Source organism: Mus caroli, unplaced genomic scaffold (genome assembly GCF_978045245.1).
Source record: "Mus caroli unplaced genomic scaffold, Mus_caroli_1 scaffold_15, whole genome shotgun sequence".
Lineage (NCBI taxonomy): Eukaryota > Metazoa > Chordata > Mammalia > Rodentia > Muridae > Mus > Mus caroli.
The window spans coordinates 99284886-99355517 of record NW_028227270.1 but is presented as its reverse complement, the minus strand read 5'-3'; the positions used below and the strand labels follow the sequence as shown (position 1 = coordinate 99355517).

At 41.4% G+C, this 70632-nt stretch overlaps 8 protein-coding genes, 2 non-coding genes and 1 pseudogene across 10 annotated transcripts; 8 read left to right on the top strand and 3 right to left on the bottom strand.

Annotated features, from left to right (window-relative positions):
- Positions 1–2591: 2591 nt before the first annotated feature.
- LOC110308645 (olfactory receptor 2B2-like) lies at positions 2592–3533 on the bottom strand. Its single transcript, XM_021181066.2, has one exon. It carries the CDS (start codon positions 3531–3533, stop codon positions 2592–2594), a length of 942 nt encoding a protein of 313 aa, XP_021036725.2.
- Positions 3534–18469: 14936 nt separating this feature from the next.
- LOC110308642 (mannose-1-phosphate guanylyltransferase catalytic subunit beta pseudogene) lies at positions 18470–19688 on the top strand (annotated as a pseudogene).
- A 12050-nt stretch (positions 19689–31738) lies between these two features.
- Positions 31739–32680, top strand: LOC110308646 (olfactory receptor 2B2). The gene has a single exon (XM_021181067.2). The coding sequence runs from the start codon at positions 31739–31741 to the stop codon at positions 32678–32680; it is 942 nt and encodes a 313-aa protein (XP_021036726.1).
- Positions 32681–35963: 3283 nt separating this feature from the next.
- On the top strand, positions 35964–36034 carry Trnag-gcc (transfer RNA glycine (anticodon GCC)). The gene has a single exon. It is a non-coding gene; the product is annotated as a tRNA-Gly (tRNA).
- Positions 36035–36384: 350 nt separating this feature from the next.
- Trnam-cau (transfer RNA methionine (anticodon CAU)) lies at positions 36385–36456 on the top strand. Its single transcript has one exon. It is a non-coding gene; the product is annotated as a tRNA-Met (tRNA).
- A 4705-nt stretch (positions 36457–41161) lies between these two features.
- Positions 41162–41600, bottom strand: LOC110308657 (histone H2B type 1-C/E/F/G/I). The gene has a single exon (XM_021181079.3). The coding sequence runs from the start codon at positions 41568–41570 to the stop codon at positions 41190–41192; it is 381 nt and encodes a 126-aa protein (XP_021036738.1). The 5' UTR covers positions 41571–41600; the 3' UTR covers positions 41162–41189.
- Positions 41601–41836: 236 nt separating this feature from the next.
- Positions 41837–42292, top strand: LOC110308656 (histone H2A type 1-B). Its single transcript, XM_021181077.3, has one exon. It carries the CDS (start codon positions 41854–41856, stop codon positions 42244–42246), a length of 393 nt encoding a protein of 130 aa, XP_021036736.2. The 5' UTR covers positions 41837–41853; the 3' UTR covers positions 42247–42292.
- A 797-nt stretch (positions 42293–43089) lies between these two features.
- Positions 43090–43534, top strand: LOC110308654 (histone H3.1). Its single transcript, XM_085831258.1, has one exon. The coding sequence runs from the start codon at positions 43102–43104 to the stop codon at positions 43510–43512; it is 411 nt and encodes a 136-aa protein (XP_085687384.1). The 5' UTR covers positions 43090–43101; the 3' UTR covers positions 43513–43534.
- Positions 43535–46910: 3376 nt separating this feature from the next.
- LOC110308462 (histone H2A type 1-H-like) lies at positions 46911–47351 on the bottom strand. The gene has a single exon (XM_021180925.1). The coding sequence runs from the start codon at positions 47349–47351 to the stop codon at positions 46911–46913; it is 441 nt and encodes a 146-aa protein (XP_021036584.1).
- Positions 47352–47563: 212 nt separating this feature from the next.
- On the top strand, positions 47564–49521 carry LOC110308660 (histone H2B type 1-M). Its single transcript, XM_085831257.1, has 2 exons — positions 47564–47965; positions 49449–49521. The coding sequence occupies exons 1-2, from the start codon at positions 47589–47591 to the stop codon at positions 49504–49506; spliced, it is 435 nt and encodes a 144-aa protein (XP_085687383.1). The 5' UTR covers positions 47564–47588; the 3' UTR covers positions 49507–49521.
- A 10465-nt stretch (positions 49522–59986) lies between these two features.
- Positions 59987–60365, top strand: LOC147001064 (histone H4). The gene has a single exon (XM_085831265.1). It carries the CDS (start codon positions 60007–60009, stop codon positions 60316–60318), a length of 312 nt encoding a protein of 103 aa, XP_085687391.1. The 5' UTR covers positions 59987–60006; the 3' UTR covers positions 60319–60365.
- The last annotated feature ends 10267 nt before the right edge of the window (positions 60366–70632 follow it).

Here is a 70632-nt window from a genome sequence, read left to right as displayed (position 1 = left end):
TCAAACATGTGACAATATGGCTGATTATTTCATCTCATCCAATATTTTATCTTCTGGAAATTCCTTTCCATATCCAATCAAATTCTTCTTATATTGTGATTGCCAGAACCATAGATTTTTAGATTAGGTTTTACAGCTGTGCATACCAACTTCCCTCCAGTATTTGTTAATGTCAGAGATATGAACTCACTTGTGTCACTGCATATTTTATAGTGTGACATTCATAAGCAAAATCAGAATCGCTTCTAAGAAGCAGCTCTGTCCTCAGAAGACACAGACATCAGCCCAGCTTCTATATGACAGTTTCTGCAGCATAGCTATCATTTGTCTGTCTGCTTTTCTTCTCTGGTAATTCACAGAAATCAGTGCTTCAAGTTTGATTTCACTATAAAAAATTTCTGAAACAGGAAACCATATGTAGGGTTTCAATTTGATCTTTAATTTTTATAAATTTCTATTTTCCAAGATTGTCAGAAATGGTCAACTCTGTTAGCATTGTAGTGTGTTGGTTGGTATATGTATATATTCTTTCTTCCACTGTACTAAAGTCAACTTGCTGATTTTTACCCACTGCTAGAAATTTTGCTCTTTATGAAAGAAACTACATTTCATGAGCACCCGTCTAATGCTGATGTCAATGACATCAGAACAAAGCACTTCCTATTCAATGCGGAATGGATCCTTAAATGCCTTAAAATATCTCCAAGAGGTTTGATATTCTGATTCCCCAATTCTTCATTCACTCCCTTTTCTATGAAGATATTTGAGTTGCAAAACAGATTGATTAAAATACAAATCCCAGAGTTAAAGCAATAGTTTATTAGTAAGTAAGTGTTTGTCATAGTTAGGATCCTGTTGCTGTTATAGAATAAAAGGCAACTAGGGGAGGAAAAGCATTTATCTCATCTTACAGCAGGTCCACCACTCATGGCAGGAACTCAGGACAAGAACTCGGAGGCAGCAACTGAGGCAAAAGCCATGGGAGGAATGTGGATTATGGCCTTGCTCCTAATGGTGGCTCAGCCTGCTCTCCTTTACCACCCAGGACCAGCTGCCCAGGGAGGGCACTGCACACAGTGGGTAGGACCCTTCTGCATCAATCCTGAATTAAGAAAATATCCTACAGACTTATATACAAGCCAGTCTTGTGGAGGCACTCTCTCATTTAAAATGACCTCTTCCAAAAAGATATACTTTTATGAAGTTGACAAAAAGCAACTGGTAGAGTATTATCGGTATGTTCTCCCAGGTGAGGTTCTTATGGGACTTGTTGCCAATCATATTTCAGTATTTTCAGTATATTAAATAAAGTTGATATATCTAAGTTGATTTTTGTTAAATTTCACCAACTTATTCTTGATTTTGCTTTTATTATTTTTTTACATTGTTAGAATAATTTTGTCATTTCACTGTCTTTTTTGCATTATTTACTTTCATGTGTATTGATGTTTTCCCTACTTGTTAATCTACACACTGCATATGTACCTAGTGCCCACAGAGGCTAGAAGACCAGAAGAAGGCATCAGATCTCTTGGAACTATAGTTATAGATGTTTGTGTGTGGCCACATGGGCAGTGGGAATCAAAGCGTCCTGATTGCTTTTCCTGAGGGCTTGGGTGGGTGTAATTCCCACCATGTGCATGGTCTTATATCTGTTTGTAACTCTAGTTCCAGGGACTCCAGTGGCCTTTTCTGCCTCCAAGAACACTGTATGCACATGGTGCACAGAAGTATATGCAAACAAAACACCAGTAAGAAACCCATATGGAAGATGTATAAATCACAGTATGTTCTACCGCAGGGGAACTAATAAGGATTTAAAAAGCTTTCTTCTTGCATAATACAATGAATTAAATAAGTAGCAGACATCATATGATGAGGTTTTGAAAATACATTTAAACTGCAGGTAGTGCTTTAATGTCTAAAAGAGATGTGTATATACAGGAAAAATGTTTTAATTCTCTCAAAAAAAGGTTGACTCAAATTCTAAAGTATAGCCTTTTTTTTGGGTAGATGATGTATAGTAAGATTTCAGAGAAGTAGAAACTACAAAAATACGATAATTGAAGATTTTATTAAAATTGTAAAAATTATCATGGTAGTTTTTTAGCATAGTCTTGACTCATACAGTAGTGTGGAATTTCACTCTAGTCTCATAACTGTATACTTCTGATTAGGAGGCAGAACAACAGATAGTTTTACAGAATTCTATTAGGTCTACAAATGTCTGGAGAATAACAGAGTTCTGATTTTTACATGTACATGAGAATATTAATGCATATGAATGTTTCTGGATAAAAGATTGAAAAATTATTTTAGACCCTGAGATGTATAAGAAACCATATGAGCCACAAAAATTGTATAAAGCCTAAAAATGTGAAGTTTATAGGATTAGCAGTTTGGGAGAATCATAAAGAGTCACTTCTCAGGGCTTGCGAATGAATATATCCAGGCACGCCAACACTATATAGTCCTCTATCAGCAAGACTTTATTTGATGGAAAGCATCACAATAGTTCAGTATAGAAGGAAACAATATAGTGTATCAGGCTGTAAAAACTTATGCTAATAGGGCTATTACTCAGGCATCCCTTATTTTCTACTCAGGATGATCCTTGTCATCAACCTCTTGAACGCTCCATTTACCTCTTTGTTCCTGAGTGTGTAGATGAGGGGGTTCAGCATGGGTGTGATGATCCCATAAAAGAGAGACACCATTTTCCCCCGGTCCTTGGAAGTAGGGGATGGTGGCTGCAGATACATGTAGATGGCAGTGCCATAGAAAAGGACCACCACGATGAGGTGGGAGCCACATGTCCCAAATGCCTTTCTCCGACCTTCAGCTGATCTTATTTTCAACACTGCCTGGACAATAAAAGCATACGATATGAGGACGAGGGTCACGGGTATTATAAGGAAGACAACACTTATGAAAAATTGTTCACTTTCAATTGCTGTCGTATCCACACAGGACAACTTGAGCAGGGCAGGGATCTCACAGAGGAAATGATCCACTCTATTGTGACCACACAGTGGCATCTGAAGGGTCCATGTAGACTGTAATACTGAGTTGCTGAAGCCACTGATCCAACATGCAGCCGCCAACTGGAGGCACAGCCTCTGGTGCATGATGACTGAGTAGTGGAGAGGCCGACAGATGGCTAAAAACCTGTCAAAGGACATGACGCCCAGGAGAAAGCATTCTGTGCAACCCAAGGCCAGGAAAATGAAAAGCTGGGCCACACAGCCACCATAGCTGATCACCTTCCGGGTGCTGCATATGTTGATGAGCATCTGTGGGACTGTGCTTGTGGTGTAGCACAGGTCCAGCAGGGACAGGTTAGTGAGGAAAAAGTACATGGGGGTGTGGAGTTTGGAATCCAGGCGGGACACAAGAATGATCATCATATTTCCAAAGATGGTCAGAATATAGGACACTAGAAACACCACAAAGAGTGGCAGCTCCAGCCATGGCCGATCTGAAAACCCTAAGAGAATGAACTCCCGTGAGATGCTCTCATTGGCCACACTCATATTAAACGGTACAGCCTCCGAGTCGCTGGAGCACAAAGGGTTATAAGTTGGTGGACATGCTTATTGGATGTGTCAGCTGGTTATGAAGTGATGACTCTGGAGAATTTTGTGCATTCACAAAGTGATCCTGTTAGGGTGAAAATGTATTGACAGAGGTTTAAGTGTCTGTCAAACCTTTCAGAGCTGTTTTTCCATTCCTAACAGTTTTTACCAACGTGATTTCAAGGTTACAGCACTTTATGAGTTTCTACTGTCACAGAAACTTTCTGGGGTTTGCTATGTTATGGATTGGTTGTTCTCTGGTCTCTTTACCAGGTATCTTCTACCAGGCACATCTATTGCTCCTGTTATTTGAATCCAGTTTAATTTCTCCTCAGAATCAGTGAGAGTCTCTGTTCGCTGGCATTGGTGAAAATTATTTAAATCTCATTTCTCCACTATTCCTGCCTTTCCCTAAAACAAATGCAGATATGATATATATGCAGATATGATATATATGCAGATATGATATATGATATAGATATAGCATCTATAGTAAGTTCTCAGACACAATATCAAGAGACTTATTCTATTACTCTCATGTTGGAGAATCTACACAGGATTGTTTGCTCCTGTGACATCTGAGGCTGGCAGGTCTGGCTCATGCACTCCCAACCCTCTTCTGTAACTAGTTACATCCTCTGAGAATGTTTCTTGTCCTATGATCTTCAGGTTCCTCATTTATACAATTTTCCGAACTCTGGAGAATCACGCATGCGCCCCGCTGAGCCTGACTCTGGGTGGGAACAGAGGAGTGTGAATCAGGCAGCCACAGTGAGGGAAGGACTGAGGAGCTCAGGAGACTCAATTGGAGCTTTTACAGAGCTCACTCTCCTAGGGGTCAGCAGCACAAGTGGTTGTGTGACAATCCCAGCAGTCAGCTTTAATCCCAGGCCCAAGGAAATACATCCTAAGTATGGCTGTTACCTTTTGTGTAAACCGTTTGGCAGTGCCTTGACCCCAGGAGCAGAAAAGTTCAACAGTTGTGACAGTGCTCAGATGCTTTGTGTAGATAGGAGCCAGAACCTTAAATGCCTTGGAAGTAGTACTATAGCAAGTCAAGCATCTAACAAGTATGGATTCCATAGAAACTTCCATGAGAAACTAAGATTTAATATGTATTTTATCAATATGAAAATGTGTTTTTCCAATTATATCCAGATTCATTAAAATACTAGCAATGGATATTGCATTTTTCCCACTCTTTCTTACATATTTAGTTCCTCTCAATCTGTTAGGTATACATAAAAGTAGATACGAAATAATATTTCAATGTATTTGTATGTGTGTTTGCATGCTGGTGTGTGCTCCTTTGCACACATGCATGCTACGGCATCTATATGAAGGTTAAAGGGCAACATTAGCCGCTGTTGTATTTTACCTTGCTTGAGACAGAATTTCTATTTTGTTGTTCTTGTTACATATGGCAGTCTAGCTGGCCTCAAGAGTGAGGCAATTCTCTTGTCTGCCTCTCATCTTGCTAGAAGCACTGGGATTCCAAAGAACACCAAATGCTCAGCCTAACAAGGTTTCTGAGGTTTTGAACTCGGGTCCTCAAATTTGTGTAATAAGGAACTCATTTGCTGAGCCATTTTCTCTGTACCTTGGCATGTTTTTTTCTTTTCTTTTTCTTTTTCCTTTTCTCTTTCTTTTTCTTTTTTTCTTTTTGAAAATTCACACTTCCTTTCCTGTGATACCTCATTGGTTTATGCATTCTCAAATCACCTCATTCTAATGGGGTAGTCTTTCAAATACAATTTTTTCTCTTAAGTATGTAGATAACAATAGGAGATCTCTCTCCCACACATACTGCTAACAAAGGGAGGTTTTACATAAAACTTACTCTTAGAAATGATGAGCCCTGCAGGCAGAAGCTTGGGTTTAAATGCTTCTGTAGTTTAGGTTGCTTTCCTGAGAGCCCAGATCTGCTTGAGCAGCAAACAGAAGGAAAATCTGACCAGCTGTGAATGAAGCCTGTGGTCCCACGGAGATGCCAATCCTCTTCTAATGCTCAAATTCTAATGAGAATTTATTTAGTAATATCTTGTACATTCTACTTACCTCTAACGTAAGCATGAGAGTCAGAAAAATTCGTTTTGACTTCCAAAATGCCTGATATTCAAACAGAACTAATTTGAAATGCACAAATATAAGGCTGTTTCCATGTGCTACGTAGTCATATACTGTCTGAGGTGAAATGAACTGACGTTATTTTAGTTTAGCTGGCTGGAAGTTCCAAGGTCTCCAGTCAGAGTGAACTGGATGGCGAGAAGGACACAGTGTTCATGCCCAGGAAATGAGAGGCTGCAGTCATGTTCATCACACTGAAGTGAGCTCATCACTGTTTTATAGAAATATTTTCTGGTTGATTTTATAAAAATGGTGGAAAATATATTTTCAGCCAATACTGGGTTTGGCCTCTTTAAAAATCTCAACACTGTTCCTTCCTTTATACTGTCCTTTAGGGGCGGGGCTAGCCAACCTTCTGACCCAGTGGGAGATGTGGGCGAAGATGTGCAAAGAGATGCCACTCTTCCATTGTTGTTCAGTTCAGAATAAACCTTTCTCCGGGGAACAAGTCCTTAACTTTCTGACACTACAATGATGATTATGGGGGGAAAAAACCTAACCAAACAACAACTAAAAATTGAATTTTGTGCTCAGCAGAGATTTATTTACACTTGTAAATTATTATTGAATGAGTTCTCTAAAGTCATTAGATTAGGTTTTTTCCTTAGTTTTTTTGTTTGTTTGTTTGTTTGTTTGTTTGTTTGTTTTTTCATTTCTTTTTGGAGACAAAGTCTGGATACATAGCCCAGGTTGTCCTAAAGCTCAAGACCCTCCTGCCTCAGTTTTCTAAGTGTTGACATCACAAATGTATGTGGCCACATGGATTTACAGGTGTGTGTCATCACGTGTGGCCAATAGTCAGTTCTATTAGAAATATGAGAACTCACTCCATGTTCTCTAAGATGCCATCTGGAATCATGCTGTCATACTTTTGATTTCTGTATCAGAAAAGAGACCACTTTTTAACTTATCTTTTAAAATTGTTTATTAACTTTTTTTATGATACATCTCATATAAGAAAACTTTTGAAACTTATATACCTATATCCAATATATCCAGAATATCTTTTCTTTTATGAGTTTGTTATCTCTAGATGAAGTTACTTTTAGCAAATGATAGTATATGGGCCCTTAAATTATTTCGTTTAAAATTTATCTGCAATACAGTATTTAGTTCAACCAGAATACAATGCATTTTTATTTTCATTTTTATGATTTTCAGGTTCATTTCCATTTATTTTTTAGATGGATAGGTTTAGAAGACATGTTCATAATTGTTTTTAAAAAACCAACTCTACACTTTTAACAAATTTGGAGAAAAAAAATCCAATATATTACCACATTAAAAAAAAAGTCAAACTAATGTAGAGTAGCTAGGTTTGCAAGTCCAAATAATAAGTATAATAAAACTGATCCAATTATCAATGAAATATATATTAAAGATAATAAAACTCTGTATTCTTATCAGCTTTCAAAAGGAGAAATGAGTTTTGTAGGCTCTTTCTGAAGAGACATAAGAAAATATTTCCTTTTATTTATTTTTCATGTTTTTATTAGTTCTTTGAGACCTTCATACAATGTAATTTGATATTTACCCTCTCCCCAACTCCTTCCAGATCCATTTTCCCTTTCTATTCCACTCAACGGTGTCCTCTCATTTTAATTAAATCTATCAGGTCCAATGTGTGCTGCCTGTATACTCTTGACTGTGTGGCCTTCACTAGAGGATGGCTGACTCACAAGGGACTGCACCCTTCAAGAAAGCTGACTCCCCCTCTTCAGAAGTTAGCAGTTGCCAATAGATCTTTAGGTAAGGATGGGACGTAGTGCTCACCTTCCCTCCCATGTTGGCATCTTGTCTTGCATGAGTTGATGCATGCTGTCTCAACTGTCATGAAATCATATGCAGAGTTCTTCTACTCTGTGAACAAAACACCAGTCCTTCTAGGTCTTATAATATTTCAACCCCCTCTTCATCAGTGATTCCTGAGCCTTAGCGGATGAGACGTGATATCGATGTTCCATTTATAGCTGAGTGCCAAATATGGGCTTCAACTTCTGACTGAAATCCAGTCGGAACGTGGTAGATTACTCCCATGCTATTTATGCTACTATTGCACATGTATGTGTGCCTTGCCTGGCTCCTCCTTGTATCTCTCAGGGTTCACAGCTGGGTAGGATTAGTGATTAATCTTCTCTTCTTGTGATATACATAACACCTTCTAGAACTATGACATCTGGCCAACAGAGATGAATCCTCTAAGTAACTTCTTGCTTGATTTCTCAGTGTTCTATGTGTGGTGTCTTCAGAAAATTGGGTTTAATGTCAAGTTTTGAGTAACCTAGAGCATTGGCAATAGCCTGTAATATTGAGAGATTTATGAGACCTCATCGTCCAACAACTCGAAAAGGGGAAACCCACTCTTGTCACTGTTGTGTCTAATAGGGGTGTTGTTGCCTTGTTATAGGGAACTCTATTTAAACTCCTTATACGTGTGTGTGTGTGTGTGTGTGTATTTTAGAAAGTTTCTTTAGGTTTTCATATGATTTTTTCAAAATGTCTTTAGTTTTAGTTCTCCATATTCCATCCTCTATCTTGCCCTCTCACCTCATGCCTAACCCTTCTGGTACCATTATTCACCTCTAGTCCCCTATGACATTGCTTACTCTCTCCCTTGAAATCCACCCTCCCATGATCCCTTACTAATTTCTTGACCTTTATGGATATTTCCAGCTGTGTACACAAACCTGAGGATTCAAAGCTAATATTCATAAATGAAAGCATATGATGTGTGAGTATGTTTGTGTGTGTGTGTGTGTGTGTGTGTGTGTGTGTGTGTGTGTCTGTCTGTCTGTCTGTCTGTCTGTCTGTCTGTCTGGGCAATTTCATTCAGAATGATTATTTCCAGCTGTATCATTTACCTGTGAAATTAATAATTTCTTAAGAGCTCAAAAATGTTTTGTTATGTAAAAGTACCATATTTTCATTATTCATTCATTGTTGCTAGGTATCTAGGCTGTTTCCATTTCCTGGCTCTTGTGACTAAAGCAGGATTGAACACAGACAGGCAAGTATCTGTATAATATTGTCTCTGCCTATGGATCTTGTGGTTGACCTGTTTCTCAATTTTTGAAAAACCTGTGTTCTGAATTCCAGAGTGCTGCACCGGTTTGTACTACCACCAGCAGAGAACACACATTTCTCTTTTCCTACATCCATGCCAGTCATTGCCTTTGGGGGGTGGGGAGAGGTGGTCTTAGCTATTTTAATTGGAGGTGGATGAAATCTCAAAGCAGTTTTAATTTGCATGTCCCTGATAGCTAGGAATGTTGAACATTTAAAAGAAATGTTTCTCATCCATTTGTAGTCCATCTTTTGAAAATTCTCTCTTTAGTTCCATGGCCCATTTTAAACTTGGCTTATATTCTTCATGTGTAATGGTTCTTTTGTAGTTGTTGTTCTTTGCATATTATAGATACTAACCCTCTGTGAGATGTAGAGATGGAAAAAAGTATTATCCCATTCTGTAGGCTTCATCGCCTATTGAATGATGGTGTCTCTTGCTGTCTAGAAGTTTTTAGTTTAATGAGGTCTCACTTATTAATTTTGGTCATAACACCTATGCTATCAAGGTCATATTCAGAAAGTTCTTTTCTATGTGATTAAGTTCAAGCACATTCCTACTATCTCCTCTATCAGATTCAGGGTATCGGGTCTTATGTTGAGATAAAAATCTAGTTTCATTCTTCTACATATAGCTATCCGGTTAGATCAGCATCATGTTGAAGTTATTTTTTTTCTTCAATGTGTGTTGTCAGCTTTGTTGTCAAAAATCATGTGATGATAGGAGTCTGGGCTGATGTGTAAGTCCTCAATTTTATTCTATTGATCAACATGTATGTTTTTATGCTAGTACCATGCTTTTCTTATTACCATAACTCTGCAGTTATGGTAATCTGGGATGATATTACTACACTTGCTTTTCTTATAAAGGATAGTTTTCAGTGTCTTTTTTATTTCCATATAAAATTTAAGATTTTTCTCCAATTTCTGTGAAAAATGCATTGGAATACTGATGGTGATTGTATTGAAATTGCTTTTGGTAGAGTGGCTAATTTTACATTGTTATTCCTATAAATCCATGAGTATGGGATGTCTTTCCCTTCTGGTATCTTCTTCAATTTCCTATGTCAGTGTTTTAAAGTTTTCATGACAAGTACAAGTCTCTCACATCCTCAGTTATATTTATTTCAAGTGTTTTGGTTTATTTTTATGTTATTGTGAATGGAATTGTTTTCCTGCTGTCTTTCTCAGCATGGTTGCCATTTTTGATTAGTAAATATTGCTCTCTGTATTAATTTTGTATCCTACTACATTGCTGCAGAATTGTGGTGAAGACGTAAATGTATAGCATCATATCATCTGAAAATAAAGGTGTTTTGAGAGATTTTCCACAGAGTTGAGTAGAGAGAATCTCTTGTGCACTGTGTGGATGCTTAGCACCTGTCAGTAAAAAGCTGATAGTCTATTAGCAAATGGCAGGAATAAAAGGTGGGAGGTCCAGCCGAGAGATTAGAATTCTGGGAGAGAGTCAGAGGCTGGAGGATTTATCCTAGACTCTGAGGAAGACAGACACATGAAACTGAGGAGAGGTACCTAGCCTTATGGCAGACTTAGACTACTTTCACTGGGATAATTGAGTTACACGCTAGTAGAAATGAGCCAAAGCTATGGCCTAGGCACCTACTCATAAATACTTAAGTCACAGAGTCATTATTTTAGGGACAGGGTGTGGACAGAAAACCCCTACAAGTTGGGTCTTACACAGATTTTCTTATTGAATGGTGTTATTGCATCTCAGCTTAGATATGGAAGGTGGAAGAAATACCTAGGGAGTTTGATGATCTTAAGAATTTCCTATCTGAAATAATGAGTCCTTCTGAGAAATAAAGATGAAGTTCTCATAGAGCAGAAACATAAAAGTTGAGGAAAGTTAGCCAGGGGAGAAAACTCCGCACACTCTTTTTCCCCCCATTTTGCTCCCTGCCCTTTCTTTTTGTTCACACATGGCCCATTCTCACCCATAACTCATTACAAATACATTAAAGTTTATAACTTATGGAAGTATCATAGTTGTAGAACTCTCTTTTGGGTGAAATGATGTAATAGAACCCAACGATCCTCAGGGTTTCATGTTGCAGTATCAATTTGACACCATCCACTATCTCAGAAGAGTAAACAAAGTCTATACCAGACATCATTTCCACAAATTCAATAACATTGAAACACATTCTCTTTTCCTGCAACATAGTCTAACTGTTTTCTTGGAGCTTTGCAAGAAGGGAAGAAGATATTGCCCATACTACTTTCATCAAATATATCCAGAGCATTTACATCAAGCACCCATTAATTCTTTGAACTTCATTTTCCTAAACTGCTTTGCATGGTTTCAGCCTCTCTGTCGTGAAGATACCACTGTCTAAAGTGGCACATATCTCTTGCATCATTTCCCCTAAATCTACTGTGACTTTTGTTTTGTTTTGTTTTTGTTTTTCAAGACAGGGTTTCTCTGTGTAGCCTTGGCTGTCCTGGAACTCGATTTGTAGACCAGGCTGGTCCTGAACTCAGAAATCCACCTGCTTCTGCCTCCCAAGTGCTGGGATTAAAGGCGTGTGCCACCACGCCCAGCTTGCTGTGACTTTCAAAGCTCCGACTTCCCCTTCTTTTCTGCTTTGTTTGTCCTAGCCCACCACCCACCCCATTGACATAAAGGCATCTTCATTAAGGAAATTAGTTTCTTTAGTAAACTTTTGGGACTGAGTCTCACTCTGTAGTCCATGCTTTCCTAGAACTCATGGCAATCCTGCCTTTGAGTTTTAAGCACTGGAATAATCACAGATGTGCACACCAATTCTTATGTCTTGTAACTTGTGGTATTTCTTTCAGTTTACTCCAAAGGAGCCTTTTTAAAACATTAGTCTTATCAGCCCATGTATAAAGTCCTGATATGGAAGTCCTTTGCTTAGAAAAGCATGAATATTCTTTAATATTGAGCTTGAATCTGAACCTGTTTACATTCCCAACTCTACCTTAAGAGCTTCTGTTTATCTTGTGCTAAAATTATTAAACCATGGAACATTTTTCAGAAACAATGAAAATTGTGAACTAATTTTAATAAAATAACATAGAATAAAGGAGAGGAAGATAGCCTTTCGAGAAAAAAAAACAGCTTAAACTCCAGCCCAGAAACAACCACTGTGGCCTTAAAATTTTAAAGCCTCATTTAAAATTTCTCAGGGGAAAACCATTTGAAGAATGACTATGAATTACATAAGGTAAGACATGTTGGATAACACCACTGTCCCTGATACACAATGTATGCTTTGCAAGTATACATTTTATAATTGGGATTTCTGCAATCACAAAATATCTAGAAGCATCGTGTTAGCTATTTTGCACCTAATAATCTGAGTGATGATGTTCTGAGACTGAAAGATGCCAAAAAGAAGCACATAAAATACTTGATAAAGTGTTCATACCATTAATATTACAGCAGGAGAATAATGGAAAAGAAGGGAGATGAAAAGGAAGATCAAAGTGAAGAAGATGGACAGGATGAAATGATGGAAAAGATGAAGTTGTGGCTGGTGAAGGAAACAGAAAGGATGAAAGCAATGTGGAGCCTGGGAAAGAAGTCAAAAATGAAGATTTCAAGATGAAGAAAAAAGAGGAGACTGGAGTATTGTTTAAAACTGACCTACGTGATATCATAATTTAGTAATGCAGCTATTTTTTTTTACTATTGTTATCTCTTTGTAACAGGCAGAGACCATTAGAGAAAGCTACAACCAATCAACATGCAGAGTTATGGAGCCCAGTCCCACTGGATAAACCTAGAAGACATTCCTACACCTAAGGTTCAGGGATTATTGTGGAGCAGAGGAAAGATGGATTGTAGGAGTCAGAGGGGCAGGGAGTTTGATGTGATTGTGTGTCTCCTAGTAACATCAGAAGATACAGCCATAAAGTTTCACCAGCATGACAGCCTAAACATTATCTGAATAAGGACAGTAGCAACACACATGCTAATGTGGACAGGGAAAAGCCCAAGAGGCCTCAGTTATACACAAAGAATTACAGGCAACCAAGGAATACTGAGAGCAGGAGAAATAATCTCCCCAGGGAAGAGCACAGTTGGTCATCCAGTATCACGTGGTCAGTCCTGAAAACCCACATACAAATAACATTATACTGACAGAGCAGGCTGCACTTATGTATTTAGAAATATATGTGTATGTGTGTGTGTCTATGTGTACAATAACAATTAATGTAAAAAGAGGGCATGAAGTTGAAAGAACAAGGAAGGTGAATGGGAGGGCTTGGAGGACATAAATTGAACTGGAAAATGATGTAATTATATTATAATTTAAAAAAGAAATCTTGAAAAACTGCTCTACATGATATCATAATTTGGCAACATAGTCCATTATACACAGGGTGAAGAGAAAATTTTGACAAACTTACCAAAATGAAAGAACCAAATGCTTACTGTGGTTGGTAAGTGAAGAAATGTGGGTGCAAGGATAGAAGACAGGAATGTGGCAGAAAGAGAAGCTTTTTATTTGATCTACTCACAGAAAAACACATTTTGTGTCATGGCATCATCTAAGGGCCATACAGTCTGTTATTCAAACCCTTGTATGTAATAAGAAAAACCTGTGATATGAGAAGAAATCAGAAGCGCATATAATCAATAATCAAGATTTCTTTCAAAGATGCCCTATACAGAAACTACTAAACACTTAAGATTTTGTAATTAGTGAGAAAATGGTTGGGTGTAAATATGAACTTTGAAAGAATATTAGCAGTGAAAGTAATGAGGTTGTGGCAATTTTATTTGATAAATTGAAATACTGAAAAGGAATGAGCCTTTTAAAACTTAAAAGTAGAACAAAAAATTAAGAACTCTATTGAGAGACAAATGAATAGAAATATGCTGGCAAGAAGAAAGAAAAATAAACACAGGACACAATCGCAGCATACCCCTATAATATCTGCATCTGGGAGGCAGAAAGGAGACTCAGGAATTTGAGGTCATTCACTGTTGTACATTGAGTTGGAGGTCAGCCTTAGCTACACCGACCCCAACTTGACAACCCCCAAATGGAAAGGATTATGAACATGCAAAATTTGCATAAGAAACTGTGATAGCTAATCTCCATTGTCAATTTCATGGAGCTTAAATTTATCATAGAAATACATTGTAGAAGGTTTCTATAAGGATGTTTCCAGAAACGCTTAGTTCAGCCAGGAAGACTCACTGTAAGTGTAAGCAATGCTATTCCATGGGCTGAGGACAACTGCACTAAAAGCAAAAAGTGAACTGAATGTTAGCTTAGTGCCTGTCTCTCTGCTCCACCCTCCTCAGCACCCACTGTGGATACAATGTGCCTTCAAACCATGCCCCAAGTAAACCCTGCCTTCCCTAAGGTACTCTAGTTAGGTATCTGCTCACTGCAGTAAGAAAAGCAACTAGTACAGAGAAAAATGACTGCTTATAGACGGAGATTAGAGAATTCTGGCTGCTACACATTCAAACAGAGGACTGATGCATGAAGATCTCAAAAAAAAAAAAAAAAAAAAACGAAATAAATGATCCAATTAAAACTGGCCTATACATCTAAAGAGAGTTCTCTAAAGAAGAAATAAAAAATGGTCAAGAAATGCTTTTTAAATGTTCAACATCCTTAGCCATCAGGGAAATGTAAATTAAAACTTCTCTGAGATTTCATCATTCCCTAGTTAATATCAAGAAAACAGCAGACAGAAAAAAAGGACTGCAGAAAGGCAAACTAGTGTATTCACAATAGAATCAGTGTGAAGAATTCTCAAAGAGTTAAAAGTAGATCTAGCATATATAACCAATCACTGCTTGGCATACACCCAAAGAACACAGTTTCTTACTCCACAGATATTAGCTCAGCCATGTTTTTGCTGCTCTATTCATAATACCTAGGAGGTAAAAACAATCTAAATGTTCCTTGTCTGGTGACAAGGTAATGAAAATGTGGTACATTTTGAATGTCCATTTAGCTTTATAGAAAAATAAAATTTTCAGGCAAATAGATGGAACTGAAAGGACAACATTGTGCTGGTTAATTTTGTTTTTGCTTTGTCAAATTACACAAACTAGAGTCACCTAGAAAATGGAAAAAAAATTGTTCCATCGGATTGTCTTGTAGGCAAGTCTTAAATAGTGACTGATGTGAGAGAGGCCAGACAGCTGTAGACAGAGCTACCCATGGCAGACGATTCTTCCTGATATGTATTTGTATTTTGTCCTGGATTCCTTTGACAATGGACCCTAACCTAACCAGCAAGATATACTAACTCCTCTCCTCCCTATGCTGCCTTTGTTTATCACAGCAATAGAAAACAAATTTGGACATTTACTAAGTGAGGTAGCTAGACCCAGAAAGACAAATGTTGTATATTTGCTCTTATTTGTGAATTCTAGCTCCAAATCTTTAGCTTTGAGTACACAATCTGACATAACCACAAAAGCTACGAAATTAAAACAGGATCATGTTGGGGAAGGAAAAACAGGAGGTCTAGCAAGGCAGAGTGAGACACACGTCCTGTGAAAGGGGAAAGGGGAGAGATGGGAGGAGGGTACATTAACTAGGAGCAGGGAGGAAAGGTATATAATACAGGGAAGGGGGTGTGGATAAATAATACTAAGGATGTTTGAAAAGCCATAGGGAAACATTTTGTAAGCTTACTTAAGAATACACATACATAAAATTCATAAAATTGAAAAGTTTCTCTAAGGCAAAAGACACTGTCAATAAGACAAAAAGGCCACCAACAGATTGGGAAAGGATTTTTACCAATCCTAAGTCTGATAAGGGACTAACATCCAATATATACAAAGAGCTCAAGAAGCTGGACTCCAGAAATTCAAATAACCCCATTAAAAATGGGGTACAGAGCTAAACAAAGAATTCTCAACCGAGTAATACTGAATGGCTGAGAAGCACCTGAAAAAATGTTCAACATCCTTAATCATCAGGGAAATGCAAATCAAAAGAACCTTGAGATTCCACCTCACACCAGTCAGAATGGCTAAGATCAAAAATTCAGGTGACAGCAGATTCTGGCAAGGATGTGGAGAAAGAGGAACACTCCTCCATTGCTGGTGGGATTGCAAGCTTGTACAGCCACTCTGGAAGTTAGTCTGGAGGTTCCTTAGAAAATTGGATATAATACTACTGGAAGATCCAGCAATACCTTTCCTGGGCATATACCCAGAAGAAGGTCCAACTGTTAATAAGAACACATGCTCCATTATGTTCATAGCAGCCTCATTTATAATAGCCAGAAGCTGGAAAGAACCCAGATGCCTCTCAACAGAGGAATGGATACAGAAAATGTGGTACATTTACACAACTCAGCTATTAAAAACAATGAATTTATGAAATTCTTGGACAAATGGATGTATCTGGAGAATATCAATCATCCTTAGTGAGGTAACCCAATCACAAAAGAAATCATTAGATATGCACTCACTGATAAGTGGACATTAGCCCAGAAACATAGAACACCCAAGATATAATTTGCAAAACACAAGAAAATCAAGAAGAAGGAAGACCAATGGGTGGATACTTTGTTCCTCCTTAGAATAGGGAACAAAATACCCATGAAAGGAGTTACAGAGACAAAGTTTGGAGCTAAGAAGAAAGGATGGACTATCCAGAGACTACCCCACCCAGGGATCCATTCCATAATCACCCACCAAACCCAGACACTATTGCATATGCCAGTAAGATTTTGCTGAAGGGACCCTGATATAGCTGTCTCATATGAGGCTATTCCAGTGCCTGGCAAATACAGAAGTGGAGGCTCACAGTCATCTATAAGATGGAACACAGCGCCCCCAATGGAGAAGTTAGAGAAAGCACCCAAGGAGCTGAAGGGGTCTGCAACCCTATAGGTGGAACAACAATATGAACTAACCAGTACCCCCAGAGCTCATATTTCTAGCTGCATATGTAGCAGAAGATGGCCTTGTCGGCCATCACTGGGAAGAGAGGCCCCTTGGTATTGCAAACTTCATATGCCCCAGTACAGGGGAATGTCAGGGCCAAGAAGCGGGAATGGATGGGTAGGGGAGCAGGGCGGGGGGGGGGGGCGGGGGGGTATAGGGAACTTTCGGGATAGCATCTGAAATTTGAAATGTATATAAAGAAAATATATAATAAAAAGAAAAGAAAAGAAAAAAGTTAAAAGTCAATAAAGCATCACTTACTCAAAAAAAAAAAAAAAAAGAATACATACATACATGGAGTTATGCTAAATGGTGTGATAATGCTCCACCCAAGATTAATGGACTAACAAAATACCTGGTGCCAGGCATGGGAAATCTCCCTTGAGTCATTGATCTGAGGAGTCCACAAGATCCTGAAAACAAAAGAGACTATTGCATTTGCTTTGGTCACCTCCAAGAACTTGAAAGTATGACCCCAACTCTTCAAGACAACACACACTTGAGACACAGGATTTGGAGGGATCGAGCTGGAACTGACAGTGAAGCCTCCTCCTCGAGGACTAACTCCCACAGCATGGGAAGATGCTATCTAAGGGCCCAAGAGAGAAAAGCAAATACTAGTCCTACCCCACTGAAAACCCCAGGACCACAACAATTAGCCCAGCAATGTGTCTCCAATGGTGCGATAGTGGCTCTTTTATCTTGGAGTTCAACCAACAGCTGTCTAATTGGACCTAAGGCCCAATCTATAGAAGGTAATTCATGCCTGGTACTGTAAACCTAGCCAACCACCAGTGCTGGAAGGTCACAGATCCTACAGTAGAACCTACTACTGTCACTTTCCTAAGCAGTACAATTTCTAAGTGCACCCTAAATGCTTATCCTTATGCCCATAGATAAGCATAACTCTCATTGCATCTTCTTTCTGAAAGAGACAGAGACACCTACAGAGGTATATAACTGATCAAACTGCAGATAAGTGACTGGGGTTGGGGCATCCAACTACAATAGATATACCTACAATGCAACCCCACACCTAAGACTTGCAGAACGTCATAGAAGCAGAGGTCGAAAGACTGTAAGAGTCAGAAGACCTGGATGCCAACTCTGAGATAAGGCATGGTTTAGACCTGCTGGGAAAACTGCACTCATAAAATCTCAACAATTGGTGTGATGACTTGTTTTCTCAGTTAAGGTTCCTCTCAGATTTCTCTAGTTTGTGTCAAGTTGACATAAAACTATACACACAGTACAGATAGACATTTCCTGGTTTTGATATTATACTGTAGTTATACAAGACATGAGGAGTACACAGGATCTCTCTGTATTATCACTTTTGAGATTCTCTATAAATGGATCACAGAAAAATAAGTTAAAATAATATCTTTTTGAAAGATAGTAGGTGAAGGCTGGAGAGATAGCTCAGTGGCTAGGGGTGCATAGAATACTTGTAGAGAACCTAAGCTCAGTTCCTAGGATCAATTTGGGACTGTTTATACTTGCTTCTAATTCCACTTCCAAAGAATCAGATGTCTTCTTCTAGTCTACTAAGACATTTGCATGCATGTGCACACATGCACACATGCACACAGACACATGCACATAATTTAAAATAAAAACGAGTCTCTTTTTAAAAAGGCATCAAGAGGCTACAGGATCTCCTCCTCAGTAAAGCATTTGCTGAACAAGCCTGAGGAGTTGACTTCAATTCCAAGCAGCCAGTTAAAAGGTTGAGTGTGGACACATCAGGGTAGAGCAGGGGGACGAGGTGACACCAGAGTTGGTCAGTCTAGCTGGTGAAAGGTGCAGGTCAGGGCACGGCGGCGGGAGTGTGCGGCAGGGGTCGGTCAGGCGGCCTGTAAGTACTTTGGACCGATAGATCCACTTCTAACATCTGCAGACACCATGAAGGCACTGATCTTGATGGGTGGGTATGGGACACGGTTGCGGCCGCTGACGGTGAGCACTCCGAAGCCATGGGTGGACTTCTGCAATAAGCCCATCTTGCTGCATCAAGTGGAGGCGCTTGCTGCGGCAGGTGTGGACCATGTGATCCTGGCAGTGAGCTACATGTCACAGATGTTGGAGAAGGAAATGAAGGCACAAGAGCAAAGGGTTGGAATCCGAATCTCTATGTCTCATGAAGAGGAGCCTTTGGGGATAGCTGGGCCTCTGGCGTTGGCCCGAGACCTACTATCTGAGACTGCCGACCCTTTCTTCGTTCTCAACAGTGATGTGATATGTGATTTCCCCTTCCAAGCCATGGTGCAGTTTCATCGACACCATGGCCAAGAGGGCTCCGTCTTGGTTACCAAGGTGGAAGAGCCTTCCAAGTATGGTGTGGTGGTATGTGAGGCTGACACAGGCCGCATCCACTGTTTTGTTGAGAAGCCACGGGTGTTTGTGTCCAGTAAGATCAACGCAGGCATGTACATCCTGAGCCCTGCTGTGCTGCAGCGCATCCAGCTGAAGCCTACATCCATTGAGAAGGAGATCTTCCCAGTTATGGCCAAGGAGGGGCAGCTATATGCCATGGAGCTGCAGGGCTTCTGGATGGACATTGGACAGCCCAAGGATTTCCTCACTGGCATGTGCCTCTTCCTACAATCGCTGAGACAGAAGCATCCAGAGAGACTGTACTCAGGCCCTGGCATTGTGGGGAATGTACTTGTGGACCCAAGTGCCCGTATCGGTGAGAACTACAGCACTGGCCCCAATGTAAGCCTGGGTCCTGGTGTGGTGGTGGAGGATGGTGTGTGCATCCGGCGATGCACTGTGCTTCGTGATGCTCACATCCGCTCCCATTTCTGGCTTGAGTCATGCATCGTGGGCTGGCGCTGCCGTGTGGGCCAATGGGTGCTCATGGAGAACGTAACCATGCTGGGTGAGGATGTCATAGTTAATGATGAACTGTACCTCAATGGAGCCAGCGTGCTGCCCCACAAGTCTATCGAGGAGTCGGTACCAGAACCTCGTATTATCATGTGAAGGATATGGAGGGCTGGCCAAGCACCCACTTACCAAGCACCCAGGGTAGGACTCAATGCTTCCCTGGACTTGGTGCCGTTTGTCTAGAGAGGAGTGGATGAATCTGAAGCTGTCGGACTTCTGCCTTCTGGTGGGGACAGACATGGACAGGACCCTGCTGGCCGTAACCCACAAGCCCCCACTCCCTCAAGAAGAGCTGGCCCAGGGCTGTATGGAATAATAATTTAATGCTCACTGTAGCCTGGCCTAGAAGTCAAGCTCAGGCTTCCACCAGCGAGGCTACACACAGGCAGATGGGTGGGTGGAAGTGGTAAGAGTGAGGGTGATGGGTAAACAGGGCCCGATCTGCGGCTGATGGCTGAGCTTCCAGGATGGCCTAGGCAGCTGAGGACATGGCGCTCGTGTTGGCTGCCTTATCCCAGTCCTCTACAGATACAATGGTGGCTTTGCAAAAAAAAAAAAAAAAAGGTTGAGTGTGGCAGGATATGCCCACAATCCCAAGTGCTCAGCTGAATCTGCAAGCTGTGCTGACCAATCTGCCTTGCCAAGTTAATGAGCGCCAGGAAAAAGTGAAAGACTGTCTCAAAGACAATCTGGACTCTGGTGAAGTACACCCAAGTCTGACCACTGGCCTCACACACCTGCACACAAAGAACACACATGGATAAAGGAAATAAGGATGATCTGTGAAAAACTCATGTTTGAACAACTCATTTATATTTAAATAATGTTTTGCATATTCAAATCTTAAATAGGTAAAGTGGAGCAAAATGGGAGGTGTCCAAAAGAAACACAAACGTAAGTAAGTGATCTCCCTAAACTAAATAAACTAAAAGTGTGCACAGTGCCCAAGTTAAAAGAGAAGATAAAAAAGAAGGGTGGAAGGTGTAACTTAGTGTCTAGAAAAAGATCATTGCAATCATTGCTTTCAGGGTAAAGACAAAAGAACCTCATTAAAATTCTTCTTAGTAACAGTATTGTTAACATCCCTTATGATGCTATCATTTCTGGAAGGAGAAATGAACAGTTCTGGAACTATCTGTATAATAGGATTAAACACAGAGTAAATATATGGTAGCTAGCAAGACCGGATTCCCATTGTTAGAGAAAGAAACAAGGAAAAGGAAGGAGGCTGGAAGGAACCATATGATGTACACATACACACACACACACACACACACACACACACATACAGAGAGAGACAGAGACAGACAGAGAGACAGAGACAGAAATAATACAATGTGTATGTGCTCATTTATCATGGCTATTACAAAATACTTAAAGATAGGCAATATAGGAAGCAAAGACTTATTTACCTCATAGTGTGAGAGGCTGAAAATCCAAATATGATGGCCCATATTGACAAGATGGATTCCATCATTTGGGGAGCATGGTAAGATTGGTTAGGGGCCAGACATGCCTTTTACATTTATTTCCAGAGAACAAACTGTTGTTCCATGAGACATCAATTCCTTTGACAGTTTGGTCATCTTGTGATAGCCTTCCGTTCTTTCATATCAACCACTCATCAGTAGTACCAGACTCGGTGACACATTCCTTTAATCCCAGCTCTTGGGAGGCAGAGGCAGGCCAATCTCTGTGAGTGCAAGGGCAGCATAGCCTATCCGGTGAGCTCCAGGACAGCCAAGATTCATAGTGAGAGTCGGACTCAAACAAAAACAAAAACAAAAACAGTCATCAGTACTGACACACTGGGAACCAGGCTTCCAACAGACACAGGACTTGGAGGGAGACAATGATACTTGAACCAAAGCAGTAAATATATGCGTTAAAAAGCTGTTTGTTGAGAGAAACTAGAAGCAAAAGACATCTACCAAGGGACATGCTTAGTGCCTTGATCTTGATTTCAAAATATATTCTCCACCAAAAGGAGCCAAGAACCTAAGAGAAACAATCTATTGCAAGGCTGGCCCAAAAAGGTTCCCTGGGCAATGGTGACAGAGCTTACTTACACAGGCTCAAATAGTGACCATGATGCAAGGTCATGGGAACAATGGGAACACCCTAGGACAATCTTATATTAGTTATTTAGGAATCAAGATAAGACGGGAGACAAACCTGGGCTGTGTCGTAGCCCCATGAATGTGTCCTTGAAGAGATGAGGGCACTATGAAAGGACAAGAGTAATGTTGAAAGAGCTTTCAAAGGACAGATAGAGGACAGTTGCAGTGACAAACAGGGTCAACTAACCTGCAAGTTTTTGATACACTTGGTTGTTGTTAATTCCCTGAACACAAAGTTTCTGAACTATCTTTGCAAATAAGTATATTTAATTTAACTGTAAAGAAAATAAGAACACATGCAGATATATGTAACTATAATTTATACATAAGAAAATTGAGACTGTGATCCAGAGTTTAAGTCAACTTTCTAGTTGACCTTTCTTTGACAAGGCATGGGTCTGCTACAGAACTCTGGCCATTTTTGCTGAAAACCTTCTGTCAGCATATATGCGGCCTCTACACAGCATCCAGGCTATCTTCAGGGAGATGAAGCATCTCACCTGTGCATGGGTGGGAGCATGAGCCTTCTCTTGGCTTAAAGCCACACATGTATTGATTTGTGCTTGCGTAAAAGCAGTAACCAAGATAAAGTATATTTCCCCCTCCAGCTTAAAGCTAGCACAGTATGTTCACTTCATTTGAAGCACTAACAAACTGCTATTTGGCAACAACATAAATCAACAGGTCTGAAGACAAGAAATGCACTCTTTTTTTTTTTCCCCTACAAAAAACCCCCAAGGTATCCTGGCAAGCAGCCAGGTCAGGTATTGAGTTAGGAAAGCAGAAAAAAACCTGTTAACAAGCAACAAACTTATTTTCACGGAGATAGTTTAAATAAGAAGACTTTCTATTTGGAAACACAGTTGGAAAAATTTAGGTAAATCCAGATAGATGGTTTTAATGTAATGCTAAGGAGAGTTGATTCAAGGAATCCTGCTCTTCTTTGAACCCAGATAGTCAGGGTGAAAGCAGGAAAGGCCAGGAGTTAGAGAAGTACTGAATCTGAGTCATGTGCCTGGCCAGGTTCCTATTTCTATTGCAGGCCTCCAGGAGGCTATGATGCAAACACAGTCTTATGCTCCATAATGATGCTTTTGTTAGGAACCTACTACATATATGATCATGACCCCACCACATCACAACACAGATGAAAACTTTCTGTTACCTAATGAAGGTTGTTTCAACTGTTAGAACAAGCCATTACATCAGTGTTTGTTGTGGAACTGATGTAAACAAATCTGTGCTGCCTGGTGATATAGAAGCAGCTGTGTGTCACAGACTGTTATGTTACACACAGTATGCAGTACTTGATGGATTTCCTTGCTACTAGTCTATATTGGTATGTTTTAAATTGTGCTCTGTCTACTTATAAAAAGTTTCCTGTAAGGCATCATGTTGGGTTATGCTGGCAGAAGCCTTACAAATCTTGAAATCACTAAATCTCTTAATTTGTACAATTTGTGATCACAGAATGAAATCAATGGTGGTGTATTTCTCAGAACATTTCTGCCTCATGCCTCAACACCTGTGAATACGGCTGGCAGAGAGAGGATTGGAAGAAGAGCTGAGCCTTTGACTATTACCCACTCCAGAGAGCCTCCACAGCCCTGGTAGATTAAAGATAGTCAAGAATTATGTAGTCCAATGTATGCCACAGAACCTGAGAGCTGACATGTCTCTGAGGAAAATGGCTCCCTCCACACCCTCTCTTCTCCTTCTTTTGGTATGCCAAAGTCACTGAGATGGCACTTAAGAGTAACCTTAGCTGGACAGACAGAAACAGATGCCTGCAATGCCAAACTCAACAAAGCAGGAGTATTGAGAACTTTAAGCCAACCTCTGCTAAATATTAGTGAGATCCTGTCTTGACTCAAACCAAAACAATAGCATCCATAAAATAAGAATAACGTAACACTCAAAGGCGTAGGTCCTGAGTCAATCCTTCCTTTCAGGAAAGGGGCCAGCTTCAAGGTCATTTGTGGTTATAATGGCTATAGACATTTAGACTATAGACATTTAGGCTACAGACAATGGTGGTTGGCATTTCAATCCATGGATTTATCTGTCTTACAAATTCTGAGCAGATGATGTAATTAGAGTGCAGCATACCTACCTTTGAAGTCTTTCATGGAAGCATTTTCTCAGGAAAATGAGATCTCGAGTACTTGGTCAGCCATTAAGAGTGAATGTTTGCAGGAGTCAAATGATACAGGTTGTCTTCATTTACCTTTGTTTTATGGAGCCTCAAGGTATCCATAAACCCAACCTGTGATGTTCGCCTTGCGCTTTGGTAAGAAGATGAGAATCTGAGTCTCTGTAGATGTATCCCCCCAGGGTCTGAGCAGAGGCATACGTCAGGCAGCCTCCAGTCCTAGCTTGCTTTCTACTTCTGTGATTACCACCATGACCTAAAGCAAGTTGGGGAGGAAATTATTTATTTCATTATAAAGCTTGCAGTCCATCATGGGGGAGACATCAGGATAAGAACTAGAGGCAGAGACTGGCACAATGAGCATAGAGAAACATTGCTTACAGACTTGTTCTCCAGGCTTATATATTCAGCTACCCTTTTTAAAACTTCCCAGGACTGTCTGCCCAGGTGGCATAACCCACAATAGGTTGGGCTCTCCCATATTAATCATTCATTTAAAAAAATGCCTCCACAGACTTGCCAATCTTATGGAGGCATTTTCTCAGTTAAGGAGTCCTGTTCCCAGAAGACTGTAACTTATGTCATGTTGACAAACACTGACCTGGACATCCTATTAGAAAAGACTGGATTGTCTTTAGTCACCTTGAGCCTTGGGAGTGGTCTTTTGTGTCTTTCTTCTAAAGAGATGTGCATTCAACTGAGCCCATCTGTTGTTGTGAGGACTGGATTTGACTCCCCAGAACTACAATTCTTGAAAATGTGACTGTTTTCATTTTTTGTTTGTTTTTTATTTTTGTGTTGTTGTTGTAAGTGTAGCTTTACATTTTTCTTCTCTATTGTATTTAAAGGCTTGTTTGTCCTTGTGTCCTTACTTCATTTTGGTTACTTTAGCTTTACAAAAATAACAACTTTCTCCACAGCCCCTGCCCTTTGCTCTGTCCTTTTGACCCTGACTGTGATAGGATAGATTAATGGAGCCATCTGCTGCTGGCTGGCACCCAGGACCAGCAACTTTCTCCAGGGAAAAGGAAACTTCAAGTCCACTTCAGAGCTGTTCACTCTATGGAATAGTAACTTTTTGTGCTTATTACTTCAATGTTTCTATGTTACTTATACAAATATTATTTGTTATTTATTATGGCTTTTTCAGTTCTTGAAGGATTAGCATACTTTCCTAGATATTCTGTTGCCTGCAAGCAGAATTCGTGATCTAAAATTGAGCTAAATTTGCAAAAGAGGACATAGATTTCACTACCAGGGTGGCTTCCCAGGCAGTGGCCACAGGTTTACTTACCATGAAGCTGAGCATAATTTCATAACCTGGCACTTGCACTGGCTCTTTCTAAGTCTCTGGGAAGGGCCCTAGTGACATATTCCTATAAATACATTGTACCTACAATTCATGCCACCTGCTCTGTTTTTTAAATTTTTGTACTAATTGGTAATGATATACATAGCTACAAGAATTTTCATCATCTAGTTAAGAGAAGACATGATTCACAGTCATCTGCATATACAGATAAGTGACTAGCAGCCTTTCTGGAATAGGAATAGTATACTAGTTGCTTATGAACCACTGTGATTAAAATGACAGAAATAACTTGGTGAAGATTCAGTCATCAAGGCTGAAAGGACATGGTAGCCATATATCAATGAGTCAGAAAGGGTGGAGGCAGGGATGAAAAGAGGAGGAGAAAAGAGGAGGAAGGGGAAGAAGCAGGAGAAGGAAGGGGGAGAAGAAGGAAAAGGAGGAAGGGGAAGAAGGAGGAGAGGAGCAGGAAGAGGAAGGAGACAAAGGGAATTGTAGACACAACACACCAAATATGTATGCAATAAAGCAAAAGCAGTGCTGGGGAAAAATTATACCCATCACGATCCATATAAAAAGTAGAAAGATCACAGAGAAATAACCAACTATAGTGACTCAAGAAAATGTACTACACAGCCAAGCCAAACCCAAAATACTAGAAGGAAAATAAAGTTAAGAAAGATGAAAAAGTAGATGAATCAGACTCCCTCAACCAAGAAGAGAAATAAATAGGCAATTGTTTCTGTAGTCATAAAGTGGATCCCAGTTGTAATAAAAGAAAAACACTACTTAGCTATATGTAGTAATATGGATACATTTCAAAACATTCTGCATAGCAGAAGAATCTAACAAAAGTTTACAAACTTCATATATAAACGTTTTGGTATAGAGGGAAGTGTGTGGCGCTCACACCAAGTATCTCATACCTGTGAAGAAGCTGTCAGGACTTGATGAAATGGCATGCATCATAGATGAAGTTATTACTTGCAGAGGACTGAATAGAGAAGGCACCGTATTGAGGAGTCCAATTTCTTCTATTTGGAGAAGGAACACATAAATAGGGAAAGGGAGAAGACCTGCATGAGCTTTACAAATTGGATTGAAATTAAGGTATCACTGAGAACTGGAGTACTCACCATGTACGGATAGATGAGTGAGCTAGGAAGGGGTGGAGAATGTCTGTGCATGGTTACTAAATCCTTACGTGTTCATGCACTCTTAGATCATGCTGGCTTTTCCATTCCCTCCCCCCAAAGAATCTAGAGTGCTATGGAGAAACTCCAGACATAGCTTGTATTGAATTTAAAGAAGTATTTCTCAAACCAAGAGGAAAGGACAAAGGGATGGCGTGGCTGCTTGAAGAAACTTCTGTGGGCACAAAGTAGGGAAAATCTGAGTATCAGAATAATAATTGAATGAAATTTCAACTAATAAAATGAAGAGGGAATGCACGAGTCTAGACTGTTGTAAATTTGTGAGCAGAAAAGTGGGCATTTGGTAGAGTGCCAACTAATCAGCATAGAGGGGTAACAAAATTGGACAAGGAGCATTTTAAAACCATGGTGCCATGAATGCAGCCAAGAACCAAGGAGAATCCAGGAAGCAGAGGAGGTGAGAGGGTTAGACATACAACAAGGTCAACAGAGTTTCAAATGATAGCTAAAGTCTTTTTCTTGGTTAAATCAAAGGGTAACAACATGACCTTAGATGCTGTCTTAGAATATTTATACATAAAATAATATTTTTCTTCTCATTGAACTAAGTAGTGAACAGAGGTGGTGGCATACCCCTAAAATCCCAGCACTTAGAAGTCTGAGGCCATCCTGAGCTACACCAGACCCTGTCTCATAAAGGATCTAGCAAACAAACAACAGTAATTAAATGGTTTTGGAAAACCTTCTGAACAGATTACAAAAAGAAATAAAATTCCTACTGAGCACAAAATTTAGTTTACAGTTGCTAAGACATTCCATGCCATTCCTTTAGTGTTAGAAAGAGTTGAGCATCCTATCCATCCCTAGAGGGAAGTTTCTTCTTGAGCTAATCAGTGAGGAAAAAGCCCTCATCTCACAGCTCTCCTGCCCGTGTCCCATAGGGTCAAGTCCTGGCTTTGCCACTATAAACAGCATACTTTGGCTATGAAAGATTAAGATTCTCTCCACAGACCAAAAGAAACACCAGTCTTTACAGAGAAAGTATCTTTTATCCAGTTTTGCAAGGCTGACAGGAAAAAAAAATCTTTCAAAATAACAGTAGATTCCCTAAACTATAAATGGCATGGCACCAACCCCCTGCATTCCAGTCCTGAGTGACACTTCCTCCTCACTGTCCAGTGAGCTGTGTTTGGGGACATCAGAATGCCTACCTAGCAGTGAAACTAAAGAATGCTAAGTCATTTTGAGTCAGAATGAGTGTATGGCTAACTGGTGCAGGAAGATGCCAGTGCATCTGCAGACTTTAAATCAACTCTACTTGTATTCAAGGATACTTGGACATCAAAACAAAGGCATCGTTCCAAATGTTTACATTGGTGGTAAGTAAATACATTTATACACACTGCTAACACTTGCACTAGAGTTTGAGCATTAGAAGAGGTTTGGGATCTTGGTGGGACCACAGGCTGCACAGCAGCAGGTCAGCTTTTCCTTCTGTTTGCTGCTCAAGCAGATCTGGGCTCTCAGGAAATTGACCTAAGCTAGAGGAGCATTTAAACCCAAGCTCTACCTTCAGGACCCATCGTTTCTAAACTACATTTTTATTGCTTTTTTTTCCTTACTAGATGTGTAGGAAAATGACTTCTATTATTTATGCTTATAATCCAGCAAAGCAGGATGATATATTAGAGAGCCTCTCATTGAGGTATGAGGTAATTTGAAGAAACATAAGTAAATAGTTGTTATACACAGAGAAAAATATCACCTCTATCCCACCACAGAAAATAAAGCTCAGACTCTAAGTGTTTAATTCATTTGTGCAGTTAGCAAACTTGGAGCTGACTCTGGTGCTTTTCTTGTTCCAATGCCCTTTGCACCATAAAGCTTAAAGAGCTTTTTCAAGATCTCTTCCATCATTTAGAGTATTCAAACTCAGATACAGGGCAAGGAAGTTCAAGATGAGAAACACAAGGCTAAATAAATAAATAAATGATATTATTCATCAAAGAAGTATCCTGAAGTTTAGGTTAAAATACTCTCAGGTGATCACAGATAAAACTTGTAAAGACTCCTCAGCAGCTTTGTGAAATATCCACGGACAAATGTCAGCTTTAACCTCACTGCTGTGTTCTCCCGTGATTCAAATGTTTTGTTTTGCTGGCTGACAGAATGTGTGGTATTCCAAAGGAGAATAATATCAGCCTAAGGTGCTGCAATGTAGGTTTGCTTTAAAAGAGAGAAACCTATTTTGTGGCCTCAAAGACAGCAGCTGTAGCTATGAGCAAGTAGATTTGGCGCTAAGAGGCAAGTGAGCGCATAGCCCATGTTGTTTATTAACGCAGCTAAGGAAACCCTAACCTTTGGGTCTGAGTTCTTTTTATTGAAAAGCACTTTTTGCTAAGGCTAATGATATAAGTCTGAGTTCAGCTCACTTAATTCGCAGAATGATAGCAATACTATCTAGAGATGTGCTTCTAGAAGATCATAAACATTTGAGACTCTCATTTGTTGGAAGTTGGACATACTCAGAAAGTGGATGAAGCACAGTGTAAGATTGAATTCGCCCATCGCCTTCCCTGCTTCCTGCGTGTTTCTCTGCTGTGATTCTGTTCCAAAGTTCCCTGCTAGAGGGACAAATACTTTTGCTCTTCCTTGTGCCATGACTGTGGAGCATGAGAGGATTTTACACATCACAGTCACTAATATATTACATTGTTAACAAAGGAGCTATAAGTTATGTCTCTCAGGATGAGGGGTCCATTCATTAGAAGTGTATCACCTAATTTTCTCCCCTTTATCTATAATGAGGCTTCTTAGCGAGGTCATCTCTTGGTAATGTTTCTCAGGTTAAACATCAGAATCAAGGGCCCTGGTGGGTCACTGGCCATGTTGGAGCAGGAAACACAAGCAATGTCCTTATTGTCTCCTTGGCAATAATAATACAGAACTCATGTCATGCCCTAGCACTGGGTAGGGAGACTTTACAGTTTATCCAGTAAGGAGCCAGTTTGAAAGTGAAAGTAACCATCAGTTTCTGTCCCAGGACAGCAAGTCCTAGACGAACTGAGACATAGACTCACTCTAATTGTATGGACTTGGAGACGGTGTGATTTAGTCTTGTAATACAAAGACATATAAATTCTATATTATGTTAGTGAAGACCTATACCCAGCACATGGGAGGGTAAAGCAGAAGGATGATGCCAACCTCAGCTATAGATCAAGTGTGAGGCTAGCCTCGACTACATAAGGTCCTATGTGAAAACAAACATAAAAACAAAAATGAAATTCCGAAGTATGTGAAATTTATTTTTACTAATGTTTATCCTGCTCTTTCTACCTGGTTCTCACATTTTTTTGGCAATGTGTACGTTTGGCTAAGAGAATGAATGTGTTTCTGCCATCCACACTTTAAATGTCCTCATAGATTCATACTGAATTATAAGAAAGTAGTGAGTTAAGGAAATTATATTTCTTATGGAGATTTAAACCTGATGGTGATTAAAGTCTTAACTAAAGTTACACTAGTTTGAAAATAGAAACCCAAATAAATTGGGGAGTAAAGCAATTAAGAATTTCATAAAGGAAGGACGCGCCTATTTTAAAACAGAGCACACAACTGGCAGATTAGTAGGCAAGATTGGTTTGCTTCCCAGGGATATGGGGCTCTTCTGCATCCCTCAAGGTAAGTTTTAATTTGTATACTACGATTTAAATATTGTATGCTGTATATTCTTTAAATGGGTGGAATTGTACTATACAACTCTTCAGTATCATATTTTCACTTAAAACACACACACACACACACACACACACACACACACACACACTATTGGGAATCTAGCTAAACTTTGGCAAATGCTTCTACTACCCTGCCTGTAGGCCAGGGCTCTGCCTTAGAACTGCAGCACAGCTAACCAGGGAGTGACCGTGCATATCTATTTACTGCACTACCGAGTGGAGGCAGGAGAAAGTTGGCCTTCAGTTACCAGAAAATTTCACACAAGTCTAGAAACTTGTCTAAGAGAAAAACTTAAAACTTAATCTCTTTAAAACTGATCATATATCTCAAAAAAAATTTTTTTTTCCTGATTTTTCAAGACAGGGTTTCTCTGTGTAGCCCTGGCTGTCCTGGAACGCACTCTGTAGACCAGGCTGGCCTCAAACTCAGAAATCCGCCTGCCTCTGCCTCTCAAGTGCTGGGATTAAAGGCATGCGCCACCACTGCCCAGCATATCTAAAATTTCTAAAAGGAGAGTGTAAGGGAACGCTTCCTAGGGAGTAAGTGCTCTGGAATGAGTAGAAAAACCTAGCACCCTTCACTAACATTTTGATAGATCGGACTAAAGCTGAAAAGCATAATTTCGGATAGCGATGAACTCACAGAGTAGGTTGGATAATCACTGAGAATTGTTTGGGACGCATACATTCTTTACTGCCAGTCCTGTCACATAGGTACCTGCAGAAAATGTAGAGCTATGAATAGTTTTTCAACGCAAAGCATCCAGCACTCTGTCACAACTGTTTCCTTAGCTGCTGGGATTAAAGCTGACTGCTGGGATTGTCACACACCCACTTGTGCTGCTGACCCCTAGGAGAGTGAGCTCTGTAAAAGCTCCAATTGAGTCTCCTGAGCTCCTCAGTCCTTCCCTCACTGTGGCTGCCTGATTCACACTCCTCTGTTCCCACCCAGAGTCAGGCTCAGCGGGGCGCATGTGTGATTCTCCAGAGTTCGGAAAATTGTATAAATGAGGAACCTGAAGATCATAGGACAAGAAACATTCTCAGAGGATGTAACTGGTTACAGAAGAGGGTTGGGAGTGCATGAGCCAGACCTGCCAGCCTCAGATGTCACAGGAGCAAACAATCCTGTGTAGATTCTCCACATGAGAGTAATAGAAAAGTGACTAAGCATTGTGTCTGAAAACTTACTACAGATGCTATCATATCTGCATTTATTTGAAGGAAGGGCAGGAATAGTGGAGAAATGAGATTTAAATAATTTTCACCAATGCCAGCGAACAGAGACTCTCACTGATTCTGAGGAGAAATTAAACTGGATTCAAATAACAGGAGCAATAGATGTGCCTGGTAGAAGATACCTGGTAAAGAGACCAGAGAACAACCTATCTATAACATAGCAAACCCCAGAAAGTTTCTGTGACAGTAGAAACTCATAAAGTGCTGTAACCTTGAAATCACATTGGTAAAAACTGTTAGGAATAGAAAAACAGCTCTGAAAGGTTTGACAGACACTTAAACCTCTGTCAATACATTTTCACCCTAACAGGATCACTTTGTGAATGCACAAAATTCTCCAGAGTCATCACTTCATAACCATCACTTCATGACACATCCAATAAGCATGTCCACCAACTTATAACCCTTTGTGCTCCAGCGACTCGGAGGCTGTACCGTTTAATATGAGTGTGGCCAATGAGAGCATCTCACGGGAGTTCATTCTCTTAGGGTTTTCAGATCGGCCATGGCTGGAGCTGCCACTCTTTGTGGTGTTTCTAGTGTCCTATATTCTGACCATCTTTGGAAATATGATGATCATTCTTGTGTCCCGCCTGGATTCCAAACTCCACACCCCCATGTACTTTTTCCTCACTAACCTGTCCCTGCTGGACCTGTGCTACACCACAAGCACAGTCCCACAGATGCTCATCAACATATGCAGTACCCGGAAGGTGATCAGCTATGGTGGCTGTGTGGCCCAGCTTTTCATTTTCCTGGCCTTGGGTTCCACGGAATGCTTTCTCCTGGGCGTCATGTCCTTTGACAGGTTTGTAGCCATCTGTCGGCCTCTCCACTACTCAGTCATCATGCACCAGAGGCGCTGCCTCCAGTTGGCAGCTGCATGTTGGATCAGTGGCTTCAGCAACTCAGTATTACAGTCTACATGGACCCTTCAGATGCCACTGTGTGGACACAAGGAAGTGGACCATTTCTTTTGTGAAGTCCCTGCCCTGCTCAAGTTGTCCTGTGTGGATACAACAGCTAATGAAGCAGAGCTGTTCTTCATCAGTGTGCTGTTTCTTTTAATACCCGTGACCCTCATCCTCATATCGTATGCTTTTATTGTCCAGGCAGTGTTGAGAATAAGATCAGCTGAAGGTCGGCGAAAGGCATTTGGGACATGTGGCTCCCACCTCATCGTGGTAGTCCTTTTCTATGGCACTGCCATCTACATGTATCTGCAGCCACCATCCCCTACTTCCAAGGACCGGGGGAAAATGGTGTCTCTCTTTTATGGGATCATCACACCCATGCTGAACCCCCTCATCTACACACTCAGGAACAAAGAGGTAAAGGGAGCGTTCAAGAGGTTGATGACAAGGATCATCCTGAGTAGAAAATAAGGGATGCCTGAGTAATAGCCCTATTAGCATAAGTTTTTACAGCCTGATACACTATATTGTTTCCTTCTATACTGAACTATTGTGATGCTTTCCATCAAATAAAGTCTTGCTGATAGAGGACTATATAGTGTTGGCGTGCCTGGATATATTCATTTGCAAGCCCTGAGAAGTGACTCTTTATGATTTTTCCAACCTGCTATCCCTACAAGCTACATATTTTCAAGTTTTATACCATTTGTGTGCTTAGTGAGGATTCCTAGACATCTCAGGATATAAAGTAAAAATCTGAGAATCCTTTCTACAAAAACACTGCATTTAATATCCATGCAGATACACGGTCATGTCCATAAACATGCATTGCACCCTTTAAACATGAGCAGAAGCTCTAACAGAGGTCTGTAATGCTAGCTCGAGACTCATCTTCTTGAGCCCTGGGTGAAAGTTTAGCATTATCTCCACACCAACACAATTTAAAATCCACAGAGAACTGACCCCAATAGTTTATTTTAAAATTTCCATAATTTTCTTTCTATAGTCTCTACCTCTATTAAATTGAGGATATATCCCATTTTAATAAAGTAATACTTTAACCTTGAGTCAAAGCTCTTCTTGACATTTTTAATGATATCTCCTATATACATATCATCTCTTCTTGTTAACCTCTAAAGAATCCATAGTTTGATTCATTTTAAAAAGCACTCCACAATGATGTCCACTCCTGTTCGCTGTACTTTTCTTTTAAATTTTTATTTCATGTGTATTGCATGTGTCTCTCTGTGAAGGTGGTGGATCCCCTGGAACTGGAATTAGAGACAGTTGTGAGAGGCCACGTGGGTACTGAGAACTGAACTGAGGTCCTCTCAAAGAACAGTGAGTGCTCTTAACCACAGAGCATCTCTCCAGCCCCACTGTACTTTTCGTATGCAAGAACATTGTTTTCTATTTGTTAATTCCCTTGAGTCAGCAAGTCTGGAATGAACACTTCTCTCATATTGCTTTCATAATTCAACAGTGCTGAAGAAAATCCACACTAAAGGCCATAACTGATCATGTATATTATATGTTAAACTATCATTAATTGCTTCAATTCCTTTTCAACCAAACTTATCTTAAAACCAAAAAATTCAGGAAACATTTACACTGTGTCCTACAATGCTCAGTGTTTCTAGCACAGTAGGTCTGATGTAGGGCTGAGAACTTGTCTTTTTACAAATCTGAAGAAAAGTGTTGATGTTCCCTAGCTGGAATCAGACATTAATGAACTATTCTACTAACAGTTAAAGAAAATAGCAATTATACTGAGCATCTATTCTTTATTTCTATTAATGGGAATTAAAAAGAAAAATGGGAGAGAACATTGAAAGTGTATTTTGAAAACTGAGAGGACATTTTCCAAGGAAAGTGCACTCTTATCTTAAAGTCCAAGCAAAGGAAAGATCAAGTTTTCAGAGACAATTTTTTCGTATCATTTCCAAGTCAGTGTCAGTGCCTTTTAGAGATCTGTGAGGAGCTGGGTGTTGTGGCTTTCACGGGCAGGATGCCAAGGAGAAAGCCACTGAACACCTCGCTCCATCTTGGCCTTTGGAGCTATTACTGGTGTTTCCTAGGGATCATCTGGGTTCAGATCCAGCCTTCAGAACTAAGGTGAGGCCAGTAGAGGCTGGATACTGGCATATTGATCAAAGCTGGGGGTGGCATTGGAGGGACTAGCAGAAGGGAGAAAGAAAATGAGTAATTTAATTGATTCAGCACACTGTACACTGTAACTGGGCAAGGCTATCTTAACGCCATGGTCTCTCTTCCCAGCAATGCTTCCAGGGGCTCTCCTTCCTCAGTGTCTGTGGGTTTTGATTGTTTAACAACATATAAATAAACATATATAAAGAAACCCTTCATCAGGTATGCCGTGCATATTTTCTGCCTCTCTGTGGCTTGTTTTAAAATGTCTTAACAGAGCCTTTTGCTGAACAAGTTTTACATTTTGATTCAATGCTGAATGCTCTTTTTCCTCTATGCTGATACATCAAAGACAGCAAACGATCCCCATTACTATTGTTACGTTATTCCCAGAGGGCACGCTGAGATTTTCTTTGTCCACATCCAAGTCTTTCAAAGTTTGTTCTGACAACTCTCACCTCTTCTGTTAATCATCTTTGGTAACGCTCCAAGCCAAGTTTCCTGGGTCAAGCCTGGGTACGTTTATCTCCGGGTGCATTACTTAACTTAGGAATTTGAGCTTACATAGCTAAGAGGTTAGTTTGGTGTGTGTGTGTGTGTGTGTGTTTTGTTTGTTTTTGTTTTTAATTTTCTTTCTCTCCCCTCTTCTCTCTGTTCCTCCTTACTCACCACTGAGCTTCTCCGTCAGCTTCTGTCCCAACATATATGTGGACTCCTAAAGGGATTCCAGAAGTTTTTGTAGGGCTGCACATTTATATTCTCACCTGGAAGGGCCTGAAAGGAGGCCCCGGGCAAAACCAGATTTAGTGTGCTCAAAAGAAATACCAGTTATGGCTTTTCTCACAATTTTATTTCGACATTTTATTTTTTAGATTTTCTGTTGATTAGGTTACAGCAGTCACATCTTGAATTTATTATACAAAATCATTTAACACGAGTTCATTTTTATGTTTTTATGGAAGTCATGACTGTGCCTTTGGGGAAAAGTTATCCTTTATTGGCATTGCTAGACTCGATTTTCCTAAAGAACATTAGAGTTACTTCTGAAAATGCAACCTTGACCTCCTAAGGCCAAATCCTCATTTCTAACATCCGTCCCTCCCGTCTTCCGACTTCCGACCAGTAGGGAGCAGCACTGATCCGACAGACTAGTGCGCACCTTGGGGTTCCTCTTCCCTTTCGTCTGCTCTTTTGCACCTTTCCGTTGGACTCTCTTCTCATTCCCTTAACTTTTCTTCATTGCCCTGCTCACGTTCCTTCAGGGTCCACCCAGATTCCTATGCGATTTCTGAGAAACGCCTCCACTGAGGTGATATTCACGTAATCCGTAGTGCCCTCCCCGGGTCTCAATACCCTTGATCCCCCGTACCACCCAAGTCTGTCAATCTTTCCACCTCCGAATGGAGACTTACGGTCTACAAGCTGGTGGCTTGCAAGTGCTTGGGACGCCCAGTGTTCCCGTAAATAAGGAAGAAACATTACTAATCGTTATCAATAAAAGTGTAAGATGATATTAATAACTATTTTTAAAGAGGTAATATTTTGAAATGGAATTTCTCATATGGGAAATGTAATTACCTGTAAGATTAAAACGAATGCTGCCGAAGCATTGGTGGTTCAGTGGTAGAATTCTCGCCTGCCACGCGGGAGGCCCGGGTTCGATTCCCGGCCAATGCAGGTTCCATTCTCTCTTTTTTTTTTTTTTTTCTAAATCATGTATTCGAAATACAATCTTAGAATCATTCGCTTTTCCTACTTACATTTCAATTACTCGTACATACTAATCATATTTTAAATAAAATCGTTCTTTCAAATGAAAGGGATTAGTAGGTTAGTGACAAACTATTTTCTTAAAGAAACATTGAATTTCATTTATCTATTTAAAATAAAATCCTTCGGAGCTCATTTTGCTACATGTAAATCACCAATTAAATCAGCTAATCACTACACATTAGAAAAAGGTGTCAGAAGACAGTGTCTACATCAAACTATAAAAGTGTGATTTCAAAGGGTATATAAGCAGCTCCAGCAGAGTGGCGCAGCGGAAGCGTGCTGGGCCCATAACCCAGAGGTCGATGGATCGAAACCATCCTCTGCTAAGGGCAACTTTGCTTTTTTTCCTCGTCACAAAACCAAAGTTTTATTCACTTTCTATTTGCTTGCAGAAACCGAAAGTAATAACTAATTAAAGCATGCTGCTCTCAATATTTCTTCGAGATGAAGATGAAAACATCTCGAAGCGCGCTTTCAATTAACTGAGGGATGGTAACAGACTCGGAGGTGGTAAACCCAGGTGCAGAAGTAAGCATGTCTGTGCGCCACTAAACTGCATACTACGAATGTCCCGTTCAGAGAAACTATTTATAGCCAGCTCGGTTTAAGAGTGTCTGTGAAAGTTACATGGAGTAGCTTTTTCCTCCTGCTCCGTTTTCCTCCTTGGCGCGTATCACCACCAGCTCAGTATGGTGTGTTTTATTCCTTGATTTCTTTAGAGCTCTGGACATTGCCTCTGGAGATTTCCCAACTTCAGAATTTTTTCTATACAGGAGTATAAAGTCTGTGTGGAACAATAGTCGCTTGGTGGAGAATTGAGTGTCGTCCCTGGTGAAGTCTTGAGAAGAAAAGGCCACACGTCAGCCTTCCTTTGCACAGTCAACATCTGGAAAAAAACTGACATCCGTTATAATCAATCTCTATCGAGCTGAGATATCCCGATACATCAAAGACAGCAAATGATCCCCATTACTATTGTTACGTTATTCCCAGAGGGCACGCTGAGATTTTCTTTGTCCACATCCAAGTCTTTCGAAGTTTGTTCTGACAACTCTCACCTCTTCTGTTAATCATCTTTGGTAACGCTCCAAGCCAAGTTTCCTGGGTCAAGCCTGGGTACGTTTATCTCCCAGTATCAGGCCTTGAAAGTACCAGCCCCCTGCTAAGTCCTGCAGGCAGAGACGTGATGCATAATAAAATGAACCTACTGATACTTCTTCTTTTTTTTTAAGAAATGAAACATTTTATTGAACCTACTGATACTTCTGATGAAGTATTTTACAGAGCAAAGTTCAGAGATTATAACACAACAGTAACAGTTAAAATTTTTAAATTTTAAAGTTTTGCTTTTATATAATTCCGGTTGCTCACCAGATGGAGGGTGACTTGAACCAATAAATTTCTGGACAACCTTCTTTCAGGGAAAAAATATAAATAAAATAAAATTTAAGCCTGGTACTGATATTTTTCCTCTTAAAATATGTGCTTCCTTCTGGAATTCAAACTGGCATGCATTTCTCTTTTCTTTCTTTTCTCTTTTCTTCTTCTTCTTCTTTTTTTTTTCTACTTAAAATCTTAATTGTTGAGATGTTAAAGTCAGAAGGAAACAGTCCTCTCTAATGCTCAATCATGAGTGGAGAGATAAAGAAAAGGGGCCATTGATAACCATTTTAAATGGAATTTGAGATCCTTGCTCCATCTAAAATTGACTGGAGGAGAGAGAAAGAGAAAGGAGAAGAGGGGAGATGAGCAGAGCATAGTAGGCAGTTCCTTCACCCAGGGATTTGTAGTAGGGAGGGAGGAGTCTTCAGGCCCATTGCTGTTACCTCTACCCTCTTCCCTTTTATGTCTTGTAAGACAGAGAGAAGGGAAAATCACTAAAGAAAGGGGAGGGAATTTTAGAGACAGGACTGAGACAAACAGGTAGAAGAGATTGTATCACAAGGCACAGGTAAACAGGTGATGCTCCCTCTATTTAATCCTCAGCCTTCTATACAGATATCAAAATATCATGCTGGGCCCAACTAATGTATAAAACTTCTCCTTGCCAGTTAAAAATAATGTCATTAAAAAACAAAAGAAAGGTAATCTAAGTAGAAAAGATTGCTTGTTTTGCGTTTTAAACTTAGATAACTATTCAATCAACAATAAACAACTTTGGAGAGGTTAGGAAATACCAGAGGTAGTGTTTCAGAGGTAGTGTTTGCTTAGCAAGTACAATGACTGACCTGAGTTCAGTTTTCAAGACTAAAACACACAAACCCAAAATAACAACAATAAGCAAGGCTAAACATTTCTTACCCTTCACCCTCACCTCGCTGTTGTTAGCCGGTCAAGGCTGTTCCCTCTGGTTTACTTTTTTTTTTTTTTTTTTCCTTAACTAGCTTTCACATGTCTGTTATGTGAGACCTTACTCTGCCCAGAGGGGCCAAGCAAGGAATGTCTTCTTAGAAAAGAACCAACTGGGAAACTCTGGGCATTTGATTCAGGCCTCGGTGGCAGGCAGGGCACTTCATGAGTTTGTCGGGGTCCAGAAATTTTTGCTCATATCCAGTTTTCCAACTTTGAGATTAAAAAACAATAGCAACTTTTGTTTGTTTAGTCTGGGTCATATTCTAAATGTTTGCTAGATACCATACAAAAGATTTAGGCTACTTTATATTTAAACGCATACCTTCTTCAAAACTGGAAGCCCCAGCCAGTGAAACAGTGTTGTACAGGAACACAGTGGGCACTGCCGCTCCCCAGCTCCTGCCAGTTCCTACCAGTTTTATGAGCACCCATGTGCTGTGATTGTTCTTATCACAGAGCTAAGAAACTATTAAAACATGTTTTGGTCTTCATTGAAAGAGGAATGCTAATACAATGGACCCTAAAAAATTAAGATTTCCTCTAGAAGGGCTGGAGAGATGGGTCGGCCATTAGATGGCTAGGCTCATAGCTAAAAATATAAGATTTCCTCCAGGAATCCCAAGAAGGGGAAGGGAAAGACTGACATCCTGACTCTAGCAGTTCTCACAGCAGGGCAGCCTAACTCACCTAGAACCCAGTGCTTCTTTCTATGCTGTCCCGCGCTTCTTTCTATGGTTTCTATAAAACTGTAACACGGCTATAGGAAAAGTAGAGAGTGCATGGGAACTCGTCTAACTGTGAATGAATCTACTTTACTCATTTCTGCTTCCTAATCTCTTTCAAAATTTGGGGAAACTAGAGTGGCAGGATTAGGGGCCTAAGTGTCTCATACACTAACAAATACAAAAACAAAAACAAAAACAAAAAACAAACCAACAATGTCAGAAGGCATGGATGTCAAGAAAATTTTTAGAAATGAAATGTGGTTTCAAATGTCCAAAGACTATTGGTCCCCGTGAGTAACTCACATAAACTCCGTTTTAGAAAATCTTCAGTTGTTGATTTAGCTATAATGTTAACTAAATGCAGACTTTTAAAATGAAAGAAAATGTGGAATAATAGCAGGTTGAAATAAAATATAGTGTTAAGTGTGGTGATAGAGTAAAGGCCCATGGTCAGGTCTTGTCCCTGGTATGACTGTATTTGGAGACAGGAACTTCACAGGCTGGAGCTGCAGGTAAGTGGTTGACCACTTTCCTAGTGACTTGCCTTCAGTCCAGTTCCATTAAGAATGGTCCTAAGAGTGGGGCGCTTATTAGAGAGACACCAGGCTGAAAAGGACAAGGGCACAGACACGAAGGCAGACACCTGCCAAATCCCAGAGAGAGCCCTCAGGAGAAGCCATATCTATCTGCTCATGCCTTGATCTTGAACTTCAAGAAAATATCTGTCTGTGTTTCATACGCAACCTTGTCATTCTAATAATATTTTAATAATATCTTTGGGTATGGATAAGCACTGGAATATGCCAAAAAAAAAAAAAAAAGAATAGGGGACAGAAATCTAAAACTAAATAAAAAACATGTCTTTACTGTTTTCAGTTATTTTAGAATGTTTTAATTTGATGTTGTGTAGTTTTTGTTTCTGACCGCTCTGACCAGACTCTCCCTCTATGTGCTCCAGTCTCGTCTGTCTTGCCTCCTCTCCTTCAGTCACACACAAATGACTCTTGAGAAGTTAATATAACTCTTTTAACGTTACTAGGAAAAAAGAATAGTAACATTACTGTAACTCACTGGTCACAGCATAAAGAAGCATTTTCAGTCTGGATGAAAAAAACCCAAGGCTTGTGATTCTGTTTGTGGCCACAAGATGGCAGAAAAGAGCAGTACATTTCACAATACTGCAAAACTAGATTATTCCTTAGCCTGTCCTGCTTTAACTGCACGCTGAAGTGGTCTTCATACAGAGGGACTGCGATGGTGACCTACAAAGTAGTGATTTACAGAAGAAAGAAAGAAGGTCATGAGGTAACGGAGAACGCTAATATCATGAAACATCAAAAATGATTTTTGGACTATCGGGATTATGGAGAGTTGCAGAACCTGGATGGTGCATGGAAGTCCCACTAATATTGGGGGGCTACCTCACGCTTTTAATTCACCTCCAACTCAGCGGTCATGCTGGGACCCACTGACTTTAAATGCAGTTTTGACGCTTGCGGCTGGACTTAGGACCGTGGACATTCAAATCAGTCTTGAAGACGGCTTCTCTGAAGCATACTTTCTCGTGAATTTACACTCAGGTTCCATTTTCGCTTGTACGGTAAATACCCACAACTACGCAGGATAACTGGCCTGTGCTTACGCAGCATACTTTTCAGTCAGGAGGAATGAAAGGTTGGTTGGGATCTGAATACCAGTTAATGCTTAATATAAAGCTTCAGGATACAGTGCACACTCGTAAATAAAAGCTACAGGTTACTGCGCTATTATATTTCAACTGACCGGAGAGGCTAAGCCTGATTGTCCATTAACCCTTAACTTCCAAACGCAAACTGCTTACTGCATCTTTTGGCATTTTACCTTATGCTGTCCAAGGCAAGAGAACCGTCATCAATAACCACGCATGTGCAACAGCTTTTCCAAAGGAAAGAGTGGGTGGCTCTGAAAAGAGCCTTTGGGTTAGGAGTGTGAGTTAAAGGAACTCACTTGGAGCTGGTGTACTTGGTGACGGCCTTGGTGCCCTCCGACACCGCGTGCTTGGCCAGCTCCCCGGGCAGCAGCAGGCGCACGGCCGTCTGGATCTCCCGGGACGTGATGGTCGAGCGCTTGTTGTAATGCGCCAGGCGGGACGCCTCGCCTGCGATGCGCTCGAAGATGTCGTTGACGAACGAGTTCATGATGCCCATGGCCTTGGAGGAGATGCCGGTGTCGGGGTGCACTTGCTTCAGCACCTTGTACACGTACACCGAGTAACTCTCCTTGCGGCTGCGCTTGCGCTTCTTGCCGTCCTTCTTCTGGGCCTTGGTCACGGCCTTCTTGGAGCCCTTCTTCGGGGCGGGAGCGGACTTCGCAGGCTCAGGCATACTGAAAGAATGAAGTGACCTAAACTGGAGAAAGGTAACTAGAAGATACTCACTGTTCTGGCTGCATTTTAAACAAACTTACCGCTATGCGGAACCTGAATCACCATACGTCATGTACTAACAGTCCAATCACAACAAGAGATTTTCAAAACCAGGGTACCATTGGTAGCCAATGTGTAACCAATGAAATCTTTCCGTTTTCGCGTCCAGCCTTGACTATAAATAGTATGCATCTACCCTTCTTACTTCTTAGTGCGGCTGTTACTTTATCTACAGCGGAGTTATGTCTGGACGTGGTAAGCAGGGCGGCAAGGCTCGCGCCAAGGCCAAGACCCGCTCCTCCCGGGCCGGCCTGCAGTTCCCCGTGGGCCGCGTGCACCGGCTGCTCCGCAAGGGCAACTACTCGGAGCGCGTGGGCGCCGGCGCCCCGGTGTACCTGGCGGCCGTGCTGGAGTACCTGACGGCCGAGATCCTGGAGCTGGCGGGCAACGCGGCCCGCGACAACAAGAAGACGCGCATCATCCCGCGCCACCTGCAGCTGGCCATCCGCAACGACGAGGAGCTCAACAAGCTGCTGGGCCGCGTGACCATCGCGCAGGGCGGCGTCCTGCCCAACATCCAGGCCGTGCTGCTGCCCAAGAAGACCGAGAGCCACCACAAGGCCAAGGGGAAGTGAGACCGTTTGTTACAAAACACCACGAATCACCAAAGGCTCTTTTCAGAGCCACTCACTTTCTCCAAAGAGAACTAAACACTACTGGGATAGTGCATTGTGGGAGATACATGTATTGCCTCCTAGTTTTTGAAAATTTCATTTCCCTGGGTAATAGTCAAGGGCTATTTCGACCCCATACCTTAGCTAAGCATATACTGGTTTCTGGAAGGCAGGCACCCAACCTCGGGCCTAGTACATAAAGCAGACACATCTTGAGTTCGAGGCCAGGCTGCTCTGCAGTACGAGTTCCAGGACAGACCGGACTGCAGAATTGTCTTGAAATAAATGTTCCTTTATCAGCACATATGCTGGTAAACAACTAATCACTACAATCAATCCTCACTTGAATCCTGTTTATGTGCATGATTGACAAGTCCTGCCATTTGGCAAAGTCAAAATCAGCTAAGGATGTTAAAGCATTTGGTGGTATTACAGCTAAAAACATCTCTCCCCACTCCATGCACACCTCGTTCGGCAAATTGAATTCCAGGGGGTCAATGTTCTTAGAGCCTCTTTTTAAAGTCACTACCTACCTTTTACACGTCTTTTCATTTAATCTGAAACAGGAAAAAGAAAGAAAAGTGCTTTTAATAAAAGTTACATTGATGTAAAGGAACCTGCGGCGGGAGTTTCTTTTCAATGAGGAAATTGCACACTTGGTTAAGCACATGATCGGACTGAGAAAACAAAAGGACTCACCAGCCAATTAAGTTGATCTGGCAGCCATTTTGACCAATCAGAACTCGGCCGTCTGTATAAATTTTGGTGGTTGACCCTTTCCCTCTATCACTTTGCTTTGGAAGCTTAGGTGTTACCATGGCTCGTACTAAGCAGACGGCTCGCAAGTCCACCGGCGGCAAGGCCCCGCGCAAGCAGCTGGCCACCAAGGCCGCCCGCAAGAGCGCCCCGGCCACCGGCGGCGTGAAGAAGCCTCACCGCTACCGCCCCGGCACCGTGGCGCTGCGCGAGATCCGGCGCTACCAGAAGTCGACCGAGCTGCTGATCCGCAAGCTGCCGTTCCAGCGCCTGGTGCGCGAGATCGCGCAGGACTTCAAGACCGACCTGCGCTTCCAGAGCTCGGCCGTGATGGCTCTGCAGGAGGCCTGTGAGGCCTACCTTGTGGGTCTGTTTGAGGACACCAACCTGTGCGCCATCCACGCCAAGCGTGTCACCATCATGCCCAAGGACATCCAGCTGGCCCGACGCATCCGCGGGGAGAGGGCTTAAAGTTCGTCTTTCTGTGTTTTTCAAAGGCTCTTTTCAGAGCCACCCAAACCTTCACAAAGGTGCTGTTGACTTACAGGCCGATTGGAGTTCCGTTCTTCGAACGGTAGCCAGGTTCTAACAAAGGTTTTCTTACCTGTTTAGCTGAGGGATGCTCTTTAAAGAGTGTCATAAATTGGTAAGTATTCTGCAAAATCCAATATACTTAAGCTGGACATTACATCTAATTATTCCCCAAATGCACTTACTGCTCGGTTCTTAAAGGATTTTTAATTTGCCAGCAATATAAGGCCGGGGGAATCAAATTTATAGGCATGTGAATTCATGGTTTCCTGTCAATTGCTGAAAGCATTTTAACTGCTCAGCTATCCAGTCCCAAGAGAACCTGAGTTAGATTTGTATACCAGAAGTCCCCTGGATAAAAGGTTGGATGGGTGGAGAAATAGGAAGAAAACCATAGGGAAGACATAAAGCCCAGAACAACCCAACGTGCTACAACCAGCTTCTTGGCCTATGAGGGCTGCCTGTAATTCTAACATCCATTTCCTGTTCACCAAAGTTCAGCTTTTGATGGCCCAGTGACCTATGCACCATTCCTGTCGCTTTGCAAGAGTGAGAAGTTCTACTCCCTAGCAATCACGTGTCTTCCCTGTAACGCCAACACAACAGAGGCCGAAATAGATACCAGAGACAAGTTAGCTAACTTATCCCTTGGCTCAGGTTTGGAATCGAAGACTTCAAAAGTGATGAGGTCTATGTGGACCTCTACCCACACTGCGCAACCTATATCACATGCCCGGCACTCACACATTATAACACCCACCACACAGAAAGGCAAAATAAGTTTTAGGTAGAATATCATAATGCTTTCTATTGGAATTAATCCCTAAAACAAAATAAAGCCCTCTTGGGAGGTGACCTTCTGAAAAGGAAGGTAGGCGAGTTTGGAAGCAAGGCCCATGGGTCTACTGCAGATGCAGAGCCTGGCTTTGGATCCAGGCTGTTGACAGAGTGCATCCGATTGTTCCACAGAGAAACACTAAGGTATATAGCACTAACTCCGGAAGGGCTCACAGATTTTGTTTTGTTTTGCTTTTGTTTTTCAGGTTTGCACTGACCAGTCCTCAGTATCTGTCTCACAGTTTTAGGCTTTCATTTAGAATTACGTGAAAACATGAAACACTTTTCACAGTCAGTAGGCAGGCATGGCTACATGTGCATGAATATTCTGTTTCTGACAACACTCCATGTGATGAGAGTGTCACAATAGTGTGGCCATCTTCTAAATACACTTTAAAAGCACACCTTATCTCCTATATAAGAACTTACCTTTACTTGAGTAACGACATATAAAAATTGCTACTCAATGACAGATGCCACACTCTTGGACTATCCTAGTGGGTAGGCAATAATGTCATTTATTAAGACAAGAATCAGTAAAAAGCTGAATTGCTTAGTGATGGATTTAGAATATATATTTAGACTTTTCTTTGTTTTTACACGCAATCTGGAAGTTAAAAGAACATTCACATAAAGGGCTAAGTCTCAGACAAGGAAAGATCTGAAATTCGGTATTATATCAAAGATATTTAAAACTAAGGGAAGAGGCTATCTCTTGTAACTTTTACCTTATTGTCAATATCAAACTTCCTACTTTGCTTTGTTCATCTTAGTTATGAATCTATACTTATAGGCATTCTGTGCTGGATCCCCATACTATTCTTTAATAATAATCCCCTTTAACTCCCAGAGCAGATGTCCCTTTCATAGATTTTATGCTCTTAAATCACCATGCTCCCTGCTCCCTTAAGTCTGTACACTTATTCATCCTTTCTATGTTATTTTCCCACTTCTGTATTCTCCTCACTGGATTGTTTCTTTAGCTTAGACACTATACTTATGGTGACTAAATGTGGAATTGGTTGTTTCTGAAAGAATAATTAGAATTTAAGGGGTAAAACATCAGACCTTTTGCTTGAATTTCCTGAGATAGCAAAACTGTTAGGTGCTATGAATTCCTTTCCAAAATTCAGATTTCATGTATGCTCACATGAGCAGCATCAAGGGTATGTTACCTTACTGTTCTCCAGTGAATGGCAATTCAGAAGAAAGTAAACTACTTCAGAGCATGGATTGTCTGCTTATTAGTATTCTTGTGATTAGGATGACAGCATTCAATACCATCATTATTACTGCGGTCTCATCTAGGGCACATCTTTGTATACATAGCTGCTTGGGGTTCTCACTGTATAGCCCCTGCTGGCCTGGAATTCAGAGATCTGCCTGATTCTATGTCCTGAGCACTAGAATTAGAGATGTAGGGCACGCATGCACAATGTTAACAGCTTATGGGTCGCTAACATAACAGCAAGGTACAACAGCTAACTACAAAGATTGATAACAGGAAAATAAAGCTAAAAACAATGTTTGCTAAATTTTTATTTAAGTATACACCCTCATGAAACGGCAACCTATCACGGACTTTGGATTTCTCAAACTCAGCATTTCCCATTGCCTCAAACAGCAGTTTTTATTTACTCTATACCTGTCTTGTGAAATTTCATTTCGGTGCTATCTACAGCCGCCCTATCATATATATGAATACTGGGTCACTACAGTAAATACAAGTTCTGTTTCTCAGGGTTAGGGTAGCTCATCACACTTTCCCTGCTTTTTAATTCCAGCTTCACTTTATTCCTATGCTGAGTCATAAACAGAGACAGAGTAAGGTTAAGTCAAAAACACAACTAGGCTAATATTGCTTACTTAAAAAAAAAATCTATTATTAGCTACATCTACTGTAAGGGCAGGGTATGCATATGAAAGTCAGAGGAGAATATGTGGGAACCAAAAATTCCTTCCTTCCATGTGGGTTTAGGCTTGAATTCACTTGTTCAGTAAACATGTTTTAATGCCTCCGGGCTCTTTGCTAGGCCACTAGCTGAATTTTAATAAAACACCTATTGAAGAGTGCAGAAAACTGTTTTTTGTTTTGTTTTGTTTTGTTTTTTAGCTACAATGCTCCAGAAACAAACAAACAAACAGCAAAGTACAAAATAGTACTGAGGTCGCCTTCTGCAAGACTCAACCTTGCAGAAACTCCAGACTGGCACCACACAGAGGGCTTGCAAGGCATTCATCCGTGTTCCGTTTGGCATAGCCTGTGGCCCAAGGAAAGAAAGCAGCACTTGTCAAGCAAACCTATAACCTCAAGTTGATCACTGGGCCTGGGGTGGAACCATGAACTCCGCTTCTGACTTTAGACAAGTTCGGTAATTCTATATAAGAAAATGGAACGGCTGTGGTCCTGGGTGACTCAGAAACCCAAGTGTCAATTCTTTTCGAGTACAAAATGTCTCTAAAGAGATATGTTTCCTAAGAACTTTTCGAAACTACGCTGTTCACTTGGCTTTGTGGTGGCTCTCGGTCTTCTTGGGCAGCAGCACGGCCTGGATGTTGGGCAGGACGCCGCCCTGCGCGATGGTCACGCGGCCCAGCAGCTTGTTGAGCTCCTCGTCGTTGCGGATGGCCAGCTGCAGGTGGCGCGGGATGATGCGCGTCTTCTTGTTGTCGCGGGCCGCGTTGCCCGCCAGCTCCAGGATCTCGGCCGTCAGGTACTCCAGCACGGCCGCCAGGTACACCGGGGCGCCGGCGCCCACGCGCTCCGAGTAGTTGCCCTTGCGGAGCAGCCGGTGCACGCGGCCCACGGGGAACTGCAGGCCGGCCCGGGAGGAGCGGGTCTTGGCCTTGGCGCGAGCCTTGCCACTGCGACCGGACAAAACAAACAAAACGCTGTGTACAATAAAAGTGCTGAGGCGGAAGAGTAGCTCACTCTTTGTCATTGACTGAATGGCGCTAAAAATGAAGACGTGGCATTGGCTAAGAGTCTAATATTTTAACCAGTAGAAACACAAATTTGAACAATATGCATTCTGATTGGATACGTGTAATTTTAAACTAACCAATAAACATGTGACTTTCTCTCGTCTCTATTTGCATAACAGCGTTTATATAAGGCGTTCACTTTGCCTTCTCCCTATAGCCAAGTACCTGCTACTGCAGCTTATCTGTGTTGTAACATGCCTGAGCCAACGAAGTCCTCTCCCGCCCCGAAGAAGGGCTCCAAGAAGGCCGTGACCAAGGCCCAGAAGAAGGACGGCAAGAAGCGCAAGCGCAGCCGCAAGGAGAGTTACTCGGTGTACGTGTACAAGGTGCTGAAGCAAGTGCACCCCGACACCGGCATCTCCTCCAAGGCCATGGGCATCATGAACTCGTTCGTCAACGACATCTTCGAGCGCATCGCAGGCGAGGCGTCCCGCCTGGCGCATTACAACAAGCGCTCGACCATCACGTCCCGGGAGATCCAGACGGCCGTGCGCCTGCTGCTGCCCGGGGAGCTGGCCAAGCACGCCGTGTCCGAGGGCACCAAGGCGGTCACCAAGTACACCAGCTCCAAGTGAGTTCCTTTAACTCACACTCCTAACCCAAAGGCTCTTTTCAGAGCCACTAAGCAGTTCTTTGAAAAGGGCTAGCACAGCACAAAGGCTTTTGTCTACTGTACATTCCTCACTTTAAGAAAACACTAATGCAGACCATTTAATTAATCCTCATTAGTCTGCCCTTCTGTTAATCTGTTTTTGATACTTGATTCCTATTTTAATCTCAAACTAGAAGGTTGCCATCACTTCAGTTAACTTTGTAAAAGTGCAGCTGAGTTTGTTCTTATGCGACATGGCACCATACCATTTCTGAGTCGCTCTTGACTTTTTCTTGGCACCAGGTCTCTTCCCTGACCAGTATGGAATTACCATAATCACCCAGACTGGCCTCAAACTATGTATCTTCCTTAATTTCGGTGTCTGTGATTACAGGCCTTTACAACCAGGTTTGACTTTACAAGCCCCTGGTTTTTCCAATAGATTTGCCAGGTAATTCTAAATTATTTGTAGATTTTTAAAAATTGTCTTCTGTTGTACTGTTATTTGATGTGACCTACTTTTTAACTGTGCACTTAAGATTTTATTGGCATGGTGTTTCAAAATGGACTGTAAAGGAGAAACAGCCTCAAAAAGTTTTAAGGTTATTGCCCTTTTTACTATAGGTTTGGGATTCTACCTTCAAGCAGTGGTTTCCCCGCCCCTCTTGGAGGGGGGGGGCGGGGGCTCGAGACAGGGTTTCTCTGTATAGCCCTGGCTATCCTGGAACTCACTTTGTAGACCAGGCTGGCCTCGAACTCAGAAATCTGCCTGCCTCTGTCTCCTGGGTGCTGGGATTAAAGGCGCGTGCCACTAAACCCAGCTTGTTTTGTTTCTTAATCATCCTAGGTAAAGGTTCACTCAAGCATAATAGAAATGTCAAGAAAATGAAAATTATTTCTAAATCCCATCAGTAGACTAGTAAATGATAGAGTGGTAAATTAAATAGTCACATAAAGGTAGATAATTTAATTGTCCTATTTTGCGTTGTATTGCTGTTGTAAACACTATGACCATAAGCAACTTCGGGAAAGGGATCCTTTGGCTTACAAGGCCTTTCTGATTTAGTCCATTGAAGAAAGAGCAGGAACTCAAGCAGGAGCAGAATCAGAAAGCAAACTCATGTCCATCTGCGTTTCTTCCACCTGCCAGGACCACTCTACCCAGGGGTGGCACTGATCCATGTAAGCTTGTCTCAACCACATCAATCATTAATTAAAAAACAAAACAAAACAAAACAAAACCCACAGAATTATCCACAGGTCAATCTAATACATGTGTTTTCTCAATTGAGGGTCCCTCTTCTACCTGATGAGTCTAGGTGTGTCAAATAAACACTAACCAGCACAAATATCAATGAAATTTTAGTACACAGATTTCAAAATGAATTTAAGCTGTTGTAGAGTAAGATCTTAATATGCCTTTCTAACCATTTTCTTTAATTATTATCTCTGATCTTTATAGTATCCTGTGGAACAAATTCTATTTCTTTCCCGGTTTTAAAGTGGAGGAAATTAAATAAGAATGGACTGCACTGAAGTCACAACTTATATGTCCTGTCTTGTATGATTCCAGAGACTCAGCTATGAACTATTTTCCAAAATAATTACACAAACCTTGAAAAGAAAATATGTAATACATTATAAAATGAAACATCTAAAACTGTCAAATTTCAATAAAACTTATTTATTATTTTTACTTTCTGTTTTAAGAGTGAGAGTTGGGCTTTGTAGCCAGACTTGCTTGGAACTCACAAGAGTCGTCCTTCCTCAGCCTGCTGCATGCTGTCCTTGTAGGTACTCCCCACTACAGTTTTGAATGAGTCCGTTTATTAAGTATATAGGAAATCAAAAGCAAAAAGAAAACAGCAATTGAAGAAGCAGACAGACAGTAAAACCTCATCACGTAGAATCTCAGAACATCCAGCAGAGAGCAATTGAGGAAGCATCATTGAGGCAGTCAGCTGGGTTTTATGGAGTCGCTGGCAGAACAGTGTCTCTTCCTGGAAGACTTTAAAGTAAAAAAGCAAAGAGCAACTGTGCAGGTGACACCATCAAATCAGTTGCTTGCAACATGAAGCAGGAACCACCTGGGGAAGGGACAGTTAGCTGAGTTCCCTGTTGAGTTTTCCTCCGTGGCTGAGTTTCCTATAACTGGAGGACTAGCATTTTTTTTTCCTTTTTAAATCATGCGATAAACGAATGTCATATCTTAAAAATCGTTCACCTTCTTTTTTGTTTGCTTGGGTTTTTTTTTTTTTAAGATTTTATTTATTTTATGTTTATGAGTACACTGTAGCTATCTTCAGACACACCAGAAGAGGTCATCAGATCCGGTTACAAATGGTTGTGAGCACCATGTTTGTTGACCGGATTTGAACTCAGGACCTCTGGAAGAGCAATCAATACTCTTATCCACTGAGCCATCTCCCTAGCACATGGTTTACCTTCTAAGGACACAATGTTTTATGCTTGGGCAATATTCTGTTCCATCCTTTCCATGCAACATTAGGGGAGTGCCAGCTAATCCTTAAAGCAGGGGGGGTGGCTTGTAAGAGACTGATTCTTTGGGGGGTATGGGGCAGGACGTTGGGGATGGAGGTTGGAAGGTGGAGGGTGTTTAAGACAGGGTTTCTCTGTGTAGCCCTGGTTGCCCTGGAACTCACTCTGTAGACTAGGCTGGCCTGGAATTCAGAGATTTGCCTGTCTCTGCTTCTCTAGTGGTGGGATTAAACGAGTGTGTTGCCACCAACCGTCTGTAAGAGACTTTGAGACTAGCATACTTGAGACAGAACTGGTTGGGGAGTAGTACAACCAACCCTCCTGACTCTCAGAGAGAACTTTTTGGTGAACTCAGCATACGGCAGTTTACCTATATAGTGCACATGATCTCATTGTTCAATGATTATATCAACGACATAAGCTAATGGTAGCTTAACAGGAGAAAAAATTTATTACGTGAAGGAAAAATAAATGCCCCAAACTTTCGAGAGATCTGGAAAGTTATGCTCGTTCTCAGTGGCGGAGGGAGGCAGGCACACTAGTGGAGGGTAAGTTAGATGCTTGCGGTGATCTCCGAGGATGCTCATGATGACAGTTGCTTCTGGGTAGTTTGTCTTTGGTAATTGAGAGATTCAGATCAAGCACCTCCATGAATTTGTTGTTTCTGAGACACCCTCAGTTTTCAGATATTAAATATATAAAAAGATGAGTATTTCCACTGGTGTGGGAGCAACAGTGGCACATTGATGTTATAAAGGATTTGCCAATAAACTTCCTTAGGAAACACCAAGCTACCCTCTATCATGCCTCACAAGGAAGCTCTTTAGTGTAGGGAGCAAAGGAAAACAGGCAATGAGTGCAGCAAAACCTGCTCTTCTGGTCCATGTGCGAATGTTGATAGTGTGTGCCGAAAATGTCCATGCATTATTTGACCCAGGAACATAAAAGACAGGTTGAAAAAGTTGATTACATAAGAAATTCAAGATGAGTTTGAATGGTACGTTGCTCTTTTAAATGCAGGTTAGATAAACAGGCGAGGTTAACAGTCTGAAAAGGGACCTCGAAGCGTATTGTTAACTATGGCTGTGATTTCCAACAAAAGTTCCAGTCTCTTAGGATGTAAGAGGTAGTTTCAGGATATTATGTGATCACAGAATAGAAGAGGCGGTTATTTTGGGGTTCTTTCAACAATGCAAACTCTCTGTTTGGCTGCCTTTTCTAGTCTGCAGCTCCCACCTGAGTCATCCTTTGCAATTTCATTGCAAATTTAGATGGGACAGAATGGGCTCGTGAAAAACAGGCAACTTTGCTATTTAACAAAACTGAAAAATATATTAGGGTGTATTATAAAGAATTTATATGCTAAATATAGTTAAGAGTAGGAAGAGATGGGAAATGTGATATGGCAAAGAATGTGAAATATTGATACCATACAAATTCTGGTGTCTACAGCCCAAAGGATTCAAAGAATTGAGGGTTGGAGTAACTAAGAAAGAAAAGGTGTTGTTAACAGGAGGTCAAAGTGGCAGGCTATAGCCTTTTAAAAATTATCTCTTTTATTATGTTTTTTTGTTTGTTTTGGGTTTTTTTGGTTTTGTTTTGTTTTGTTTTATTTTTTTTTGGCTACATGTATGTCTATATACCACATGTATGCCTTTTACCCAGATAGGCCAGAAAATAGCATCAAGTCCTCTGTGAGTAGCTACCAACACTTGTGAACTGCCATGGGTGCTACATGTAGAAAAAACGAAGCAGGTAAGCAGAGAGACTATCCAAACAGGATGAGACTGCTTTATTGGAACAGTGATATATATATATATATATATATATATATATATATATATATATACATACATACATATATACATACTCTATAAGTGGGTGTTTTAGAAAACTGTGATTAATGCACATGCCTCGTTAATTACAGTTCGGATCAATCTATAGAAGAGACAGTTCGGTGGGCAGCTAATCCTGAAGGAATAGGATGGGCAGTAAGAGTTTGTTCTCAGTGTGGAGAAGAGGTGCTGCTCGCTCACATTTCCGTTCTCATCTGTTGATGAAGGGAACAGACCTTTCTCACTGAATAGAAGAGATGCTTTATTCTTAGCTGAATAACTTGGCTTTTTTAGGGATTTTCTTCAAATTTAGATAACTGTGGCACTTTTGCTTTCTGAGAACAGGAAGGAAATGGAGTTTTGGAAGCAGTCAATTGCTAACCTCCTGCCCCCATCCCTGCTCCTGCATCCAGGGACTTCTGATCTATCCCAAGCCAGGCCATACAAGGAGAACACCTCATTTATGACAGAAAAAGAGTGTGTCACTCTACCACACAGTCTTGAAGAGAGAATTACTGCTCTAGCACCCCAGTCCCTTCTGGGAAATAAGAGGCTAGAAATACCTGCTTGTCTGATAAGAGATCATAAGACCCTGATTCTGGAGAAGCCCTGTCTTATGCCTGGAAAAAGGAAACTATACTGAGAAGCAGAAAGGAGTATGAACTGAAAGTCCTGGATGGCTTTTCCCATTAGTCCATACCCATACCTTTTGTGTCTAATTCCATTACTACACAGTTGTCCATTACACAAATTCAGAAAAGAAAAAAAAAAAAAAAGAATGTTTTGCCTTAGTCTTTTACTATGGAAGGCTGTATGTCACATAAATGTTTCATCCCAAGTCTGTTTTAAAATTGTTTTATTAATGAGATCAAGAAACTTGATCAGAAACCTTAGCTTCCCAGTAACAAGCCCAGGGCCAAACATATTAGAAAGAAGGCCCACGTTAAACAGTGCCCTGAACATGGCAGGGCCATTGAGCAAACAAACTTTCTGTCTGCTCTGATCTATACTAAACTTGGAGTTGTGCTGTTTCAGAAATAATATGCCTTCCTATGAAAAGGCTGATGGGAGATATATAACGCAATGATATTGTGAAGATTATTTTAAGTACACCACTGTTGATCCCTCGCCCCCATCCCTCAACAATTGTTACCTAGGGTCATCTTGCCCACCAGAATTATGCTTTTTTTCAAGAAGTGCACAGGGCTTTGTGGCAGGACAGGACTTAAAAGAGACTGTGATTCTGCCCAGTCCCCTTGAGCTGTCTCTTAGAGGCCTGTTCTTTGTTATGGAAATTACCTAATGGCTGTTGAAAATCATTGTTGTCTCTGTTGTCATGGAAACAGAGCCTAAGGGACTGTCAATCCTGGTTAACAATTACCTCTTAGCATCCTAAATTTGCTTATCTCTATGTGACCTGGTTAGTACAATACCTTTCTTTGGGGTATTTGGGAGGCAAAGTTCCCTTATCTAAATTCTATCTTGGGTGACTTAACGTCTCTTAAACAAATCTATTATTAACAGATCCTTTCTAACACCACTTCTATAGCTTTGAATCTCTTCTACATCAGTATGGCAACTACAGGATCAAAAGGGAGCAGCTCAAAGCTCCTCACTGAGAGCCAGTGCTTAGGATGTGCATGCAGACGAATCAGCACATGGCTCCCTCAAGGACTGCTGGCAAAGATTTTGAGATTGATGATGACAATTTGTTTTGGCAAACAATAAATAAGGGTATAGCCATTTTGTTTCAAAGCAAATCCATTAGTAAATCCTTTCTAACATCAATTCTATTATTTCAAGCTTCTGCCTGAGCACCATCTCCACTTCTGCAGGAACTGTTAAGGGAACAATCATGAGTATTGGCCATGACCTTTAAGATGAGGGACAACACCAACCACTACTTTCCCTCTCCATAATATAAATCTTCTCTGATTAAGTAACGAAATAATACAATACGAGTTCTAAATGTTTAAATGATTTTAGAATTTTGAAAAAACGTAGCAGAAATCACAATGCTTAAAACATTTTTTTTGATGCAGTTGAAGGATGATTCTGTAAGACCCCCAACTCGGTCAGTGGTACTTACTTCGAGTTGCCCCCTGTGAGATACCATGATGCAGACGGATGCAAAAGCAAGAGGGTTATTTTCCCTAGCGTGGGGTCAACTCTCAATTAGTCCCTCAAGGTGAGTGACTAGAAGGTGACCCTGAATGGCTATTACAAGCAGCTTTTATACTTTTTAGGGGCACAGGTTACATCAGTAAGGTTACAGGTCAAACTTATTGGCTAAGCATATTGGCTAGCAAGCATGACACATATTTGAACGCTACCTGGGACGTTCCAGAGGACCAGGTGACTATCAGTCAGTAAATTGTGTTTTTTCTGAGATTTTTTTTTTCTTTTTTTACTCAAGAATGTTCCTGTGGGTGAAGAATGAATCTTGGCCTATCCTTGACCCCAGGCAGGAGGGGGGAAGCTGTTCGAGGATGTGGGACTGGAAAAAGCCTTTAGGGTCCTTCAATTCAGCAAGTTAGGACACTTGTCCTTTCAGAGGACCAGGCTCAGTTCCCAGCAACCATATGTGTGTGGCTCCTTACTCCAGTGTCAGGGAATCTAACACCCTCTTCTGACCTGTTTGAAATGTATAATAGATACTCATGGTACCGAGAGAACCTGGGGCAGCATGAGCTTTAATATGCAGTCATAGGTAGCCACAGTTCCCTTCTGCCAAAGGTAAGGTAAATGACCCCTTTCGGATCAGTGTGACAAGTTCCTGAGGAATGCTAGTTTTTTATCTAACCAATAAAAATTCTCTTATAGTTCAGGTTGAGCTCATTACTAGATATATGAACTGGCTTTTGGAACTTTAAGTAATGGATATTGTTTTTTTTAAATATACACACCAATGTATTTTTAAATGCCTTGGGTTATAATTTTCTTAGTTCTGTTAATATAAAAAAGTTCAAGAAATAGCTACTTCATTGAATGTGGAATTTGGAGCAACAAAAGCTACATGCTGGGGGCCACAGCCACTCATATGTGGCTCCATAACAAAGAATCTCTTACCCCTGTAGTGAAAAGTTGCTTTTTTGGTCAACAATACCAGTTCTCACAATTAAAGTATTTAGATTTTCGAGTATGGCCAGAAAAACATACTTAATAATAGGAAAAGATTCCACTAGCATGTTTTGGTTAAATATATGAGCTTTCTTAAACTATATGCTTAAATAGTTATGATAGAATATTAAGTGTACATTATCACTTTTAATTCTTTTCTCCACACCAGTTTAAACTGTTTCACTGTAAGGTCCCTCTGCCAATAAATATCGATTAAATTAAAGAATAAAATTTTACACAGTGTTACTGGTAATACTTAGCCTAGGTCTGTCAAGAGAAACTAAATGTACATTTTAAAATCTAAGTTATGAATAATAGGTTTTCTGCCAATAAAATATGGGCCAGATTAGATAGAATTAAAAATAAAGACAGGTTTATTAGACACTGCCCCCAAGCAGGTTCACAGAACCCAAGGAACAGGGCCAAGAAAATCATATACCCAGGCCAAGGCAAGGGGGTTTTATAGGTCTTAGGTGAGGGACGATGACTGAGTGTCAGTTAGGGGCTGGGATTGTGCTCATATATGGTCAAAAGCTGAGCCCCTAAACAGGCACACTTGAGTAGATAATGACATGTTATCTATAAGTTTTCTCCCTGCGGGCAGGGTTGATGGAAAGAAAGCAGATGGGGGTTTCCCAGCTTGTGCAGGGAACAGAAGCAGGTTTTCCAACCAAACATCCCAACCTCTTTGGTTATAGGGACACTGATTCAGATCTGGCTACTTCCTGCAGAAGAGGGACAGCATGGGGTAGTTAGTGCTAGGAGAAAAACTAGACAGATGAGGACCCCCAGCCATGAGTGGGGCTAGCCACATGAAGAGTAAAGACTGCCAGAAAGAGTGGAACAGGGATGTGCACTGACTGTATTTCCTTCAGACAATTTGTAGAGTGACTCGATATTAGTTTCTAACAGATCGTATTCATTGATAGAGTAACAGCAATCGTCTCCCAAGAACATGCAGGTGCTCCACTGTCTGCTGTGACGAGGTCTAACGCTCTCCCATTCTACATGGGCACCTGGGCCATCAAAGTGATCTGACACTGGAGGGAGACTGATGACATCATTGAGTTGTCGATGGCCCTTGGGAGACACCCCTTTGATCCCAACCACCAAATATCCCATGGTGCACACTTCTGCCAAAGAATAAGGCAGTTATTTAAGTTATTTACAAAAGCCATCCATCTTTTGCCTGTGTGGCCCCTTTGTCAAGGAATTTGTTTCTTTCCTCCATCTGGTACTGAGGTTTGTAGGAGGACGTAAGGAAGAGGATGTGGCCCTTGGGTCTGGAGGATCTGGAAGCCAAACCCCAGGTACCTGAGTTAGACCTGTAATTACCCAGAGCCACAGGGACTGTGGAAGTGACCCTGGCAGTGAATTATTATGGCCACCTCTACCAGGAGTTGGCGGGCCTCTAAGAGCCGGGCTATAAGGACACCAAGGCACAACAGGGGTTCCCTTGGGAGTCAGGAAACCCCTTTCCTTCCCTAGGATAGAGTGCCGATGAGCTATTAGGAGGATGTACTTCAAATCCGTGTAGATGTTCGCATGTTGTCCTTTGGCAATATGGAGTGAGCTGGTTAGAGCCTCTTGTGAAAAGGTTCCCATTGGGAGGTGGTTTGTTGCAACCAGTTCAGCTGAGGTGATAACCACAAAAGCTGGCTGTGGGGTTCCTGAGTTATCTAAAAGGGAACTTCCATCCACAAAAAAGATGTGGGGAGTGGAATTGGAAGAGAATGGAATAGAAGTATGACCAGGTTTAGAGTAGGTCTAGGGGCCAGAGTGGCTTGGCAGTTTTCCAGGAATAACAGATGAAAGGCCTGGACCCATGAGGGTCCCAGGAGAGAGAGAGAGAGAGAGAGAGAGAGAGAGAGAGAGAGAGAGAGAGAGAGAGAGAGAGACTCAAGGGATGGATAGGTGTTGGTGGAGTATAAAGTAACAGGCTGGAGCATGGAGATTTTGAGAGCCTCTTGGAAGAGTTCAGGCACTATTGCTAGAGCCCGCAGAAATGGTTGCCGCCCGCACACAGTAGGACCCATTTGTTTACACAGAAAAGCGACAGGTGGGAGGGCATAACAGGTTGGGCCAGGACACCTGTTGCTACCCCCAGCCTCTCATCAATAAAGAGGTAGTAGGGCCAAGAAGACTCTGAAAGAGCTATATAGCCACATGAGTGAGAGTCCTTGGCCACTTGGTATTGTGGCTTAGCCATAATAGTAACACTGGGGATTCAATGTCTGAAGAACCCCACCAGGTCACAAAAAATGAAAGAATCTGACCACAACAATTGGGGGCTGTAGGTCCCTCAGATGCCACACACAGTTGGAGATGAGGGTCTTAGAGCCCTGGCTAAGTTGAATTCCCAAGTATAGTATGGCAGAAGAGCACAGTTGAGCTTTAGACGCGAGATGCGGTGTCTTAGGGTTTCTGCTGCTGTGACCAAAACACAAGTTGGGGAAAAGGGGGTTTATTTGGCTTACACATCCAGATCACAGTCCATCATTGGAGGAAGTCAGGACAGGAACTCAAGCAGGGCTGAGGGCAGGAGCTGATGAAGAAGCCATGGAGGGGTGCTGCTTACTGGCTTGCTTCTCATGGGTCGCTAGGCCTGCCTTCTTATAGAACCCAGGACTACCAGCCCAGGGATGACACCACATAGAATGGGCTGGGCCCTCCCCAACTGATCACTAATTGAGAAAATGCCTTACAGCTCTATCCTATGGAGGCATTTTCTCAACTGAAGCCACTTCCTTTCTGATGACTCTAGCTTGTGTCAAGCTGGCACAAAACCAACTTGACTCACAAGCACAGCAATCGTCCACTAGATGGGTCTAGCCTGCTTGCTGCCTGGCACACATCTGAGCTATGTGAGAGTGAGAGTGGAGGCCTGGATGACATAAAGGTCGTGCCATGTTAATGACTGGCGAAGCGACCAGAACGCCTTAACACTGATAGACCGGTTAACGGAGCAGGACCCTAGGGGTTTTTCAATCTGGGGAGATCTTGGAGGGGAAAAGGAACGTGAGTTCAACAACACCCTCAACTCCAACTACTTCCTGGACAGGGCAGAAGGAAGCACAGGTTTTGTGGGACCCTGTATAAGAGGCTGCAGGGGAGGATCCCGGGGTAGTAGGCCAGTGTGGATGGGGCCAGGGTGTGGGTGTCAGCAGCGAAGAAGAGGCAGGAAGCAGAGAAGGCAAGGAGGGTGGAAGTGGATAAAGGGGAAAGGGTTAACCTTTAAGTGGAACCTGTAAAGAAGGAGGAGGAGCAGGGAGGAGGGGAAGAAGGTGGGTAAGGTGGGGGAGGCTAATCGCGCATGGCCTTTATCCCAGAGGGGAAGACAGACGGCATTGGTATAGGCAAGAAGACTTTTCAGTAAGCGGAGTATGTGATTTTTGGGGGGGGGGGGGGTGGTGGGGCTGGGATTGGGGAAGGATTAGGTGAAATAGGAGAAAGGCCTGGGTACAGAGAAGGCTGTCCACTAGACAAAGCACTTAGTTTGTAGGAAGGGGAGGGGTAGACACAGCTCAGAGAAGGGGTGGAGACCCAGTGATTCAGGGGATGGTTGCTCGAGGTCTGAGTCCCCGTATGTCTGAAGATGCTGCAACCTTGGCCAGTGAGACCTGAGCTATCGAGCACTACAGACGGAGGGACAAGAATTCAGTTCCCCCAAAACATGAACAAAAGGGAGTCCAGACCATTCTTACACCATCAGAAAATTTCAAGATCATGAAGGATGTTATAGTCAAGAGTGCCCTCTAGTGGCCATCCAGACGGGTCAGCGTGTACTGAGGGCAGACCAAAGAACAAAGGAAAGTTAGGCATTTTGGATTCCAACCCACTTTGGATAAATTTTGAAGTAGGCACCCCAAGGGCGACTGAGATAGTGTTTAGACTCTGTCTTGCCCTTTTCCAAGCCTGGGTTGTTTGCCAGAAACTCTTAGGCGAGGGTGATGACATGTTAGCCTGAAGTTTTCTCCAAGCATATGGGGTTGAGGGAAGGAGAGCAGACAGGGTTTCCCAGTTTGTGTGGTGTGAGCAGGGGTCCAACCAAACTGTGAACTGAAACCGGCTTATAGGTTTCTATAAACTCTTATAAACATATTAAAATGGCCTTTTGGAGGTTTGAACTAAAACAAAAATTGAAATGCGGTTACAATAGAGAAGGAATACAAGGTAATTCAGAGCACGGTTTGCACGTTGGAAAGTGTGTACTGAGCACCAAAGCGCCTTAGCAGTCGCCTGCAGTGTCCTCTCTGGACGGGGTTACGGATTGTTAGGGGGCCGCCTGGCTTTCTGTATTTTGTACAATCAGTGTATTGATTGTGCGCCCGATTCTCCAAACTCTTAAAAGGGAGTGAGGAGCTAGTTGCCTTAGAAAGCACGGACAGGGAAACAAAAGGCGCCCTTTTTCATTTTTGTAAGTCTTCCCCTCCCCCACGGCTGCGGACGCAACTTCCCGCCTCCTCCTGCCGGTTGGTTCTCATTTCGGTCCGCCCACTGCAGTATAAAAGGCGGCGCTCAGGCTCCCTGTCAGCATTTCTGCTCTGAGCTGTCTTGAGTGCAGTCATGTCTGGCAGAGGTAAGGGCGGTAAAGGGCTGGGTAAAGGCGGCGCCAAGCGCCACCGCAAAGTGCTGCGCGACAACATCCAGGGCATCACCAAGCCCGCCATCCGCCGCCTGGCCCGGCGCGGAGGAGTGAAGCGCATCTCCGGCCTCATCTACGAGGAGACCCGCGGTGTGCTGAAGGTGTTCCTGGAGAACGTGATCCGCGACGCCGTCACCTACACGGAGCACGCCAAGCGCAAGACCGTCACCGCCATGGACGTGGTCTACGCGCTCAAGCGCCAGGGCCGCACACTCTACGGATTCGGAGGCTAAGCTCTTCGTTTACACTAGATTTCCCTAAAGGTCCTTTTCAGGACCACCACATCTTTTATAAATGAGCTGACGCTTGTTAACCAAGAGCTGGAGTGAAAACAGGTTATCCAATCAGAACGAATATGTATGTACTTAGTTTGCATGTGGAACAATGCTAGGAATGCTGTATAGTCCTGTCAAGTGGTTGAGTTCACTTGGTGTTCTCTAGGCAGTTTTATTATACTTCATTGCCCATTTTTCTGCTTCCACCTCTTTAGAGGATGCTTCCCTACTCAAGTCATTTCATACCTTTGCGACAGACCACTAATTAAGTTCAGGATTTGTACATTCAGTTGTGTAGAATGAGGTTGATCTAGCTTTGTAAACTATGCTGTCTCGGATGCAATAAAATTCTGAATAAAACTGCCAATTTGCGGGGGGGGGGGGGAGGTGTGGATTTCTGAATTGAGTTTTTATAAGCCATAAAAGATTAAATAATTAGTAAATCATAAAATGGCCAAGAGTCAACAGTTAATGAAGGTACACTGTTACTACGTTTACACTTCCACAGAAATGTCAATAGAAACAATTAGATTAACTTGTCCAATTTAGTCTGTTCCACATGGGAGAGAGCATGTGAGATTTTTTTTTTCTGAGATTGTGTGGTTTTGCTTAATACACATTCTAATTCCATGTATTTTCCTGCATGTTTTATGACTTCATTTTTCTTTAGAGCTGAGTAATATTTATGTATGTTTGCTTGTTAACAAATTTTTCATTATCCATTTCTCTGTCTATGGGCAACTAGGTTGATTCCAATTCTTTGTTATTGTGAATAAAGCAGTAATTAGCATTGAGGTAAAAGAATATCTTTATGGGAGCCGGGCGTGGTGGCGCACGCCTTTAATCCCAGCACTCGGGAGGCAGAGGCAGGCGGATTTCTGAGTTCGAGGCCAGCCTGGTCTACAAAGTGAGCTCCAGGACAGCCAGGGTTACACAGAGAAACCCTGTCTCGAAAAAAAAAAAAAAAAAAAAGAATATCTTTATGGTAAGTATGGAGTTCTTTGAATATATGCTCAGGTTTAAAATAACTTTGTCATATTGGAGTTCTATTTTTAATTTTTTGAGAATATCCGAACTGATTTCCACAGTGGCTGTATTGATTTGTACTCCACCCCGCACCTCAATACCAGTGAATCAGAGTTCCCTCCACATCCTTGCCAACATTTGTTGATGGTTTTCATCCTAACTGAAGTGGTATCTCAAAGTAGTTTTAATTTGCATATCCCTGATGTCTTGGATTATTGTTGAGCACTTAACAGTCACTGGCCACTTGCCTTTGTTTTGAAAACTATTGATTCAAGTTATGTGCTGATCGGCAGCTTCATTTTTCTAGCATTCGCTTCCTGAGTTCTTTGTAAATCCTGGACATAGTCTCCAGTCTTAAACAGAGCTAGCCTAGATTTGATCCCATTTTGTAGGTTGTCCATTTGCTGTTCTGATTGTTTGCTTTGCAGTAGAGAAACTTCATGTTATACCATCTGTTGAAACTTGACCTTAGATCCTGTGCTGTTTGTATTCTATTTAAAAAATTTTCCCTACCACAGTATCTTCAAGGGCATTAGTGTGTTCTTCTAAGTTTAAATGTTTCAGGACTTTGACCCATTTTGCACTGAGTTTTGCACAAGATGAAAGATACAAATTCATTTCTAGTCTTCCACAGTCAGAAATCCAGCTCTACCAGCAATGTTGGCCAGGCTTTCCCCAAAGCATGTTTTTCCCACTTTAGAACAAAAATTAGGTAGGTATAGCTTTGCTTTTTTATTTCTAGGTCCTCTATTCTATTCCATTGGATTCTCTACGTGTCTATTTTTTATTCCAGCACCAGGCTGTCTCTATCACTATAGCTCTATATACAACTTGAGGGAAGGCGATGACACTAGCGTTCTTCTTACTCATTACAATTGCTTTGGCGATTTTTTGTTTCATATGGATTTTTGCATTATTTTTTCTAAGCCTGTAAAATGTGACATGGACAATTTCATAGGTATTACATTAATTCTGTATATTAATTGTAAATATTTTTACAGTATTATTTCTGTTTAAAATGTTTTTTCACTTTCTGCTATCTTCTGTTATATTTTAAGTGAGAAAGTTACAGACCATCATAATTATACATATAAGGCCAAATTAAAGGTTTATTTTTTTATTTTTTTTTAAGATTTATTTATTTATTATATGTAAGTACACTGTAGCTGTCTTCAGACACTCCAGAAGAGGGCGCCAGATCTCATTGCGGATGGTTGTGAGCCACCATGTGGTTGCTGGGATTTGAACTCTGGACCTTCAGAAGAGCAGTCGGGTGCTCTTAAACACTGAGCCATCTCACCAGCCCGGTTTATTTTTTTTAATTTTTGGACAGCAACCAAGAAAGTCTAAGAAAGTCTCCTGGTGTTGTAAACTCAGGGAGCTATGTACTTAAAAGCAAAGACCACAATTACATCACTCTTATGTGAGGGTCAGAGTAGGCTTTCAGCTGTTCAGGAAGAACAAACATGACCATTTTGACTTATCTCTTTAGCAGTTGTTTGAGTTTATGTTTTGCTTGTACAAACATTAACTACTTTGGTTAATACATCTGGACAGTGGTCAGGATCATTGGCAATGCAAATGTGTTCCCAAGGTAGACAAAGCCACTGTAGAGGCAGAGAAGTGTCTAAACAGACAGAAAATAGAGTCAGGACCAACACAGCACTACGCTACTCATTTCACTATGCTTTCCTTTTTCACTATCTTAAAGCTTTTGTTGCAGAGGTCTTGGAATTTTGTTGTTGTTGCTGCTGCTGCTATTGGTGTATTTCTGAATACTTAATTGGAAGTATTTCGAAGGAAATGTATTTTTCTAATTACTTTCTGGGAGAGTGTAATGGCTATTCTTGATTGTCAGCTTGTCAGATTGACTATATCTGGAATGTAACCTGTAGCCTTTGCTCCAGATATGGAGGCTGGGAGACACAAGTTTTTTGATCCAGGTCTTGATGTGGGATGACACACAATCTTAATCTGTATCAACACACACCTTTAATCCAGATCTTGAAGCACTCTTTAACTAGACCATATCTTCTGCTGAAAGCCTACATAAGGACAATAGAAAAAGGAAGGTTTTTTTTTTTTTTTCTTCTATGCCTGCTTACAAGCATATCTGTTGGAGCATACTTCATCTGGATTCCAGCTTATATAGGAAAACAGCTGAAACACCCAGCCTTGTGGGACTGAGCAACTACTAGACTCCTATAATATTTATTCACAGCTGGCCATTATTAGATCAGTTGGATTGAACCCTGTAAGTTATTAAAAAAAAAAAAAACTATAAATAGGGAGAGACATTCTATAAGCTCTGTGACTCTAGAGAACCCTGGTAGCAGGAGAAGTGGTACCAGAACTAGTTATAGAGGAGCAGAAGTATAAGGATGAATCTTTTAAGGTTAGGAATAGGCTTTTAATTTGCCAGCACCGTCATCTACTGAAGAAACCTATCACTCAGTCTCTCTCCCCTGGGAGCTCAGAGCGTATTGAAAGCCTATGGTGGAAACTATAATTCAAACTTAAAGAGGTAAATGCCTTTGATTGTCTTGATCATCGTTTGTGTGTGGTAATAGATTTGGTGACCAGCTATATGAAACTTTCTATGGTTTGTGGGGGGGGTATGGGGGGGTGCTTTTGCTGTTTAGTTGTTCTTAGCATTTCTGGATAAACTGATAAAGGGTAGGACTGATCTCCATGAGCTCCAGATGCAAATAAAACAATGTCAAGGTTTTTAAGTGTGCCCTTAAAGAGAATCTTCTCTCCAACAGCCATAGAGCTTGAGTCGCAGAACATCAAACCAAAGCTCTCATTGTAAGGTTGCCTGGACTACAGCAAAAATCCAAGTCTCAGTCTCAGAGGGGCCAGCAGTTAAAGTAAGGGCATTTGTTGGCAAAGGATGGGATCCTAGGACATGGGGTGGGGATGTGTGGGAGGACCCTGTTGAAGCTGAGAACTTTGAATCCTCAGGTTCTCAAGAGTTTACCTCAGCTGAGGTCAGACCCACTGCTTGGAATATTGCCTTTTTACAACTAAGAAAATTAATCTTTTATTGTCTGATTTTTCTCTGAAGGAAATATCAGGCAAGAGAAATCTGATGTCAGTCAAGGCTCCCCTCTAGGCCTAAACCAAACTCAAGGCAAAGCAAGCCCCTAGACAGGGTGAATAAGAAAGGAAGGGTTGGTTATAGCTTAGTGGTGATGTGTTTGTGTGTCGAGTTGATAAGGGGTAAATAGTATTGGCTTGTTTTGTGTGTCAGCTTGACACAAGCTAGAGTCATCAGAGAGGAAGGAACCTCAGAAGAAAAAAAAAAAAAAATGCCTCCATGAGATCCAGCTATAAGGCATTTTCTCAATTAACAATCAATGGGGGCAGGCTCAGCCTTTGTGGGTGGTGCCATCCCTGGGTCAGTAATCCTGGTTTCTGTAAGAAAGCATCTCTCCATGGCTTCCGCATCAGCCTCCATTTCCAGGATCCTGCTCTGTATGAGTTCCTGTCCTGACTTCCTTTGGTGATGAACAGCAATGTAGAAGTGTAAGCCAAATAAATTCTTTCTGCCCACAACTTGCTTTTTGGTCGTGGTCTTTCAGTGCAGCAAGAGAAGCCCCGACTAAGACTCAAGTTAGCATAGGTGAAAGGCTAGTAGGTAAATTTCCTAAAGGCGGCCCACAGGGGTTTACATGATGAGCTCTACTAGATAAGGTCCCAAAATAGGTAAATTTCCTAAAGGTAGCCTACAGAGGTCCAAAAGAGACTTTATCCCAGGATTGATTCTTACCACGGATATTGTCCGGTCCAGCAGGACTTAGTTATTCCGTGGGTCGAGGAGGACCGAGGCCTGCAAGAGAAACGGGTGGAGAAAGGGAAGCGAGATCAAGCAAAGAGTTGTAAGATCTGTTTAATGGAGGATGGAAACCTGATTATAAGCACACAGTGAGAGAAAATAGGGAGGGATCGAGGGGGTATAATAAAATACAGAGAAAGGGATGGACATCTGGGGCGGATGCTGATTGCAGGCATCTTGCAGCTTATCTTGGAATGTCGGCCCTAAAACAATCCCGGGCAGCCTTCAAACATTCTGCAGTTTATCTAGGAGTGCCATAAACAGTCCCAGGCACCAAACGGAGACATGGAGGAGGAGGTGAAGCTGGCTTTGTCTAAGCAGTTCTAGGCGATAAGTGAAGGAGGGAGTGAAGCTGGCAGTCCCAGGCGCCAGGTGGAGACAATGAAGGAGTGGGTGACATAATTACCTTCAAAGGGTCAGCCGGATCTTCAGGGTGAGAGTTGCTGTGGGTCTAGTTTCCCACAGTTTGGTCTCTCACAGTAGGTGCAAGAACAGGAGATAGAAACATTGACCGGATTTATCTATACAAAAGTTAAATGCAAATGAGACATCGGGCAGATGATTTTCCCCTTAGCAAAGCGGTGCAAATTTACACATAAGGATTTTCCTAGGGCCATACAGGAGGAAGGACAAGTGGCTTTAGAACTCATGGAATGCCGCCCACAGGTCACCACAGTCACATGAGTGTGCCACGGTGTGGCACAGCCCTGAGGACTGTGTCCTGAGGACTCCATGCTGTGTATAGAGTTCTGCTCTTCCTGCTGCCCTCATGTCCCTCTTAATCGAAGAATTGTATGAAATCTCTAAGGGGCTTCCAGTCTCTCACGTCTCTGGCACTCACGATATTTGATCTCTATCAGGCATTGCTGCTGGAGCAAGATTAATGATTCAATCAGTACTCACCCTAAGAAAGAACTTAGATTGTCAGCAGTGACCACCACCACCCTTAAAAAATTTGGAAAAATAAAATTGTTAGTGAAGCTAGGTTTAGAGGTTTTTACGACTGGCTCTGATGTAGAAAATCTTAGGAAAGAATTTGAAGTTCAGGAAGGCACATTCTTACGAGCTAAGCTAGAGACCTTTTATGGTCAGGAACGGAGAACAATGGCAGCACTGGCTGATGTGATTCTCACTGAGGTTGGACTGGTAATAATTGATTTCTTATACCCATTTTTACCCTCAGTTTCCTGATATGATTTGTTTATTTATTTATTTATTTATCTATCTATCTTTAGTAGGTGTATGTGTGTGGTGTTTTTAAGATTTGTTTATTTTATGTATGTGAGTACACTGTAGCTATCTTCAGACACACCAGAAGAGGGCATCAGATCCCAGCCACCATGTGGTTGCTGGGAATTGAACTCAGGACCTTTGGAAGAGCAACCAGTGCCCTTAACCACTGAGCCATCTCTCCAACCCCGGACATGATTTATTAAGATTGGCTGATGAGTAGACATGCATTCTAAGGATTTAAGGTAGATATGGCTGGTTTTTTTAATATAAAAGTTTATAGACTTGTAATTCTTTGAAGATTCTTAAAAGATTACTTTAAAAGATAAGTAGAATAATCACTCCTTTCTTTGTAAGTAGAAGTTGCTGCCTGCCAATAAGAGAAACGGGCTGAGGAAACTACTTGGCTTGCTTACACTTTGTTAATCTATAACAAGTTCCCTTAGGTACAAATGTACATGGATTATGGGGATATCACTAGAAGAAAATTAAAATGTAATCACATTGAAGTTATATACTACTGAGAGGTTTTCCTGGGATACATAAGTTATGGAAGAAAGAATGAATTATGAGGATTGGTGCATCCATCAACTCTGTGTCCGTGTAAGGTTTGTGTGTGTAGTGGGTCGAAGCATTGTTCCTTCCATCCATCAACTATGAATATAAAGTTTGTGTGAATGATCTTGACTACTGTTCCCTCCACTCATCAACTATCTGTGTGTGTGTGTGTGTGTGTGTGGTGTGTGTGTGTGTGTGTGTGTGTGTGTGTGGTGTGTGTGTGTGTGTGTGTGTGTGTGGTGTGTGTGTGTGTGTGTGTGGTGTGTGTGTGTATGTGTGGTGTGTGTGTGTGTGTGTGTGTGGTGTGGAGTTTACTCCATCCAATTGTGTGTACTTATGTATGTATATGGATGTGTGCAATGCTTGGAGCCTGCTTGCTGGAGGTTTGCTCTAACCATTCTATGTGTGAATGTGTATATGTCTGTCTGTAGGTCTACATGTATGTATATATACATGGTGTGTGTGTGTGTGGTGTGTGTGTGGTGTGTGTGTGTACATGTTTGTGTGTGTGGTGTGTGTGTATGTGTGTGTGTGTCTATGGTGTGTGTGTATGCATGGAGGAATATTATTTATGTATATGAAGTTATTGGGCTCTGCCTTTTGTTTCATCCACTCAGAGAGAGAGGGAGAGAGAATGTTTTCATTCTTCTCTTTCTTGCTAGCCCCAAGGAGTTAAAAGAGTCCATAGTTTTCTTGCTGGTCACAGAAAGTGACAGCCTCATTGATTTTAGCTTTGCTCCCCAGAGAAAAGTCTGCTGAGTAATTTCTCTAATCCCTGGTTGTCTTTGGCAGCGACCCCTGTAGGTAACTGGATCCACTCCCATCAGTGGTTCTAATAATAATAACTAACCCCCAAATAATAACGGCCTACCTCAGTTTACCCACCATGGAGATGACAAAACTGGTCATTGGAAAGGATTATTGATTAAACTCTTGATGAACCTATGTAGCTAGTGGCAGATAATGAGTGTTTAGTTGGATAACTAGACTTAATGGACACACATGTAAACAGCTCTGTTGTAACTCGTTATGCAATTTATGATTTGAATTTATGTTTGAACTTATTGTGAACTTTTGAGAAAAAGATTCTTGGAATACCATGTGATCATGTATCCTAAAAAAGTACAAGAGTTAGGAACTCTGACAGTAAGAGCAGAGCATGAGAGCAGAGAGAGCAGGCAGGGTTCTTCGTACTCCTTTGTACTTAGGAGCCATTTCTTTATGAGTTTTTTTACTAACAGAAATAAAAAGGTAGAAGTTTTTTCCTTCTCTAAGCAATAAAGGTTGGAGCTTATTTTTCATCCAGGATGAGTGAGTACTTTCTGCACTGGTGCTTGCTCAATGAAACCTGTTCATGGGGAGTTTGTTCCATCCAATATATATGTGTGTGTGTGTGTGTGTGTGTGTGTGTGTGTGTGTGTGTGTGTATAAATATGTAAGTTGATGAGACAGATAGATGGTTGGGCCCAACAAAAAGGTGAATGTGTGTATGATTGTATGTGTGTTAACATACTTCCTTGCATAAAAGTTTTTCTTTCTGTGAGAGTGACAGGGTTCAATAACTGTTAATTGCTTAAGGCCTCCCTCTCTCAGGGCTAGTGAGAGGTAAGTAAGGCTCCTGGCAAGATGGTAAGTTGCCTAGCAATGAATCCTTTACCTAACCCTCCCCTTCCCCCTCTTAAGCAACAGGGTTAATAGTCCGAAGCATCAGTTTCTGGTCCCAGAATAACAAAGAATCAAGGAGAGTAAATATTAGTAATACATAGCAGCTTCTACTTTTGCAAAATCAAGTTTTGCCCCCAATGATGTTCCACCTTCTCAGCTGTTTTCCAGAGAGAACTAGTGTGTTGGGGTCCAGCCTCCACATAGGATCTGGGAATCTTATGTCAAGGAACGTCTAGCTTCACAGAATTCACCAGAGTAGAAAGAGAAGGAAATAGGAAAGCTAGATATAATGGAATAATTATGTACACCAAGGCCAACTGAAAGCAGTTAAGTACAAACGAAATCTATACAGCCATGATCCAGGGCTAAGGTTAGGAGAAATGGGAACAACCTTTTTTTTTTTTAATAAAGAGCTGCCGCAGGCTACTAAGATGTCTTTGTCCTGGCCTACTGCAGACAGCCCCTTATTTCAGATGGCAGGTCCCCTGGAGGGATGTGTCTCCAGCTTCTCAGGATCCCAAAAGCCATTCTCTTTCACAAGGAGCTGCCATAGGCTTCTGAGATGTTTCCATCCTGGCCTGCTGTGGTCAGTTCCTGTCATGGTATGCTATCCCCAGCACTAGTGTAGCAGGCTCCCAGCATAAGACAGAGAGTCAACTATTAGTAACACGAAGACCACTATTTTGTTTCTTTGTTTTTGTTATTATTGATTTTTGTATACTGTGATTTTACTATGTCTTTATTAGGTCCATGAGGTTTCTGGTAGACTCCAGATGGTCTTTTAAGTAAAGAATCTTATCTTTAGATAGGAAGAGTTACACTTCTTTGCTTTGTAGTATTATGTCTTATACGTCTTTCTCTTGTGTGGTTGCTATAGGTAACACATTCACCACTATATTGAATAAAAGGGGAGAATTGCCATCCTGATTTTAGAGGAAATACTCCAAGCTTGTCTTCACTTAATACAGTGTTGGCTATAGGTTTGTTGTATTTAGCCTTTATTATTTTTAGTTATGTTCCATCTATTCCTAAAGTCCCCAAAACTTTTATCATGAAGGCATGTTGAACTTTAACAAAGGGTTTTATAGAGTCAATTGAAATAATTATATGTTTTCTGTCCTTGAGTTTATTTCCATCTCTTTCTTAATATATCCTCAATATCTCATAAAGATTTATTATACAGTTGTGATAACTTCCCACTGAATTATTGAATAATTTTTATTTTGGATATCTAAATAAAAAAGCCAAGTTTACTATGTAAATTTTAATTTAAATATCATTTGATAGCTATAGTTTTGATATCAGGAGCTGACATAGGACAAGCTAATAACTACCAGATGATCTTCCTGAGATGGTCTGCCTTGGATTATTAATCCATGACTGCTTTGCTGATAGACAAGGCCCATTAGAAATTCATTTTAGTAAAGATTACTGCTACTAATATGTTTTTCCTGTTATTAATAAATATATTTAACAATCTCACTAGGTTTTAGTCCACCCTTTTGAGCAGATCTCTGTAGAACTATGAAGATAGACTATCGTGTAGTGATTCTGCATAGACAAATAGATGACTTCTTAATTCTTATGTTTTTGGTTGTGAGCCATCTCTCCAGTCCGACTTCTTAAATTTTAATGATAATGCTATAAGAATTCCTAAAGCTATATCAGTATTTATTAAGCTCTTTTTATAGTGGAACTGCTATTAGGTTCTCTCTGATAATCAAAACGGCAATCTGTCAGTCTTCCATGTGTAACCAGTTAATTGCTTCTGAGATATTACTCAGAGCACATTCCAAAAGATTGAAAAAACTATTAACCAAAGGTCTTCAAAGGGGAACTAATGATTTATCATAGGTGCTGGGACAGAAGATAAAATATTGACTGGGCTTATCTATACAAAACATCACTAATAACTTAGTTATGTTTTTTTAACTCTCCATGAACTTGTGGAGCTG

Bases quoted from the DNA above. Each gene is read 5' to 3' on its own strand.
- LOC110308645 (XM_021181066.2), bottom strand. From the start codon at position 3,533: ATGAGTGTGGCCAATGAGAGCATCTCACGGGAGTTCATTCTCTTAGGG.
- LOC110308646 (XM_021181067.2), top strand. From the start codon at position 31,739: ATGAGTGTGGCCAATGAGAGCATCTCACGGGAGTTCATTCTCTTAGGG.
- LOC110308657 (XM_021181079.3), bottom strand. From the start codon at position 41,570: ATGCCTGAGCCTGCGAAGTCCGCTCCCGCCCCGAAGAAGGGCTCCAAG.
- LOC110308656 (XM_021181077.3), top strand. From the start codon at position 41,854: ATGTCTGGACGTGGTAAGCAGGGCGGCAAGGCTCGCGCCAAGGCCAAG.
- LOC110308654 (XM_085831258.1), top strand. From the start codon at position 43,102: ATGGCTCGTACTAAGCAGACGGCTCGCAAGTCCACCGGCGGCAAGGCC.
- LOC110308462 (XM_021180925.1), bottom strand. From the start codon at position 47,351: ATGACAAAGAGTGAGCTACTCTTCCGCCTCAGCACTTTTATTGTACAC.
- LOC110308660 (XM_085831257.1), top strand. From the start codon at position 47,589: ATGCCTGAGCCAACGAAGTCCTCTCCCGCCCCGAAGAAGGGCTCCAAG. The intron at 47,966-49,448 runs GTGAGTTCCTTT...TGATCTTTATAG, and splicing joins ACCAAGTACACCAGCTCCAA to TATCCTGTGGAACAAATTCT.
- LOC147001064 (XM_085831265.1), top strand. From the start codon at position 60,007: ATGTCTGGCAGAGGTAAGGGCGGTAAAGGGCTGGGTAAAGGCGGCGCC.